Source organism: Lissotriton vulgaris, chromosome 5, assembly GCF_964263255.1.
Source record: "Lissotriton vulgaris chromosome 5, aLisVul1.2, whole genome shotgun sequence".
NCBI classification, from domain to species: Eukaryota; Metazoa; Chordata; class Amphibia; order Caudata; family Salamandridae; genus Lissotriton; species Lissotriton vulgaris.
Genome location: NC_141693.1, coordinates 785,195,001 through 785,267,089, shown reverse-complemented (window position 1 = coordinate 785,267,089; position 72,089 = coordinate 785,195,001).

The window sequence follows — 72,089 nt, the reverse complement described above, 5'->3', positions numbered from 1 at the left end:
AGGCACACACACCATCAGTCGTCAGTGCACATGTTCACCGGACATTAACACCACCAGCCATTAGCGCACGCTTCCACGAGGCACACAGCACCAGCCATCATTGTGCACTTCCATCAGGCACACACACCACCAGACAACAGTGCACGCTTCCACCAGGCACACACACACCACCAGCCGGCAGTGCACACTTCCACCAGGCACACACACCACTAGCCATCAGTGCACAATTTCTACAGTCACACACACCACCAGCCATCAGTGCATGCATCAATTGTTAACGCATCCACAATTAACTATTTTAGCACTCGCAGTATGGCGCACTTTACTTTTAAACATATTCATCTAAAGTGCAGCATGCCACCATTGCTACAAAAATAAATACACATTTTTTGGGCCTACAATTTATAGACTTTTGTTGCAATTGGTGTTGCAATATTTAGCAATGCCAATAGCTCAAACATGATTAATGCGAGACCTATTGCATTGCACAAGCTTGTTTTAAGTTAGATTGGAGCAGGAACAGATTCCTTCTCTTTGGTGGAAATCTAAATACTGGCACTAGTTACTTGATTGGTGCAGGTTTTATATTATGCCATGCTCTGATCCAGATAGCTCCATAAGGTAAAGTGGAAGTTAGTGGATTGGTTGTCAACCTTTGATTTGTGGTGATATTTTAAGATGTGAGAAAGCAGGAAATTGAGACATAATATGAAGCTTCTGGTCTTGTCATAAAATCTGTGTTTCCCAAAGGTAATAACGAAACCTATCTTTCTGTCAGGAGCAAATGTTTCATTGGTACAAGATATTAAGGAGCACCAGGGAGCAAGAGTAAGAAGGCCCAATGTGGCATAATTATGGCTGGCAACCAGAGGGCAGGGAAATCTATGTTCCTGGTTTACCTTCGAGTCCTAGGGACCCATACTACACCACGGCATGCTGCACACATTTTTTAACTTAGAGATTGTTTTCTATGCTTGGAAAAACAGACACCGCTCACAGAGAAATCTTTTACTGCATGGAAAAAGTGAGCATGGTTCCAGCCTTCCAAAGATGGGGGAAGTGATAGGGACAGCTAGAAGTCTCTCCCACTCTCCCTCTCTATAACTCTTTGTCTTCTACCTCTCGATCCTAAACACTCTACCAATTTCTGCCTAAATCTACAGATGAAAGTCTCTCTACCTATATAACCACTTGCTTCCTTTCTACCTATCTCTCTTTCTCTACATCACCTCTCTCTCTCACTCTAGCTTCTCACTCTTTCCCTACCTTGATCATCCCTCTTTAGCTCTTTTTTAAGGGAGATCTTTGAAGAAAAAAGGGTTGGAATGCTGGTCCGGATGGCAGTATGAGTAAGGGCAGAAAGCGGTGGGTAAAACTGAAACAATCTCAATTAAGAACCAAGGTAAAGTATGTGGGGGGAAGTGTGAATAAAAGATTCCTTCAAGGGAGGTAACATACCTGAACAGGCTGCGAGCGGGGAAGAAGTAGAGTAAAACAAAATAAAACTCTAGCGACTCGCAATGCTGGCAGGCAGTAATTTAGCATGCCCCTTACTACTTCTGCTTTTTCCTTCATAGGTCTCCCACAGCAAATATTTAGCATCGTCTGCATGTATGCACATTGATGCTGATACATGCTCTCAAGTAAGTGGTTGTATATTATGATGGGTGATAGTATTTCATGTGCCTGTGTATAGCTTATTTTATTCATGTTTCCTTTTTTCTACATTACCCCTCCCCTTTTTTCCTCCTCCCCAAAACCCATACAGTGTCCTTTTGGGCTCATATAAATTAGGAGTCCTGATGATGATCCTGTCATCAATAGGGATCGAAACGCTATCGACTAATTAGGCGAACTCATTCAAATTTGCATCTCAACTTACTCTTTGGGTCGTTAATTAAGAAACCTTGGTAATAAAAAACTATGTCTCTATATCACATGAAACGCCATCGACTAATTAGGCAAAATATATTAAATTTGTAACTTGTTCTTAAGGACATCTATTAAGAAAAGTTTGTGATACAAAACTATCAGCTAGATTCATGAAAGTAAAATCGGCTCGCAAAGGGCCAGATTCTGAGAATCTGGCCCTTTGCGAGCGCAATTTTTGCATTTGGGATTCATCATCCCAAATGCAAAAATCGCAATTATGGAATTCGCAAATTTGCGAGGAATTGCATTTAAGGAATCTCTATTTGGGATTCCTTAAATGCAATTCGTGAATCATTAAAAAGTTGCGAATTCGCAATTTTGGGCCACTATTTACCGCAAAGTCAAACCTCGTGGTAAATAGCTGAAACTTAGAAAAATGCACTTAAGTGCATTTTCTAAGTTGTATGTTACACACACACATGTCCTTGGGACATGTGTGTGCGTAACACCAGCATCTAATATCATTTCAGGGGTGCAACAGGGTGTCCTTTGGACACCCCTGCACCCTTGAAATCGCAAACTCAACATGCGAATCACTAATAGCGATTCGCACATTGATATGTCTTCCCATTCATTCCTATGGGCCTTTAGGCCCATAGGAATGAATGGGGAGTTAGTTATTCCTTATTTGCGATTAGCAATTAGCTAATCGCAAATAAGGAAGCTGTAGAAATCGCAATAATTATTGCGATTTCTACATGAATCCCGTTTTGTGAGTCTGTATTAGCGATTCCTTAATAATCGCTATTACAGACTCGCAAAACATGCCGATGATGAATCTATATGTATTTTTCTATACAACACAAGCGTGTGTCACTCTAATGAGCGCAGACACTTTTGCACCTCACTGAACATTGTAATTTATTGTTGGATGAAAATTTGTAAAATATAGAATTATTTACGGCACCGACATATTACAATTGAATCATCTTAGTCATGCTGGCGCTTTCTTAAAAACTAGGAAGGTAATTGTCAAATGGACATTTTTAATGATGAAAGATATAATACAAAAAAATGTTGTATTGAACTTATGAAATATGTTCATTTTAAACCTGAAATGTTATTTATATTTCTTATTCTTTATTATTAATTAGAATTGTATGTATTGTTGCATTGTATCGTTTGTGATTATCTGTATCTTGTGTCTTTTTGTGATTTTTATTAATCGAATAAAAGTGATTGACTGAATGACTGACTGAATTATGTAATCATAAAAAATAATGACCATTTGATTTCCATGATATTTTCTTACTATTAGGGACCTTTGCTCTCGCTTTTTTAATTGACATCCCAGGTCCCTAGTAATCATAGGGTTTCCATTGTTTTTTTAATATAATCTTTATTATACCGTAACACTTTCTAATGCTGCTTCACACCCTCGCTAATTTACGGCTTGCTACCTCTCTCGACCTCATTTCTTTCTACCTCACAGCTCTCTAACTACTTCCTCTACCTCACCATTTATTTGTTACCTCACCTTTCCACCTACGCACTGTCATTATATCTCTGGTCTCCCTACCTCACCTATCTCACTTATTCCCTCTTTTTTTAGTGCCCATCTTTCTCTCCTATAATTATTTTCTACTCACTCTCGCTTGCATGTTCTTTCATCCATACCTGCACCAGCTTCTCTACTTCATTAAAGCCTCTCCATACTACATGTCTGACTTTCTCTTTGGCTAGATATAACTAGCTCGTCTCTCCGTCTCCACCAGTGGCAGCCGACACAATGAAGAAGTGGTGAGGCAGGTGAAGGGAGCATGGGAGGGGGTGTTAATTATAAAAAATAAAATAAAAAAACACATACCAGACAGCCTCCTGTGTTGCAGCAGGCACAAGGGAAGCATTAGACTCCCTGTGCAATCCCCACGCAGCTCTTATGCTATGAGAGCAGCAAGGGGATTGGCCTGAGTGGGCTGAAAAGACGTTTCGCTAAGACCAGGGACTCTGTGCTGTTTCTCTAGCATGGCTGTTCAATTCAGCTGGCCTGAAGGAACCTAAGTGTGCATGTGTGTTTGGACGGCCCAAGACGGCCAGCCAAACACATATGCACACTTAGAAGTGCACATAAAACTCCCCCTCCACTCCCCCATGCCCCGCCCCTCTCTGCACAAGTAGGCTCAGAGCCGACAAATGAAAAATTAAACAATCATATTTAATCGTTTTGTTTTTCACCTGCTGGCTCTGAGCCACCCCTGGTCTCTATCTCTCTTCACCTCACTTGTCTCTGTACCACAGAATCAGCCTCACCTTTTTCTTTACCTCATTATTCCTCTCTATTTCACATATTTTCTATCTTCACTTTTCTTTCTACTTTTCACCATCTCTTCCTCTTATCACTTCTCATTCTTCCTTACCTCTTTCTTCACCTCGCTCCTTGGTGCACTTGTATGTATGCATTTTTGTTTTATTTTTATACCAGAAACCGGTCGGAAAGGTAGTCGGGCACTGTACAGGGTGATGGACAAGCATACTATCAGTTAGTTATAGAAGAGTTGGCTGGTTTATGGACTGTTAATGCATTGTGATGAAGTGTTCATAAAAGAGGTGCATCTTCAGATCTTTTCTAATTTGGATCAGTGTTGGGGAAGTCCTGATGGATACAGGAATGTTGTTATCCTGTTTTTCACATATCTTAATGAGCAGCCTGATGCTGTCCTCACTGAGGGTGAACTGAGAACCAGCATCAATGGTGAGCTTGTCTGCAAGGGGTTGCTTATCGTGATGGCTTCTTAAATTATGCTCCTGGTTTTGAAGATGGTGCGAGCCGGTAAAGAGAGTCAATGGAGTTCAATCAGGATGGGGTAATATCCTATTTCTTCCAGCCTTGGATGCTACATGTTGCGATATGTAGGCTGTCTTTAAGGAGTGTAAATGTGGAATGTGGAAGGCCATGGAGCAGGGTGTTACCCCTATCCAGAACCAAGAGTATGAGGGGTTAAAGTGCAGTTCTGAAATCACACTCTGGAAGAAACTGTTTCACTTACTTTAGAAAAGAGAGCTAGTACGAGACTGTCTCTTTTTTTGGGGGGGGGGGGGAATCTGTTCTTGAAAATAAGGATGGAGTCCAGGGTGGCTCCAAGTGACTTATCATTCGGTGAAAGTTGTCGATTTAAGCCGTCAAGGCCATGACATTGAGCCAGGTGTGTAGTATTTCATATTTGTTATTCTTGCCAAATAACAGGAATTCTATCTTGTTTGGGTTAAGCTTTAGGTAGGCACTGGACATTCAGGTCTGGATAAAGTGCATGCAGTGTTTGAGGTGTTGTATGTCTGAAGCAGAGCAGGCTTTCAAGTAAAAATGTGTGTCACTGGGAGATTGGTGAATCTTGATGCCCTTTTTTGTGAGTGAAGCACAAAGTGGCTCCAGGATGGAACTCTGGAGTACTGCTTAAGTAACAGGGATCTTTTGGTATCTGGAGGTCAGTAGGTGGGCAAACTGTTGTTGGTTAGAAAGGCAAACGGAGAAATAATGAAGGACATCGCTTGTGATTCCCATTTGAGATTCTTGGATGTGTATCAGCCTAGGATGATCGACACTGACAAAGGTGAGACATTCAGCAGAATCAGGAGGCATCTTTATCTGTGGGCAATAGGGCATCATCTACAATCTGTAAGGTGGCTGTGTTTCAGAGTGATCTGAGGTCAGACTGGTAGTTGTGCAGCAGATGAACAGCACTGTAACAACTGTGTAACAAACTTTTATTAAAGCAAATAGCATTGGCCTGAATTGCAACTTTTGTTTACTTTTGAGTATAGCTGACTAGCAGAGAGGGGGCATTATTCTCTGACACTATTCGCTCCAGATTTGACGCGTGTTTTCTACTCAGTCACAGTTTTTGGTGATAAGATGTACACCTATGTTCGCCTCCAGGCATTGATGCTGGTTCTCTTGCATTCTGTCTAAAGCATTTTTTGGGGCAGGAAAGGGGGTCACCTGCATGGATGGGAGATTATAAGGGATGATGACCATGTGTTGCGTTGAGACCTGAGATATATCACCTAGTCTGATGTCTGTCTGTTATTATTTTGGAGTTCAATACCAGCAGTATTTCATCCCTGCCTGTTCCCTTTAAATGATCTGTCTTCTTCATTTACTCTGTAGTTAATAACTGATTTTCTTCTTCAACCAACTTTATTAGTTACCGCTGACACGCCAATAGTAGCAGTAGTTGCAGCACTATCTCTTACCTAAACACTTCACTTGTCAGTTTTACCTGGGAACTACAAGGGTAGGTCTGTAACAGATTTATAATATTTGTTCATTGACGGGCAGTCCCCAAACATATGTTTGAGGTTTGCATCGCAATCTGTACAGCTCAGACAAGTGTTCCCTGTGGTCACATTTATTTTTTGTCATCACTACAGTGTTACATAAGGTCTCTGCAGCTCATTGGATTGAACAAATTTAAATCTTGCATTCCTTGAGACTTTCGCTCACGACTTTCAGTTGAGGTGGCCTATCCAGTGTCTGTTTTTGCCTGTTCAGATCCTCTTCCCATCTCTCTTTCCCAATCACAAGGTCCGTCCGTGTCAGGTCACTAATGCTGCGGTAGAGCAACAGTATTGTTTTTTGGGCACCTATGTATGAAAGAAGCATGTGTAGCCCCATGGTTGATGGTTCAGTGTTGCAGCAACCACAAATGTGTTTAATCTATTGGGTCATCGAAGAATGGATCAGAAATTGACACACTGGTAATGTGTTTTCTTGAGAAACTGTTAGCAATTTCTCATCCACAAATAGATGGTTGGCAGGGGCGGATTGGCAAGGCGGGCATTCGGGCATGGGCCGAAGGGCCGGTGCCTCAGTGCCCTCTGTGGGCCGTTTTTTTTCTCCCCTGTCCCAGTCCACAGCGAGTGGACTAGGAAAGGGGAGAAAAAAAACGGCCCACAGAGGGCACTGAGACAGAGACAGAGAAATGAAAGCAGCCTCGCTGTGCGGCCGGACAGTGATTGTCAGCTGTGGCCTCTCCTTCCCCCCTGCCCTGCCAAGCAATCAAGCTGAGGCTGGGCTGAGGAGGGGTGATTGTTTGCAAGAATCGGCCTCCCTGGGGGCCAGGTGTTTCTCAGGACTTTGAGCCATTTTCACCTCGGCCCCCCTGGGGCCCATGCAGCCCAGAAACGGTGTTAGTCTTAGCACCTCGCCCACAGCCCTTCACATTCAGGGCATAGTGGACGAGGAAGAATGGGTCTTGCTTTGGGGGCCAGGTGATGTTTGGAATTTTTTTATTTTATTTAGTAATTTATGCGATTTTATATAGCGCGGACTTTACCCGAAGGTGTCAGAGAGCGCTTCACAAAAGGAACAGCAATAATACATGCGGAGAAAAATTACAAGTGGACAAATTACAAAAGCAAACGTTAAGTTACATGAATCAAAAGTGACAATAGTGAGCAACCAAAATACATGAGGTAGCAATCGGTACATTACAGGAGGAAAAAGTGATATGTGTGCAGGTTACAAAAGCGTACAAAGTACAAATAGAGGTATAATACTGCAATAAATGGCAGACACTCCAGCATAAGAACAAACGTTACGTAGGCAATGGTGGCACTTGTGCAAGTATCTAAAGCAAACAAAAGTGAGAGGTAGCATACAGGTGATACCAGAGAAAAGTGACGTGTGCAAGTTACAAAAGGGTACCATACACAGGTACAAGGGTAATACTACAGTAAATGGTAAACACACAAACTGCCAGAAGACACTGGGAAGGCACTTCCCATGCACCAGCTTCACCTCAGCCTCCCCCCTGGCTACCTGGCTACCTTGGATGACCCAGAAAGCTGTGTTTTTTGCTCCCATGCCAGGACATTTTCCCAAGGCCTGGAGGGTTGATTAATTTACTAATTGCAGGGGCCTTACCTCTGTTCATGTGCTCCTGAGCTGAAGGTCTGGGGAGGGCTAAGTAGGTTAGTAATAGCAGGGGCTTTGCTGCTTTTCAGGTGCTCCTGTGCTGGAGGGCTGGAATAATTTTGTGACAAAAAGGGGCCTTGCTATTTTTTTTAGTTGCTCAGCATGCAGGCCATTGGCACCTTTGCCCTGTGTCCTGTGCTAGAACAGTATCCTCCCACTTTCATTCCTTGTCTGTGCAAATAGTGTTTGATGAAAGGGCACGCCCCTTGAATGTGGGCCACGCACCTTAAATATGGGCCACGCCTCTTGAATGTGGGCCACTTTTTTCGTCAGTGCCCGGGCTGAATTGTGATCCCAATCCGACCCTGATGGTTGGCCATATGAAGTATATTCGCCCTTTGCTATTCTGCTGTGTTAGTAACTTCAGGAGTTGTGGTGTGCCCAAGAGTAAAGGTGGGCAGTAAACTCCGCGGCAGTAAACTCCACTGCGCTGGCGGAGTTTACAGAGTTTTTGTCACCCCTCACACCGCTTGAAGGCCGGAGTTTTGCAAAAACTCTGCCTACGCTGCGTAGCGAAGTTTACTGGCGCCCCCCACTACTACCGGCTGCCCCCGTCTTGCGGTGCAGCAAAGTTGAATGCCAGAAATCGGCAGATCTAGCACATAGATAAAGTAGTAGACCTACACAGTCTGAACCAGCTCTCCCACTACTCACTTACCCATCAAGCACCGGCTACGATTTTCAATCCGCGGTGCTGACACAACTACCCGGTAACTGTGAGAAGGAAGACTGCAGCACTTGTCTGGAGGCGGCCTCCATTTTGGATTAGGAGATTTCTCTTTCAATTTAACAGCTAGTCAAGTGAGGAGAGCCTCCCCAGACTGATTTAAGGGAATCTGAAATTTTCAATAATGTCACAGAGAAACGTGAGATGAGTGAGACGTGTGACTAATCTCGGAGGGCTGAGCAGACTCACATATTCATGGGGCCTGTCTTAGAGCCAGGTCATAGGTTTCAGACACGGGGTGAGGGAAGGAGGTTCTGGAGAGTTTACACTCTGGTTAGTGTGGGGGTGTTCCCGAGTTTGGCATAGTTCCAAGTAAATAGTGCGCACATTCTTCGGATAGGGATTCCCCTGACCGAACCTTTCACAACTGGCATAAGAGATCACACGCATTGGAGTATGCACGTCTGTGAATCTGCGGTGGTCGGGTCCCTTGTGCGCCCAAGCCTTCACAGTCCTTGGACTGTAAGTACCCCGAGATCACAACAGGAGTGTCCAGGTAGGGAATGCTACTGGGACCCCATTGCTGGCAGAGTGTTTTCGTGAATAGATTCTGTAGTGAGCAGTGCACAGTGAACACGGAGCACTGCTCCGGTGATCAGACTGTATGGTGTGGGGACCCTCTTAGACTGCACAGTGAAAGTGGGAAGAGCGGCACTCAGGTTGCAGTGCCCCCTCTGTGAGCCCATCAGACTGCAAAGGGGAAGGAGTGTGTGCCGTGCTCAGACTGCACAGTGGTTGCAGTGTGTGAACCACTTTGACTACACAGCAGCTGCGGTGTGAGAACCTCTCAGACTGCAGTGGTCCTGATGCGTTCACCCACCATGGCATCGAGTCTCCACCAGCTGCTGCTTCTCCTTGCCAGGTTCTGGGGCTCAGCTGGAGCAGGGTGGCCGAGGGTGGCAGGTGCTGTCCTGGCAGCGACTCTCTGAGTGCCATCAAGGGCTGGAGACTGGACCGTGTCTGTGGCATCTGCTTCTGTGTCGAGGCATGCTTGTGGGAGAAGGACTGCTGCTACGATGGCACCTAGGCGTGCCCAGGTAGGTGGACTTTGCCTTTTCACATTCACAGGATGTGCTGGGGACTAATTCTCGTCCTTCAAAAAACACTGGGGGGCCTGTCAGGCAGAAGAAGATGAGTGCATCACACAAAGTGTCAGAGGTCAGGCGTCCATAACTTCACTCTCTGCACTCATGCAGGCACACCATATTTATGTCACACACTCCTTTACACAGGTCAAATGCCTTTTGGTGGCTGGTATTTGATGCCATCCCTCAATTTCTCATCTTACTTATCCCACTAAGGTCATCTACAGAACAGCTTTGTAGGTGTCCCTTGTTCGACTTGCCGCTTCACCGCTTGGGCATTTCCAAAGTAGGTTTCTGCTTTCAGAGCCGGGGAGCTGCCATGATGACACAGTCATGCTACCTTAGTTCCATTTTGGTGTTGGCCTCCTGTAGCATGGGGCTGTTTTAAAGATGTGGTTTGGGCTGATTTGGATATCCAGTCCTCCTCTGGTGGTTCGTTTTCTTAGGACCATATAACTGTTGGGTTGCTGCCTTGACCTGCCCTTCTTGCAAGCGATTACTTTTTACATATGGTGCTTAGAAAATTGTACAAAAAAATAAAACACACCAGAATCAAACCGGAATGTAAGGGGTGGTCGAGTGGAGCATTGAGTTTTTATGCAACTCCGTGGAATTCCATGTAGTGCAACTTTCGGAGCTCCGCCCACACCTACCCAAGAGCCCTACGGATGGTACTGCAGACACAGAATGAGTAACGTTCCAGCGGGTTAAAACAATGGAGTACAGTCTAAATTTCACAAAGGGCAAGAGAGAAACCCCACCTCTTTGTGCTCTCATCCCACCATTATTTCTTTTATAGAGATGGCGATCAAAGAGACTGATTTCAGGACTCTCCCATTTCGTTTTTGTATTTAACATATGTTAGTTTATATTCTGCCTAGGAAACACTTACTGTTATTCTCAGAGGCATATCCTCCACAGTGGTTTTTAGGTATCGGCTAGCGTAGGCTGCTCTTGCGCAGTCTCGCTGGCGAGATTTTATGTTTTCTAGTATGGAGCTTAAACCCGCCAGCTCTTCTCCATTGGCTGGCTTCCTAAATGGCGGCCAGCCATTGGAGAAGAGGTTTGTCCATCAATGTAAGCCCCGTCCATTACGGATTGAGGGGCGTGTTTTTTTCCGCTTATTTTTCTCCTCTTGCCATTGGCTGGAATGTAAACAACAAGCCAATGGGAAGAGGAGAAAAGGAAAAACACGCCCCCCAGTCTGAAAATGACAGGGCATTTTGGAGATCCATTTCTGGCCTGCGAGCGTAGAGGGTGGTGCAGCGACTGCTGGCTCCGACTGAGGCAAGGGGAATCCATTCACTCCAGCACTCGTGAGGGATTTATTCTCCGCCATTCCCCGGCTCGTGCAAATCCCTTCACCCTCACATCCCCAGACCGGCCATGGAGCGCTGGAAGGACAGAGTGCAGGTGGGGTCGCTTAGCCCGGCCATCACCAGGTTTCGGGCCGCCTGAGGGCGAGGGGGGTTGGGGCTGCCCTCTGCAAGCTCAGGCCAGCATCCTCAGACGGGGCTACTCGGTCGGGTCAGGCGGCCCCTGGGCATGAACCGGCTCGAGCCGGCCCGGGATGCACCAGGGTAAACAGTAGGCGTTACCGAGCAGGCGCTGTGCCCCCTCGGAGGCTATGGTGCTAGCGCAGTTCTGGTCATCCATAATATGACCGGACACGCTGTCCTTTCTGTGCGTGCTGCATTAGTTTTTCTCTAAGCCCCTCAAGCTGTTGCTCATCCTCTTTCCCAGCGCACTTGGTTGCTCGTGTTTGGTCCCTCGGCTCTAATCCATGAAGCCCGGTTTAGTCCTTCCGCCTTGTTTATGCGGCCTCTTCTCTGCCATGTTGTGAGTTTACGCATGCCCCTGGCCGTCTCGGAGGCTCGCCGATGTGCCGGAGGCGTTGAGAGCAGGAACGGCAGAGGAGGCAGCCAGCTGCACCCCTTGCATTAGTACGAGCCTCCGCCCTGGCCGACTCCCGTCTCGCACCGGGGTCCCGTGCTGGGACCAGGTCAGCCTGCAACGGGCAGACAGCAAGCGAAGCAACGAGTGAGTGCAGCCCTTGGGGAACAGTGCCTGGGAGGACAGGGCGGCCCTCCCGTTGAGGGGGATGGGGTGGAGCAGAGTGTGCAAACACATACTGGGGACCGCTCTGTGCTTACGGGGAGGATCAACTGATTCTGTGTGTTGTTTTGCTGGTGGAGTGTGAGTCGTGGGGTTCAAAAGGCAGCCGGAGTGTATTTTGGTTTTTTTTATTTCAGTGCTGGTGGGCGCTTGCATGTGGTAGTCGCATATTTGAAGGTGGGGGTGGTAGTACTGAGGCTGGGTGGCTGTGCATTGGGGAGGAGATTGTTTCCTATTCGTTTGTGTGATTTTGGCTGGAGATTGGTTGTTGGTGCATCATGAAGTAAAATGTTTACTTTTTAATATTGCCTGTTAGTACCGGAGCTTACCCAGTTACCTGTTTGTTAGTACTTTCTATTTTGGCAGCGAAGGCAATACAAGCACAGAAATGTTAAATTTGACCAGCATCAAAGTGTTATCAGTGCAGCAAGCGTGTTTATGGCAAGAGATGCCTCACCCCTCGGCTCCCTCCCTCTTCCCTACCCTGGCTGCCCCAGCCCATTGAGGGCAGGAGGAGGAGCCGCCTGCATGGGCTAAGCTGGCAGGGCCGCGGTTCAGCCTTGAAATGGAGAATTTGGACTGAAACCGATCAGAATTGGTCATTTTCAGACAGCTCCGCAGGGCCCCCATCAATCACCCCACGCTCTCACACCCTCCTCCCTCCCTCCCACTCTCCATTCGCGCCCTCTGCCCCCTCCTCCCTCTGCCAGCACCTCAGGTTCTGCAGCTTTGCTTCTCCTCCGTACCCCCTGGACCCCCTCCTCTCTGCACAGAGGGGGGGCAGACACCCCTTCCCTGCACCCCCAGCCCGCAGACAGAAGCCCCGCCCTCCCTGTGTCCAAGCGGAGCCAGCGCTGCTCCCCGGCGCCGGCCCTGCAGATGTGGCCATCAGAGCTCACCAAGCCAGAGAAGGGCCCCTATTCCCAGCAGGGGAGCGTGTGTGTTGGGCTCTGTGTGTGTGTGTTGGGCTCTGTGTGTGTGTGTTGGGCTCTGTGTGTGTTTGGCTCTGTGTGTGTGTATGTGGCTCTTTGTGTGTGTGTGTGTGTGGCTCTCTGTGTATGTATGTGGCTCTGTGTGTGTGTATGTGGCTCTGTGTGTGTGTGTGGCTCTCTGTGTATGTATGTGGCTCTGTGTGTGTGTGTGTGTGTGTGGCTCTGTGTGTGTGTGTGCGTGGCTCTGTGTGTGTGTGTGTGTGGCTCTGTGTGTGTGCGTGTGTGTGTGGCTCGCTGTGTGTGTGGGTGTGTATGTGTGGCTCTGTGTGTGTGTTGGGCTCTTTGTGTGTGTGGGGTGCTACTCACACTTTACTCAATCTCTACTACTCTCTAATACTCTCAATTCACACTCTACTACTCACTCTACTAATCACACTCTAATACACCATCTAACTACTCTCTACTACATACAAGTCACACTCCTCACAACTCACTCAATTGCACTATCCACAATTTTATACTCACTCTCTACTACTGTACTACTCTCTACTACACTCTAATACTCAAAAGTACTAACTAAGTACTGCTCTCTAATATTTACTCTATTCTAAAAATCAGTCATTACTCACTCTACTAAATAGATATACTACTCCATATAATATCTACAACTCACTACACTAAATCTATTTCTATATAATACTTTTCATTACTCACTACTACTCTGTCTCTACTACTCGCTAACTACTACACGCTCTCTACACACTATCTACTACTCACTCTATACTACTCTCTACTAATCTACACTACTCACTAACTACTATTGCCTACAACTCACTCCTACTCTACTCTATTCAAGTATACTCTATTACTAAACTAGTCACTCTCTACTAACTATTAATCACTGCTAATACTCTCTACTACTCTCTAATGCTCACCTATTGCCATTGTAAATGACAATACCATTTATTTATGTTTAAAAAAGAAATGAAAAATGAAAAACAAAAAATGCCATTTGCAATGCCAATAGCTCTAACTTTAGCAAAGACGGGACCATTGCATTGTAAATGCTTGTTGTAATGTGTATTTTGCTGGTAAAGTGTGAATGTAGGTTTCATCCAAATAATTTCGGTCTGGTAAGCCCCTGCGGCTTGGAGAGCTACCCTCTGCAAACATTTTGAGGCACATAGAACTAACTTGAGTCAATATTACTGAAATGTGATGCTCTGCAATTTTTTAAGACATGAATGTGTTTTGGCGTCGTCACATTGGCACTTTAGATGGAACTAAGGCAAAACACTGCATTGACATTATGGTTGAAGGTCAGAGCTCTGCTGTAGACTTTTACACGTAACTTACTCATAAAAGATGCTTGCTTGCCACTACAATTATGTTTATTTGTGCAGTGTAGGTCAAAAAAGTTAATTGCTTCTTGAAGTGCAAGTATTCTGTTAGTAGACACAGTATTCCGACTGTGACAGGACATTAGTTACTTCAAGGAATGTGGCGACTGAAGCACAGACAGGGTTGGTTGCCGGTTGTGAAAAGGTCGCTTTGTTGAACCAGAACAGGGTCTTATATAAACTTTCAAAACATTTTTAAACTTGTAATTAACTGTTACTTTAAATAGTTTCCCCCTTCCTTTCTGAACTGGGGGTCGGTGTCTCCAGTTTTCTTTCGAGCCTGTTTTTCAGTGTTACTGATCTGATTGTATTATATAATTGCTTTTCAATGCTAGGCCTTTTTTCCAGGCCGGCCTGATAGTCCCTCAGCCGATTGCTTCCTTACTGTAACCCTTTTCCTTCAAGCTTGACTAACTGAATTGCTTCTGTTTATTTTCGTCAACTTTCCTTAGCTTATTTTCAACCAAGCAAGAATAACACTGCAGATTATTTCTGCCCATCCTCATTTGCTTGTGTTGATCTCACAGATTGGTTCACAATATAAATAACTGTAATAAAGTAGGTTTCTAAGTCCAAAAATAATAAGTGCACTCCAGCTGCAATTAATCAATTTTTTTTAACAGAGTTTTATATAGCATAAACTTGATCCGAAGGTATCGGGTAGCTTTATGCGAGCACCAGTTGCGTTACATGAGGACACATTCATTTTTTTTTTGTTTGGCATGGGGAGATTAAGTTATTTGCCGAGAATCACAGGATGTTGCGCGTCCTTGCCGAGATTCCAACCCGGTTCCCCAGATTTGAAGTTGACCGCCCTAGCCCGTTAAGCCAAATCCTCCTCTCCTATTTGCAGGGACGGCTCCTCTGTTGGAGCGGAGGAACGTCGTCCCCCAAAGCCCCAAAGAAGAAAAATAAAATGATAATTTGTTACCATTTTATTTTTTGTGCCCTGTCCCGACCAGAGCATCAGGACTGCTGAGTGAAAGCAGCATGGCACTCAGCAGGGAGGAGGGTGGAATGGGCAAATTACTGTTTAAAGTTGGCATGTGTTTTTGGCTGGCCGCCTGGCGACGGCCAGCCGCACATGCACACTTTAAACAGCTCTACCCCAGCAGTCTAGAGCAAGCCAAAGCCTCCTAAGGACTGTGGAGTGCCGAGTGAGGCCGCTCCCACCCATCCCAGAACTGCTCTCATGCTGGTGAGAGCAGCCCCAGGATTAGCCAAGTTGCTTCAAATCATCAAAAATCCACGTCACTGTTTGGTTTTAATTTCCTATTGATTTCGGTCCTTGCCTACCAACTAAGACATTCTTTTTTGCTCATCAGCAAGGCCTTCTTAATCATCTTTATCGTTTTGAGTCACTTGTAACACATTGTTGTCATTTAGAGTATGATCAACAAGCGTGAAACTCTTTTCCACCATGCCAATTCTTTCCACAGTGGTAACAGTTATGCCTAACTTTTGATCCCTCTCCCAGACCAAGTAACTGTTGCCTCATCAAAATAGCAACTTGCTTTCCATAACCTTTCCTTGATGAATGCTTATTAAAACAATTCAACTGTTAAGAGGCCACAACTCCAATTTTCCACTGACACATCATCTTCTGCACAACGTTTGTATTTGACATAAACATAAGCAATTGGAAATGTGTCTACCCAGGGTTTTAAATAGAAACGTAGAAGTGCAGGTACTCTCTAAATAGAGTACCTGTTTGCTTCCAAGAAGTGCCACTACATTTCCATTAATCCTGAGAGGTTCAGGTACTCTCCCTTTCAAATTAAAGAGGTGTGGGTACTCAGTACAGGACAGAACCTGCCCATTTAAAGCCCAGTGCCTACCAAAATATTACAAGCCTATTAATGCTCAGTCCACCTCTTTTTCTCATGCTTTTCATTGCAACACCGTTAGCTATTAACCATTGACATACTTTTGCACCCTAGGCTTCGCAATCATCAATAAAGACAGAAAAAAAACAGCGAGGAGGGGGTATTGCAATCATACACAAGAGCAACATCTCCATAACGGAAACTGACTCCTTCAAATACAACACATCTGAATATATAATCACCAACATTAAGATGAGTGACAACAAAACACTAGACTGCCATCTCCTCTACCGCCCGCCAGGCAACACCACCTCATTCGGAGAACATCTTTCCGACTTGATAACTCATTGCTCACTCCGGGACTCCAACAACATTATATTAAGCGACCTCAACCTACACTGGAATGAGGAAAACAACTCACTGATCCAAACCTTGAACGAACTTCTACACAGCAAAAACCTTACCCAACACTGCATAGAGCAAACCCATAACAGAGGCTCAATCCTGGATGCCATTTTGCTCAAGTAGATACAGTCCCTATTGAACACATCCTGCCTGCTGACTGTTCAGACCACCATATCATTATATTCCACATCAACCAAAGGATCCAATGCCTGCCTTGTACTCAGGAACCCTACCACTGGGTGAGAAATCTAAGACAGACTCTCCTTGCTGACCTGGAAGAAAGGGTAAGTTCACTCCTACCCACCACCACAGGCAACCTCTCCACAACAGAACTCACCTCACACTACAACACAACAATGACCTCCATTCTGGACCAAATAGCTCTCCTGAAACAAAAAATAGTCGGGATTATTCCATCTAGATCTTTGTTCAACACAGACCTAAACTCCAAAAGAAAACAACTGAGGGCTGCAGAAAGACTCTGGTGGAACAACCTGTCCAATATCCTCCTTGATTGACTCAAATCAGAATGCAGGAAATACAAAAAAAACACTCAAGAATGTAAAAACGTCCTTCTTCTGTGATGCTCTTGACAATGCAAAAAATAGACCAAAGAATGCTTCAATATCATTAGGCAACAAACTTCCAAGCCCCAAAATACAAGGAATGGTGGATTTGCTATTATGACCTGCCCATCAATATATGTTCTTTTAGTCAAATTAGCTTTAGTCCCAATTTCAAGGTCAACACATTCAATGTAGAGTGCAACTTTGGTGTTTGATGGGCATCCACCTGGGGCATCCACAAAGACATCCTGCCCAAACCGAATTGAAGCAGTAAGTCACGATACAAAGAATACTACACCAGTGCACATCCAAAATAGTCACTTTTATCCCTTGTGTGACTTAGCACTTTTTGTCCATCAATATTCTTTATCGGAATCGACTTCCAGTAGCCATATGATGTTGGTAATTCAAATTTTATTTCTTAAACGACAATGATCCACAGCCGACGCGCGTTTTGCCCCATTCAGGCTTCCTCAGGCTTTTGGGTGGCGTATTACACACAATTGCTTTTGTAAATGCCGCTTGTTTTATCAAATCCAATCTTTCCCAAAATAACGTTCCGCTACTATGCAGTTCCAATTGTATCGCAAGTATGAGACGTCTGTATGTTGATCCTCCACCATATAAGGATTTAGGGAGCCATGATAAGTTCCATCGTAAAGTTTTCAGAGGTCCGTTCTGTGTGCCATCACTGTACTCCGGCGGCAATCTGCCGCCGGAGTACAGTACAGTACAGTACACCACAGACACTTGCCTCAGTACTGCAGGGACTTTATGGTCATTCCTCCTTTAATCCTTGATGTTGTGTACTTTATCCATTTTCCCCAACTTTTTTTTTCTTCCCAGGGTCTACTGCCCTTGTGCAGGCCGACTTGACCTCTTAGGGGCTGGAAAGCTGAGACCGTTGTTTTGTGAAGAAGTGCAGTAACCACTGGTCTCCATTAGGTGGCGCTGTATTGCTGCAGCAGACTCACCTCCTCCGATGGAGAGCACACACCCAGTGGGGCTTATTATTTCTTTGTTCCCTGCTGAACTTTATCACCTCCAGGTGCCAGTGCAGCTGCCCACGTGCTCAGGCCGCCCTGCGACTCGCTGTCAGGCTCCACTCCTCCACCACTGAGCTGAGGTGATCGGGGGCAGCCAACCCATGCTGATGGCAACGGCAGACACTCTCCTGCCGCTGGGCTACCTGACCGTCCTCATCACCAGTTTACTGTGCGCTGGACCAGGCCTGTGTTGCGCTGATGTTATTCAGTGGTGCTGGGGAAGGCACTGACACAACACATTGGTCTTGGTTTGGGACTGAGCTTGGAGTGACTCGTCCCCCTTTATTATATCACCTTAGCTGCGCCTGACCGAGGTGTTGTGTGCCTATGTCACTTCTCTTGCAGAGAGCCCAAGTGGATCACTACATAGCTCTCACTTGAGATCGGAGTGAGAACTAGGCTGCCTGTACTTGTATGTGGCTGTCTGTAACTTTTGTAGGGGGCATCAGCGAAAATTCAATCATTTGCATTGCAGTTGAACTCCCAGATCTCCTTGCATGAGCATGAGCATTGGGGAAGGCCTGGCATGTGCTTTGGTTGCCAACCCACACAAACAGCCTTATTGTGAACAAGATTTGTCTATTCTGTTATCAATATCTGGTATATGATGACTTCGGAAATCTATGTTAAATTGCAAATCCAAACTGTTGCACTTTTGCTGTATCACCTACTACCTCCGTTTCAGTCACAGTGACTCCCGTCTGAGTGATCTCCTAGATACTGTGCTCTCGGGGTCCACTACCATTCTATTGTCTGTACTATTGTCCCTGTTATTCTGTATCTTTTAAAGTCCTTGCTGCCATCTTCTGTTATCTATGATACATCACCAATGCCCATACTCATTGGCTCAGGCCCTATGCAGTTCCCTGAGTTATAGCACCACCTTCTTCAGAAACAGACCGCAGAAACATCGTAGTGTTCCACCTCAACATTCACCTCATCAAGTGAGTGCCTCTACTGTTTTTACGCCCGACCCAACGCTTCCTCCCACTATAACTCCCCTAGTCTTTTTGCCCCTACACTTCCTACTTCATCAATCACCTGTCTCATGCAGGTGAAGTGTATACTTCCTTTTCAACACCCTGTACTCTAAGCAGGAACTTTTCCTGTCTCTCTTCTGTGCACATTACCTCTGGGACCCCCCCCCCCAGCAACCTCCTAGTCATAAAATGGATGCAAACATCTTTGTTGATTTGAGGCAACCAATCAGATCTTTCATTTTGTTCTGCTGGTCCAGACATACTTCTGTATCTCTAGATGTCTATAATTCTTTGCCACAACCCCTTTCAGGGGGCCACAGAAGAAGCTGGAGGTACTTGGCTCAACTGAGGGGGGTGTTGAGGCGTTTTCTCCCTATGTTCAGGGGCCCAACCTACAATGGGTCCTGAACAACTGGGCCACGTACCCTGCAGCAATTGCCTCTCAGTGTGAGCATGGGTTGAGCAGACCAAGTCTTTTCTGGGGTTAGATAGATACAGGGTGGTGAACACAGGCTTACACCTCAAAATACTTTCAATATCAGCAATGCATTACTGTTTAATAAAATACTTGCTTTTATGAAAAAAGGAGCATTTATATATGGACACAAAATGAAATATGGCATACACAAACAAAACACACATCACTCTGAATTCAGGACTCTAATGTTCAATATACCGGTCCATGAGACCCACTTCCCTCTCACTAGTGGTATTGGTTATTTCCAATTCAGTATAGGCGCCATTCAGGTTAAGGTCCACTAGTAGTCCGAGTCTCAGGAATCCCACTCTAACTCTGATAAATCTCTAGAGTTTTACATAGCCCCAAGCACTATGGCAGCACAAGTTCACCCGGCCTTCTGGCCCTGGGATCAGTCTTACCCACTCCTGCAAGGATTGTACAGCTGTAGTCTCGGCTGGGAGCCTCAGTGGGTCCTGTTGGTGAGTAGCACTCACAGCTCATCTGGAGCAGCAACTGACCATCAATCGAGCTACCTCTGGTGAGACTGTAAGTTCATCTGATCCTTCCCACTGGCGAAGGAGTAGGTTGCTCCAGTGCTGCTTCTCCCCACAATGATAGCTTTAACCAGGCATCAGTCCTTTTTCTTTTTGGTGGCCCCACCTGACATAGGAGAGTATTCTTCCCTGTGACACCCTCTGACATGTGGGTCACCGGCTTAACTATGTTCATGGGCTACAGCGATATCAGTAGGCAGTAATCTTCACGGTGGCCGGCTCTGGTATATGAGGTCGCCGACTTCACACCACATTCACACAAAATAAACAATTGATGGACAGAATGGTCAAACATGTCAATGTCAAACATTCACCCCAGTACAGAGATCTGAGCCTAAACCCATCGCTTTTTGCTCCCCATGCCATTCCAGTTTAAACCCAGCCTTATGCAAATCAATCTTGACAATGCGCCCCATAGGAACAGTCTAGCCCGAACTGCCATGCCAGATCCTTCCTGGCCCGGAAACAAGCATCCTGTGACTGGGGTATGCCTAGACGTGGGTACCCTGCTTGCTGTGCCACTGGATTCAAGCTACTCTGGTTGATGAGGGGTGATATACCCCAACATCGGTCCCAGGATGCTTGTTTCCGGTCGAGGGAGGACTCGGTTTGGCAGTTCGGGCTGGACTGTTCCCATGAGGTGCAGGGTCAGGATTGATTTGCATATGGCTGAATCCAAACTGGGGTGGCGTAGTGAGTAAAAGAACAATGGATTTAACCCAGATCTCTTGACTGGGGGAGAATGTTTGATTTATTCAGCATTCCGTCCATCATTTTTTGGCACAGTACACACACAGCCTATGGCATGATCGGCACATCAGTAATTTTTTACAGTAGCCCTCTCTGGTATACGAGGTCACCAACTTCACTCCTCATCCGGGCACTGGCCTGATCAGAATGGCAGTAATGCCGACTACAGCTAACTTCATGGCATTCCCATTTGGCATACAGGGTCACCAACTTGAGCCTGCACATCAGCGATGGGCTGATTGGTGCAGCAGGCATCTCCCCACTACAGGGATCCATTGACCAGGATTCCCCACTAAACCTTACTCCCTTCAATGCTCTCCTCCTCCTCACATGGTACACTGTTCTTCTCAAGCAGACAGGCACTGGTGCTCCAGGCTCCAGAGGTAGGTGGTCTTGGATGTCCCGGAATGATTGCCCCTCATCCAACTGGGAGACTGGCAGGCCTTAGCCCACAGCCCTCATCACAGGCAAAAGTCTTGCAGAACTTCTTCTGCCCGCACAGCCCAATTGGCTGCTTGACATATGACAGTTTTGGGGGCCTCAAGCTTCCCTTCTTATAGTCCGTTACCAGACACCAAATGTGATTTAGGGTCTGAGTCATTGAAGATTGCATTGGGGATCTACTCTCTTTTGAAGTGCCCATTCTTCTGTTCTTCCTTTATAAAGCAGTCTGTCACAGCAGGAGTGACTCCAAATCTTATAGCCCCAGAACACAGGCCATGGAAGTGACTAGAGGTTTACACCTGTATGTCAGCCATAGTATATATATACAAAAAGGTACCTAGGGCCCAGGCCCTACTCTTTATGATTCTCTTATTAGCCCCATCTCCTTCCTGATATGTGCTCAGGCCTTTTTACACTACTTTTACCTGAATCAAAGAGCACCCATTGAAGTGTACTAAACAGTCTGGCTATCTCTCCCTCCATTGTGTGTTCCACCCACTGCTCAAGAATGCAGCAATCCACAAATCTCTATGGGGAATTCCTCTACCTCCTCTTGCTCCTTCAGTCAGCCGTGGGCCTCACAAAATGAAACCCAAATTCTTCCAGGTATTGTATGATTCCCAGGCACATGTACATCCAACACATGCATACATATGTGCTTTCTGGGTAAAGATATGGCTTTCTGCCAAATTTGGTATGATTCCGTTCAGTTGTTTTGGCTGTAGCTGTGTCTAAAGTTCCAATGGAAAATTGCATGAGGAAAATTTGTTTTGAGACCCCCTTTTGATGGATCAGCCTGAAACTTTCAAGGTAGGGGCTGATGTGGATGAACTTTTTTTTGGTAAATTGTGTGAAGATTCGTCAAATGGCAGCAAACATTTGGAAACCTGGTCTTCACTTTAACTACACAGTGTGTGTGTGTGTATGTATGTATATTTATTAATTACCCGGTAGCGTAGTTATAGTTAGGTCAGCTTTTCCATAGGAAATGCATTTTTTGTGTTGCTTATAACTTTGACACAGTTTGACAAATCTTCGCAAAACTTTCCAAAAAATGCTCTTTTTTGACTATTTTCTGCTTGCAAATTTTTAAGGTAATCCATCAAGCCAGAGGCTGAGAAAAAAGGAAGGTCCCAAAATTCAAAATCCCCATACATTTTTTTATACACTTCTTTAGGCAGGGCTACAGCACAGACTGCGGAATGGACTTTCACCAAATTTGCCAGGAAGTTAGATCTTGGTACTCAGATTGTGCGTTTTGTGATTTGGTGTGAATCTGTTCACTAGTTTTTTGAGAAATAAGGGTTCAAACATACTTGTATATCTCCAAGTTTCGTAAGGCCCCTGAGATCACATCACACAAGGCTGCTTCCTTTAATTAAAAGGGATTGGGGCCGCACGACAAACCTTCCAAGCCTTTCTAGGTTCCAGAGGGCCCACACTAGTGGCTGAAACATCTAAAATGGAGGATGGATCCGCCTACCCTTTAAAATAAAAAAACAGCCTTGAGAGGTGGGGTCCTCAGGCTAATTGGGCTCAGGGATAGGGACCACACACCCCTCTCATATATAAAATACAAAATGGTGTTTCTGCCATTTTCCATGCTGATGGACAGCTCAACTTACCAAAGGGACACTTGCGTGTTTCCTGCCGATTTTGATGGCACATTTTTGATGCAGAGGACTATGAGGACTTCTCCACCAAGAAGCACTGACTTCATATAATTAAGAGGAAATACCTTTGTTAGTTGGGGATCCAACTCTGTTTGTAGTCTCTTCGTCTCCTCTATACGATGATTCATTTTGTCACTGATTTCTGAATGAAGGCGCTTGAGAATCAATCACATTGCCAAAAATACTTATACAAGGTCACTGGAAATTTTTCTTCATGGTCTTTTATGCAGCTGCAGTGTAGAGTATGCACTAGACAAAACCAAAGTTTAAGGTAATGTTATAGTTAGGTATGATAAAAAGCGCTATTTTTTTTGTTAAAACAAAATGTAGAAATTCACAGAAAAAACTGAAATGTAAAGAAATGTTACATTTGAAAAGATGTGGTTTGTTAAAAAAATTATAACTTCACTGAAAGAAACAAAGATGTTTATGTGACGTTATAGTTAGGTGAATATGTCAGTGACAACATTAACGTTTTAAACTAAAAACACATCGAAATTCACCAGGTATAGTTAGCACAACTAACTAACGCACAACTAACTAACTAACAACTAACTATATCTTGCGCCCCATCATGCATTTCTTATAATCTCACATATAACATCACTCATGACATGTTCTATGACATCATTTATGACATATCAAATGATATCATTGATGAAATCACTGATGACATCATCCAAGCTTCTTTTGTACACATTACTCTAAAACCTAGTACGGCATTAGAGGCCTGAAAGTAAGTACAAAATAGCTCTGAATAATTAATGCCATCACGGGCACAACACCCTTCGCTGTAGCAAGCATGTGTTATGTGCAACATTGATACCATACATTATATGGGTAGCGTGGTTAACATTAACAATCAACCACTGATTTATGAGAAACTCTTAGTGCACACAGCATTCAATATGTCCACAACTGTTCACAGAAAGCAAAGTTCCTCAAGATACTCAACATTTGTTCCAAAATTAATTCCCTATTATGGACAGCTTTTATCTATGTCAAACCCCTCACAGTCACCCTGACTACATTGAGAAAAGAAAGTTGATATGAGCAGAAAAGTGGGTACTGAAAATAGCTTGTATTCTAAGGAGAGAGTTTACTCTATACCACGCTGTTTGTAGACAGTGAAAATCTCATGAGAAATACACCACAGAGCTGTGAAAACTATGCAACACTTGTCAAAAAGACACTATTCACTTAAAATAACCATTGTGAGGCACTAAAGACCATACTACCTGCAGCCTTCATATAATGGTGAAAACTTTACATAATAGGTCATCTTCTGGAGCAGAAAACAAATGTACATAGGTTAGTGTGTTATGTTGAAATTGTCATGCTAAGATGATTGTGTCTATTAACTCAAGGCTGCTTACAATACTTGGTATCTACTACGCAGAATGTTTGCACTATTGGAAACCTTTTCTGCAAAACCAAAAAACGTGTGTGAAACATACTGGACGCATTCATTTTCAGCATGTTCTATACAAGTTTTTTGGGCTCTTCAAAAAAAGTTTCCCACAGGGCAAACATTCTATGTACTACATACTAAGCATTGTAAGCAGACTGAGTAATTTGAAAGAATTATCTGCTTACATCAACTTCTACATAATCTAGAAGACTGTGTGCAGCAGGTATTATTCGATGTACACATGCTTGTTTTGCTTCAGAAGATGGGTTATCTGAAATGCTTTCACCATAGTATAAGGCTGCATGTAGTATTATCTATAGCACCTTCAGACCTTTGTTAATGTAAGCGAGTAATCTCTTTGGACATTTTGCCTACTGTGTACAGTGATATTAGTAGATACTTTTTGATAATCTGGGGTGTATTTCTCATGAGCGGATCACTATCTGCAAACAGTGTGGTGCAGATTATATTCTCTCCATTGATCAAACAGTGGTTACAGTACCCACTTTTATACTTATATCCACTTAATTTCTCAATGTAGGTTCACTGACTGTCCGGGTTTTGATACAGGTAAAAATTGGTTTTAGTAGGGCTTTAGTTATATAAAAAGCTTGAGTACCTGGAGGTACTTGATTTTCCTTAAATAGTTATATACAGAGTGAGCACTGTGCAGTACAGGTTACCCTTTTATCTTGGTGGATAGGCAACGTGAATTTGGCGTGCCATGAAGTTTATGGTAGAGTGTTAATGTTGCACATATCACAAGATTGCATCACTTATGGGGTTTGTATGTATAATGGCAGTAATAAAAGTAGTAAATAAAAAAGTGGAGGGGACCACATGGCTCCCTCCTTGAGACTTAATAATCCCCAGTGCCAATGCTAAATATAAAAGCTCCCCAAAATTAATTAAATAAAAAACATGAACAACACAGACCAACATTGATTTGCATAATTAAGACACCAAAGCCAGTTCCAAAAAATAGCCAGAAATTTTAGCTCCTTCACTGTATTTTAGTTAAACCAGCTTCAGAACCTGGAATGGGGTTTAAACATTTAAGGTATGTGCAGTATTTGTTACCCAATTACTTTAGTACTCTTTTTGTCAATCTTGGAAAGTTGAATGGCTGAGTAGACCTGGGCCTGGATTCAAACTCATGCGTGTACCAGTCATCTCATGTACTAAAGGACTTCTTCATGGAAGTGCAGACGAAGGCTAAACAGACACATTACAGAGACTAGGTCCAGTAGAGCCACTCCCAAAAGAATAACTGTGAATTTTTTGGAGCACAGTTCAATTCCATTCGGCTCTTGTCAGCTGAAATACCCACCAAGTAAAGGAGGATGTGTCATGTCAGGTAACATTATCCATGGGTAAAAGGCTAGGCCCACTGGCACCTACCGAGGTTGACGAAGCTCATGACCATGTCGGTGTTGTTGAGGAAGTTGCCATCATGAAGACTTGTCAAACAGTAGCCGCACAACTGGTTGTGGCGCTGGATAGCCAGGGACTGAGCCCCTAACCGCCCGTCCTCTCCCGTTGTGCAGTGCACCCGCCTATCTGAGACTTAAGACAAGATGGTGGTGGCAGGAAATGTAGGGGGAGCTAAGGAAAGTGCACTGAGGGGACCGATGCTGGATTAGGAGGGGCTGGGGGCATTGGCCGAGGTTGTGCCAGAGGGAGAGGGGCTCCAGGAAGGAACCACTGAAAGGCCAAGTGAGATAGAGACGCCAGGAGGCGAGATGGGACAGCTGAGGAAGAGACAGAATGAAAAACATTGGGCGTCCGAAGAGCATCAGAGGGGAGAGAGGCCGGGCATGTGGAAGGCTGAGGGGAGGGGCCAACCCTGGGAGAACCGAGCGGAGAGAGCCCAGAGAGGGGAGCCAATCTCAAGGAACTGAAAGGAAGGGAGACCTGATGGGAGCAGAGTAAGGGGAGAATGGGAAAAAAGAGAACAGAAATAAACTACAGGAAGGAAGGAAGGGGAAAGAAAGAGAGTAACAAAAGAAAGAAAAGAGGAAAAAGAGAAGTAATGCAGAAAGTGTGTTGTTTGAGGATTGCAAACTGTTCTCAGGTCAAATACCTTTGATATGGCTGCAGGGGACTCTGCAAGTGCCGGCCTCTGCAACAAAAGGGAGCACCGGAGTGAGTGTCTGCTTTCGCCCTGTGGGTAATGGTGACTGTACGCTGGCATGGGGGGAACTGATGAGTGCTGTGCTAGAACTGGGATCACAAGGACACCACAAGCGCAGCACATACTGTTTTTTCAAAATCGGAATGGGGTGTTGGAGCTAGGAAAAGTTTAGTGTGCAGCAAGGGAAAGTTAAGTAAAGGAGCAATTAAATAATGAAATGCGTGCTGCCACAAAAATAATTCTTCAAATGTATCGGGGAAAGTAGTTCCACCCATCAAAGCCAATGAGAAGCAGATGAGAATGAGTAATAAGGCTTTGGGATAAGATAAAGACATTTGGAACAACAGAAAATAGAATGCCTACAACCAAATGTAAAGGAGGAAAAGTAAAGTTATAAGCACATGGACCAATAAGAGAGGGAGTACGGATATAAGTCTCTTTTAAGATACATTAAATACAATAGTTTTCACAAGCACAGCGCGAGCACTGTGCAGGTGAAAACTAAAAAGGGGAGGGTGGCTGATTGGCTCACCTCCTGGAGCCTTATTAGGCCCCGGGGGCCCCATCGAATGGGGCCATGCTTTTTTGGGAATGGCGCAGTATGTTTCCCATGTTCACTCACTAAGAATTTTTGGCTCAACAACAGCCCAAACTGCTGGACAGTATTACACGAAATTTGGCAGAGGCTAGCTCTTGGTCCAGAAAGAGTGCTTTTCGTTAATTGGTACAAATCGATTCAGTAGCATTTGAGATATTAAAGGAAAACCAAACTTGTGTATCTAGGGACACAGCTTTTCTGAGGATCTGACAATCCTGTGCTGAAATATGACTGGCTGCCAGAACTTCAGGTCCTCTGGGTACTCTTACAAGAGAGGTCAGGCAAAGAATACAGACAAAACCCCAGACCCCTAGGGCTGAACAACGCTGGTGAGTACCTCAGATCACAAAGGGGATGGCAACCATATGGATTCCCGCAATACCCACCTCAGCAGGGATTGCCATGGCAACCACCCTACCCTCAGTCTTTTGAGAAAGAGGTAGAGGGCGGGGGAGATGGAAAAAAGGGACTGCAGGTTCACCTGGAGAAAACCAGAAAAAGAACAGAGGCCAACAAACAACAGAGAACCCCAACCAGGGAACAGAAAGAGTCAATGGATAATATCAATTACCGAACCCCCAACTCACTGACTGAGACTCAAAAACGAGTATTAAATAAGGGTCTGGGTTTGTCCCTACACTGAGAGATGATTTCTTCCAACTCAAAATTGAGATTGCTAGATTCTTTCGGAAAATCAGGTTGTAGGTTTTCTTCTCCACTCAAATGATTACAGGTGACAACAGTGAGGAGGAAATAAATACGGGCCTCCACAATGAAGTCTATATTTTTTAGACTACATACCCTAAACTGCCTCCTGTATAATGATAGTAGAGACGTAGAGAGCAATATGGTTTCTCATTTGTAGTTCCCTCCTTTTCTATTTCCTCTCTTACCATTATGGTTCACACCCACTAGAGTGTGGCAATAGGAGGCGCCCACCATGACCAGACCATGTGGCAATTAGCATTCAAAAACTAGGTAAAGAAAATGTTCTGGGACTACCATTTGGTTCCCTAAACCCACGTGTGTTGTTTGTCACCTATGCATGTGTTGTGAATGAATGTTTCAAATATCACTTCATCATATTTGTTACTGTCTTTTAAGTTACATTCTTTAATGCAGTGGCTGTCAGTATACAGTCCTAATTACTGTCTTGATAAATTATAATGGGAAATCGTACCATTATGAGCCTCACAATGAATTTAGTTTTGCTACCACTTCTACGATTATTTTTGTTTGCTTTCTTCCTCTCTCTCCCTTTAGGTTAATAGATCTGGAGATTTAAAAGGGAGGTAGGTCCTCTCCAGATATTTTCTATGGGACTCTGCACTAACATTATAGGAGTGTAGGGCCACCTAGTTTTGGCCCTGAGGAATGTATGAGACCATTTGGCTAAATACAATAGACAGAAACATATTTGCATAGTAGATTTAACAATTCAATGACACATATTGATCATAATAACCACACTTGTACCCTTATAATACCTGGTGTTGTTTTTAAACAAATCTAGGATACCACTCGAATCAAGGATACTTTGTGGATTTTCCTAAGGCTTTTTTAACTTCGAAACTGGATCCAAGTATTTTTCCAGATAAAAATAAGTAATTTTTAAGAACTCCCTAAGTCCAGTCCCCTCCTGAGGGTGAGTCTTCCCTGGTAGCACCACCTTACCAGGAAGGGACGAGGTGGCAAATGATGAAGCATGTCACATGACATGAGTGAGCCTACCTCATCCAATTCTTGGAATTGCCCTTTCGTCTGGAGTTATAGTAGCAGTAGGTAGCAAAAGAAACATTGGTGCATGTGTTCTTGAAACAACAGGCTTCAAGCAAGAACAGGGTGTCACACAAACCTGTGTGTTGTGATGCCAAAACTTCAACCAGGAAGTGGTTGCAGCCATGTTGGACTGAAAATACTCTGACCCTCTAGCCCAGCCCTAGTCCTGCAATCCCCCAGGGATTCTGCCTGGGCAAAAAAAGCATTTTTCAAAAACATTTTTGCCGTGAAATGTCACGAATCTAAGGCCAAAAAAAAAAACAAGCGGTGTCCTGCGCTTGTTCTCAAAGAAAGCCCCATGGTGCACCAGGACCTGGGGGCAACTAATATATATAAAATAAAAGGAGGAAAGCACACAGGGACTCCCCCTAGAGCTCTTAAGATCCCCGGGGACCACCACCTCCCCAGTGCTTAATAACAATTGTGGAAGGGGGCCACAAGGGGGATTCCCCACCTGGGGCTGTTTGTAGCCCTGGTGACCACCACCTCACCGGGGCTAAAATAACATTAGTGCAGGGGCCGCGCAAACCTCCTGGTCCCCTGGGGCCACCACCTCCGGCGACAAATAACTTAAAAAACTGGAAGGGGGCCACGCAACACCCCTCCTGGGCCATATTCGGCCTTGAGGACAACCACCTTCCCGGGGCCAACCTGCCACCTCCTTGGGGCTGGTCTGTGCAGAACAAAGGAGAGGGCAACCGCATGCCCGCTGGAGCCATATATGCCCTTGGGGACTCCCACCCCCAAGGGCTGGCTCCTGCTATCTCTGAGGTGCCTACACTCAGGTGGTAGCTGTTTGCTTTTGCTTGGCAGAAGCTATGACAGCTCCCCCAAGCAAAAGCAAACACCACTTCCAGTAAGCGTGAGCTGTCAAACCGCTCTCGCATGCTTGAAGCAGTGTTTTTATCTCTTTTGGGCAGGGAAAGATATGAAAGCATTGCTCTTGGATGCAGAGAGCTGTATTTTCAGCAGCTCCCTATGTGCAAGAGCAATGCCAGCATCCAATGGTGGTGGGGAGCCGGCTGGGACCGTGGGGGCCTTGCATCTCCCCCCGCGGTCCCCAACATGCACACTGGGTACCCTGGGTACCCAGGGAGACCCAGAGGGATGTCCCTGTGGCCAAAATCAGCCCAGGGTGGGGGTCCCCTCCCCCATTGAATTATGGCTGGGCTGCAGGCGATAGGGTCACCCGGGCCAAACCGCTTCGCCCCCTCCCCATTTTTGTTAGTAGCATGCAAATGTCTTCCCCCTTTTCCCACATTGATGGACAATTTAACAAAATGTCCTTGAGCACACTTCCAGACGATCTTGGCGACTTCTCCACCAAATAAAGAAGCACTTACTTCATTTAGTCAAGAGGAAGTACCCCTGTTTGGTGGAGATTTACCTCTTAGTAATCTCGTTGTCTTCTCTTGATGAGGATTCACGTCATCACAGATTTGTAGATGAAGACGCTCGAGCAATAATCACTTTGCTGAAATTAGATACACACAGGTCACTGGAAATATTACCCCGTGGTCCTTTATGCAGCTGTAGTGCAGAATATGCACAAGACATTTATCCAACGAGGTAGTCCTTACTAATTTACCAGATGAAAGTATTCCAGTTGGGTAGATGTTTTTCAGCAAAACTATGGACTGTTCTGGGAAAAAATGAGGTTCCAGTCTGGCATTGGAGAACTTTTCACAGAAATGACTCGTCAACGGGATGCACTTACAAATATATATATACACGTAGAAGGTGCCCCAGTTGAAACTCCACTTCAGTAAAGCACAAATGTTCATAACTTCTTGGGCTTGGTGAAGGCAAATCAAATGTATTTCCTCCCATATTCCACAATGGAAAACAATCTGAAATCCTTAACAGAGGTGAATGCATCCTTGAACTAATGGAGAGCAATCTGACCTGTAGAGACCGTGACGAGTGGTTTCTTTCTTGTCATCTCCTGGTGGGAGCAGAGTCCATAGTTCTCCTTTTTAAATACCCTAAGTATGCAAATGGCCAAAATCCATAGTGCCACTCACACACCTGCTCACAGAAACACACATGCACTCACACACCCACAAATCCACTCAAACACCCACACAGCCACTCACAAAGCCACTCACAGACCCACAGTGCCACTCACAAACCTGCTCACAGACACACAGGTACTTAGACACCTACTCACAGACCTACATAGGCCCTCACATATCCACTCCTTTACCCATACTGCTACTCACACACCCATTACAGACCCATACAGCCACTCATACATCCACTCACTGACCAATACAGACACTCCTACACCCATTTTCAAAGTTTACAGGTTACAATTAGGAAATGCAATTTAAAAAACATTGAAATTCACTGGAAAACCATAGTTTACAGGGACGTTATTAGAATTTAAATAAAATACAAAATATTTTTAATAGAAAATAAATAGAATTTTATTAAAAAAGTGACAAAAAAACAAGTAGCTATAGTTATGTCATTGTTTCCATAGGAAATGCATTTTTTGTGTTGCTAATAACTTTGGCACAGTTTGATAAATCTTCACAAAACTTTCCCAAAAAGTTCTCTTATTTGCCTAGTTTTTGCATTGAAAGTTCAGGGTGATTCGTCAAGTGGGGGGGAGAAAAAAGGGAGGTTCCAAAATAATAAATACCCATGCAATTTCCATGAACTTCTATAAGAAGCACTACCACAAAAACTACTGAACTGAGTTACACCAAATGTGTCAGAAAGCTAGATCTTGGTCTGCAGATTGTGCTTTTTTGTGATTTGGTGTAAATCCATTCACTAGTTTTTAAGAAATTAAGATATAGACATATTTGTATATCTGGACGGCCGGGTCAGCAAGAGTTTCTTATGAGTTTCATGAAAGGACTAATTTAAAAATAGAGCGTTATGAATGGCCCAGGAAGCATTTTTTCCAGTGCTCTGTTTGGCTGCCAGAAAAATGAGAAAAACAAATCTGGCAGTCATTACAGGACTTAGGGCCATATGTAGGTAATTTCAAAATACCAATTCTTACATACCAATTTTTACCGAATCGGTATTTAGGAATCAGTATTTCCGATGTACGTAATAATTCGGTAACTATTACAGAATCAAAAAAATACAGTAAATATTTACCGATTCAACAATACCGATCGGTAAATATTATCAAATCGGTAAATATCGAATCTGTAAATACCGAATCGGAAATTCAAAAGCAATTGAGGAATCAGCCAATCCTGTCCAACCACTACCCCTCCCAACCAGGAAGTGGCCACACCCAGGCAGGTGCACACAATCAGAACCTTCTGGAGAGGCTGTGAGTACAGAGGAGAGAAACAGAGCCACTGCCTGAACTTTACAGCAAATCTTTCACACTGGCCAGCCAGGACACAGGAAGAGAAGGAGAGGAAAGGAAAAGGAAACTTAAATTCAGTCCAAAGGAACTGCAGGTCCTTGTGGAGGATGTAGTGAAGCAGCACACAAAGCTGTTTTGAAAGCAGTCTGCGCAAGTTGCAGTCAGAAAAAAGAAAAATCTGGCTTTGAATCCAGTCTCAGGTGAATGCCATTCGAGTGACCCCCAGGGACATTGAAGTGCTCAAGAAGCGGTGGTTTGATATCAGGATCATCACCAAAAAGAAGATGGCTGATCTAAAAAAAAAAAAAAACAGCCACACAGGAGGAGGAAGGAACAGGGCACCTGCCCTGACTGATCTTGAGCAGTTCGTGGAGTCCACAATAGAGCCCAAAAGTGTCTGTGGAATCGGGGATGCAGACAGCTCTGCCAGAGCTGCTTCCAAACAAGGTAAGAAGCATGCACAGCATTGTGCACCCCCCTTCCCCTATCCTAAATCCCCAATTGGGCTATGTGAATCCCACTACAGTATATTTATTTGTTCAGATCAGCAATGCATTATGGGAGATGTAGTCAGTGAAACCCCTATCATGCCCGGAATTGCACTGAACAACAAGGCATGTGAGACACATCAGCGATAAGCAGGTAGAGGACAACAAGATAGTGTGGCAGAAATGTTTTTTTTATTGCAATGCAGGGCAGAAGGAACACTGAGCTAATGTACAATTTCTGTCCACAGGTGAGACATCGCGCAGGACAGCTCAGGACAAGGGAGAGAGGGCACCTCGGAAGCACATCACTGAGAAGGCCAGTACGAGCGCAAGGCTCAAAACACCACCACAGCCAAGCCTCACCACCACAGCCAGCCTCACCAGCAGCAACACCACCTGCAGTGGTTAGACCTAGGAGGTGTGTAGTTGCCAGACTGCAGGAGTTTGAGTCCTCCTCAGAAGTCTCGAGGGGGGGACATCTATTATGCCACTGGATGGCAGCAATGCTGGTTTGCTGTCTACTGCTGAGGGAGCACACACAGGTGCCAGACGCCGCCACAGGGCTCGTGAGAGCAGTCCACCTCCTCAGGGTGAGAGCCATGGTGTCTTCGGAGGGCTGGAGGTGAACATGGTAAAGGTGCAGCGCCTACAAGGCAAGGCAATCCAGTCAGTCCAGCGACAAATGAAGCGCCTAAATGACAACAAGAGCAACATTGATAAGGGCATTAGCTCAATGGCTGAGGGAATGAAGGAGATGGCTGAGGGCATGCGGGACATGTCCCAGTCAGTGATGCTGCTGTGCAGCTAGATGGATGAGGACAGGCTAACGCGGCGCAGGGAGAGGCAAAAGTTGGAACGCCAATCAAGGGCCGTGAACCGCCTAGCAACTTCCACATCTCTGCTCTCCAGGCGCTCCGTGGCCATGCAGGAGTGGCTGGCCCACTGCAGCAATGTCTCGAGGGGGCTGGTGAGGGTAACCAGTCCACTTGAAGTGCTGCTGACAACACAGTCTGTCACTACTGGTGCTGTGGAAGTTGGGGAATATTTCATGAAATTCGGTATTTCCAATTTTACCTAAATCTCTTTTCTCGTTTTTACCGTTTCTTATTTACTGATTCGGTAAATAAGAAATCGGTAAATCTGATTCGGTAATTTAGAATTCGGTAATGATGAATCAGTATTTACCGATTCATAATTACCGAATCCTTATTTTTCGCCTCCTACATCTCAAATGCCTAAATACCGGTCGGTAACGGTGAATTTACTGAATTTTGGCCGTTACCGACTGGTATTTAGCTACCTACATGTGACCCTTGGTCCCTTGTCCTGAAGTTTTCAAAACAAAATGATATAAGGGGGCCGGGTAGGGGTACCCTTCCCCCCAAGGATTGAAAAAGTCCTTATTTTATTTTCTCAATCCAGATGATCATGAAGAATTGTAGATATAGCAGTACAGTCTTGATATAATTTACAACAGCCAAACGCCAACACGTGTTTCGTCAAGGGGCATCACCCAATGACTTCCTCAGGGCATGAAACTGTTATCACTTGTAGTTGTAAGTCAAAACGGATGATATCAAGGACCTTTATAAAACAATCCACCTTCAAATGACTTCGCAAGTATATTCCTCACTAGTGTCTTCAACAATATAATCCTCTCATTTGGAAGCGACAGGCAATATTAGCCTATGATTCTGGAACCATCAAGTGTATCTCGGGTTCCCGTACCCAATCCTCATCGTTAATCCGGCGTGCCGGATTGACGATGAGGACTTGATGGTTCCAGAATCATAGGCTAATATTGCCTGTCACTTCCAAATGGCTAATAGGCTAATATTGCCTGAATACTGGGGACCAACTAGCCCACCAGGAACCTCCAGTATGCGTCTGGGGGCTGTGTTTCAGAGAGGTGTTCTGAGGCCACACCCCTTTTTACACCTCTCTGCAATGCAGCTCCGTGGCGCGTACTTGAGGTAACTGGTGGGCTAGTTGGACCTCAGGATTCCAGGGGTCATAATCTCCCAAGTTAAAACGTGCCACGGGCACGTTTGCTCAGTGGTGAAGGTAGGGCGCAGGGCCTGAGGTGATATGTGTGCAAACACGCCCTGTGGCACGTTTTAAGTTAGGGAATTAATTCCTCTTCAATCTTGAGGTCCCCTGGGGGCCAACTAGCCCACCAGATACCTCCAGTAAGCGCCACGGAGCTGAGTTGCAGAGTGTTGTAAAAAGGGGCGTGGCCTCTGAACACCTCTCTGCAACGCAGTTCTCTGGCGCATACTGGAGGTACCTGGTGGGCTAGTTGGCTCCCAGAGGACCTCAGGATTGAAGAGGAATTAATTCCCCAACTTAAAACACGCCACAGGGCGTGTTTGCAGACATGTCACCACAGGCCCGCCCCCTGCCTTCACCATTGTGCAAACGTGCCCTGTGGTGCGTTTTAAGTTCAATCTTGAGGGTCCCTGAGGTACCTAGTGGGCTAGCTTGACTGTAGGGACCCTCAGGATTCAAGATGACTTAACCTCCCAACTTAAAACGGACACAGGGCACGTTTACACCGGGGCGAAGGGAGGGGACGGGGCCTTAGGTGACGTGTGCAAACATGCCCTGTAGCCTGTTTTAAGTTGGGGAAACAATTCCCCTTCAATCCTGAGAGCCCCTGGGGGCCAACTAGCCCACCAGGTGCTTCCAATAAGCGCCATTGTGCTGCGTTGCAGAGAGGTGGTCCAGGCCGTACCCCTTTTTTTACCTCTCTGCAACGGTACCAAGTTGCCTACTTTGACCCTAGGGACCTTCAGGATTCAAGGGGACTTAATCTCCCAACTTAAAACGGACACAGGGCGTGTTTACACAGTGGGGAAGGGAAGGGACGGGGCCTGAAGTGAAATGTGCAAACACGCCCTGTGGCGTGTTTTAAGTTGGGGAAATAATTCCCCTTCAATCCTGAGAGCCCCACGGGGCCAACTAGCCCACCAGGTGCTTCCAGTAAGCGCCACTGCGCTGTGTTTCAGAGAGGTAGCCCAGGCCGTGCCCCATATTACACCTCTATGCAATGCAGCTCTGTGGCGCTTACTGGAGGTACCTAGTGGCCTACTTGGACTTAAGAGACACTCAGGATTAGGCCTGGGCGAAGCACTACGCTACGCTCGCTTAGTTTGCGCAACTTCGCACTACGCGGGCCGCACGTAGCACAGTGCGAACATGCGTAACGTTGTGCAATGGTCATTTTTTGCTTGCTCGCGGTCCTCAACAACAAGTTGGCGACCGCGAGCAAGCAAAATGACATCTTGGCGAGACTTTTTCCTCGTTCGCGATCAGCAACATCAAGTTGCCGATCGTGAGCGTGTAAAATAAAACCTCCCTGCGAGATTCTCAACGCGGGGAGGTCAGTTTTCTCATTGCGAGTAGTCGCGTATGCTTGCGACCGCTCGCGATGAGAAACTACCAGTCCGCAGTGAGAAAGCTGCAGCTCGAGGAAAAATCTCCTCGAGCGGGAGAAAACTACAGCTCGCACTGTGCAAGATGCCGTTTTCAATGATTGCACAGTGCCGGATGCTTGTCCTCACTGTGCAGTCATTGAAAACGGCATCTTGCACAGTGCGAACATACTACTATGCAGTTCGCGTAGTGCTACGCAAAGCTCGCGTAGTGCGAAGTGCACTTTGCGTAGCTTCGCAAAGCGCTACTTCGCAAACTACGCCCAGCCCCACTCAGGATTGAATGGGACTTAATCTCCCAAATTAAAACGGCCTCCGGGCGCGTTTACACAGTGGTGAAGGGAGGGGATGGTGTAGCAAAGTGGCTCAAAAGATACTGGACCAAAGTAAAATCAGCTTAAGTCGTGTACGATGCACGTTCGGTATGCAAAGGGCGCAGGGTTCTCAACCCCGCATAATGTCACGTATATAGTTCTGGGGATCACGCCAGGTGCACAAATCCACCACAAATTTTCAAGTTTTAAAAGTATATGTATATAACTTTAATATGTATATTATATCTAGAGATTATTTAACATAATGGTAAATATCATATATTTGTAATTCTAATAAAGATTTATTATTGTTAAATATAGTTTTTGGAAATCATATTGGGTGTGTGCTGTTTCCGCACCGGTGCGCAAATCCCATGTGACTTCAAAAGAAACAATTTCATCGAGTAAGAAGCTTTTGATTCTAGAACTTGAAGCACCCCACCCATTTTTTTATTCTTTGAAGTGCATCTCAGCAGACACACCTGTTGTCTTTTGCTCCTCTTCTTTGCATTTTTTTGCTGTTTTTTTGTCAATGTGAAAGTGGCAACAGGCAATCCATCTCAGCAGCTTTTACAAGAACAAGACTTGGAAGAACCAGTCAAGACTAGATACAACAGAATCGTTTGGGCATTTTTCTCCATACCGCCTGGGGAGAAAAATGTCAATGCCCATAAAGTCACATGCAGCCTTTGCGAAAAGGTCCTGGCTAGATGATTGGAGGAGTTCCTGAGGCACATTATCCATGCTAAAGCCTTTGCAAACAATGCACCCACGGCATCTCGCAACGTGGGCAACAGAAGCAGGCAATTCAGGACAACGCTACTGGACCTAGCACTTAATCTGGTACCACAGCAACTGCAACACCAAATATCATCCCTCTGTTTACCAGAGTGGAGCAGCATTGTGTTAGCTGCATGAAAACGTTATGTTTTGGGAAGCAATCAGTGGTTGCCATTGTGGTTGCCAGTAAGACCCACCACTGTTATTTTTTTATTTTTATGCAATGACTTTCTAATTTCAAAATATTTTGATCGTTTTCACCATTGGTTGTGTTTATTTTAATAAAAGAGTTAAAAAACACAAAAAAATATTTTAAAAAAATAGAAGAAGACAATTGTTCTTTTCAGAACTGCCTATTTGGTTAAAAATAGACACTAAGCATGGGTGGAAAATCCGTTTCGCTCGCGGATTTTGCGGATTTTCGGTAAATTCGCAATCCGCGAGATCCGCGAATCTCCCGCAAAATCCGCAAATTCGCGAGCAGCGGATTTTATGGCTTGCTCGCACTGTTCGCGTGAGTTCGCGGCTTGCCAGTACAACTTCGCACCCCGCGAGTAAGTGCTAAATTGCAGAAATACGATCTTAGCAAAACTGAAACTACTTACCAGGTTCAAAAGTTCAGGCTCATCATTAGTAGCCATTTCCTGTAGTGCTTCCTGAGGGGCCCCTCCAGAGTTCAGTTGCCAGTTGCAACTATTATGTGACCCTGCTCTGAACCTCAGAATAGTTACACATATGCCACAAAGGTCCTGAATTACAGCTAAGGGAGACAAGCAGGAGCCAGGCTGGAAGTTAAAATCCATTAATCAGCCCCTAATTCATTATTGTCAGTTGGGGCAGGGCAGGTGTTGTAACTAATTTTGCAACAATGAAAGCACTTAGCAAGTGCAAAAGATCACTAATCAGGGAGCACTAAGGAAGCAGGTGCCAGCTAAAAAAATATTCTGTGACACATTAATCAGCCCCAAATTAATTCAGGTCACTTGAGGCAGGGAAGGTGTGCTTTGCTTTGCCGAAAATAATGTACACTGGACAACCAGAGGGTGTGGTGATGAAACAGAGGGTGGCATGGGTGGGCCAGAGGGTGGCATGAGTAGTCAGAGAGTGGCAGTGGTGACAGAGAGTGGCAGTGATGAAGAAGAGTGTCCCAAACAGGCTGGACACGTAGAAACAACAAGTTCGCAAAACTTGCGACCCGACAGGTAAGTTCGCAAATTGCGAAATTGTAAAAACCCTCGCGAACTGGCAGAAACACGCGCGAACACAAAAAAAAAAATCCGCAAATTCGCGGGAATTCGCGGATTTTGCGGATTGCGAGTTCGCAAATCCGCAAAATTCGCGAACGCGAGATTCGCAAAATTCGCCCATAAGTGTTGTATGAATTGTGGCAAGTGGAATATATGGAGAAGTGTATGGGTAGTGCATGTGTGATTGCATGAGTGCATGTGTAGTCCCTGGGTGATTGCAGAAGTGCATGTGTACATCCTGAGTGATTGCATGAGTACATGGGTAATGCCTAGGTGATTATAAGAGTGCATGGGTAATGCCTAGATGCATCAACGAGTGCCTCAGTAGTGCCTGTGTGATTGCATGAGAGCATTGGTAGTGCCTGGAGGATTTTATAAGTGCATGGGTACTGCCTGAGTGATTGAAGGACTGCATGAGTAATACCTAGATGATTGCATGACTGCAAGGGTAATGTCGGGGTCATAGGAGGAATGCATGAGTAATGCCTAAGTGATTGCATGAGTGCAGGGGTAATGTCTGAAGGATTAGAGGAGTGCGTAGATAATGCCTGGGTAATTGCATGAGTGTAGGGGTAATGTCTAGCTAATTGCATGAGTCTAGAGGTACTGCCTGGGTGTATATATATGTGCATGGGTATTGCCAGGCTGATTATATGAGTATAGGGGTAGTGCTTGAGTTATTGGACGGGTGCAAGAGTAGTGCCTGTGTGATTAAAAGAGTACAAGAATAGTGCATGACTGATTGGAGGAGTGCATGGGTAATGCCTAGGTGTATTGAAAAGTGCATCAGTAGTGCCTGTGTGATTGCATGAGTGCATAGGTAGTGTCTGGATGCTTTTATAAGTGCATGGGTACTGCCTGAGGGATTTAAAGATTGCAAGGGTAATAGCTAGGTGATTGCATGAGTGCAGGGGTACTGTCAGGGTCATTGGAGCAGTGCATGGGTTATTCTATGAGTGTATAGCTAGTGCGTGGTTGATTGCATGTGTGCAAGGTTAATGTGTGGGTTGTTGCATGACTGTAGTTGTAGTCCTGGATGACTGGAAAATTGTATAAGTAGTGCCTGTGTGATTTTATAAGTGCATGGGTACTGGCTGGATGATTGGAGGAGTGCATGGATACTGCCTGGGTGATTGCAGCACTGCAAGAGTAGTGCCTGGGTAAGTCTATGAGTGCATAGCTGGACCTGGACCTGGAACTCCCTCCCGACCGACCTGCGCCTGACCCAAGACCACCTCTCCTTCAGGAAGAAGCTCAAGACCTGGCTGTTCGAGCAGTAACTGCACCCCCCCCCCCCCTTAGCGCCTTGAGACCCTACGGGTAAGTAGTGCGCTCTATAAATGTCTTTGATTGATTGATTGATTGATTGATAGCTAGTGCCTGGGTGATTGCATGAGTGCAACAGTAATGTCTGGTTAGTTGCATGAGTGTAGTGGTAGTTCCTGGGTGATTGCAGGAGTGCATAAGTAGTGCCCGGCTTAATGCCGGCTTAATGCATGAGTGCATGGGTAGAGCCAGGAAGATTTTATGAGTGCATGGGTACTGCCTGAGTGATTGAAGGAATGCATGTTTAATGACTAAGTGATTGAATGAGTGCAGGTGTGATGTCCAGGTGGTTGCATGAGCATAGTAGTAGTGCCTGGATGATTGGAGTAGTGCATAGTAGTGTCTGGGTGATTGAAAGAGTGCAAGGGTAGTGTCTGTGTGATTGCATGAGTGCAGGGGTAATGTCTGGGGGATTAGAGGAGTGCATGGGTAATGCACAGGTAATTGCATGAGTGTAGAGGTAATGTCTGTCAGGATCTAACAAGGCGCCTACCTAAAGTCTAAGAACTTCAAATCCCACAATGCCTATACAGGGGGCGGGGTCCTATAAAAGTCAGGTGGACCCATTGCTTCCTGTTAGTAATTTTGTAATCTACGGTGCTTGTGTGGCTATCCAGACTTTAGTTTCCTGGCTTCTCTTGGGACTGTGTTTGAGAAGCGTTGCTTGAGTATTTTGCTGACTACAGCGCGTGTGTTTTAGAAACGCGCTGATTTCCGAGGGTTCCGTGGTCTGCCAGTTTCGGCGGGGAAGGAGTTTCCCGTATCTTGGTTTTGGAAGAACTCGCTGTTTGATCTAGCCGCTCGTCAGCGGACTGGGAGCCTTCTTTCATAAGAAGCGCGGCAAGGAAAGACGAAGCGCCTTGGGTGCAGTAAGTAACAACGCAGCGCGTGATGTTAAACGCGCTGCGGTGATTGTAAACGGTGACGCTCCTAAAAAAGGAAACCGAGGGTCACAGAACTGTCATTGATGATTTATTTCCTGTGAGTGTTCTCGCCGGAGAGCGGAGTGCTGTGGGGAACCCTCCGCGCATTGCCGCTACGAAATACGGCACTAGTGTCTTAGGCGTTCATTTCACCAAGCGGAAGATAGTGGGAAGGCCTACATCTTGCCGTGTTGGGGAGAACTGTGATAATTATTTGAAGACATTTGTTGATAATTGGAAGGAAGCGGAGGACAGTAGTAGGAGGCTACGTCTTGCCGTGTTCCTAAAAGCGAACCTTACTGTTTTGGGCAACACTAAAATACTATTTGGAAGAGCATAACTTTGTTTTGGTTTTGAATACACTTATTTGGTGGAGGATATTCGTTTCTTTAAAGACTCTTTCTAACCAAGGAGGGGTAGGTGCTGTTTCTATACCATTAGTATACATCGTCAAGGCAGGAGGAGTGTTTCAGAACTAATTGTTGTTTACCATCCTTAGGAAACCTGTGCAGACAAACTTATCATTGTACAGGGAGGAGGCTATTCACAACCAGGATATACAGGGAGGTGGAAGAGAGCATTGGTCCTAAAAAGGTGAACCCTTTTCAAATAGTACTAAAAGAAGCAGAGAGACAGGGATTTGAAGTAACAGTACTAACCTGTGCATTGTTTTGTCTTCTTGTCTTTCAGTTATCCCTTCCCTGCAGCCCCCTTCCTTTCCCTTCCTTGGTCTCCTGTTTTTTCCCTCGCCCTATCGCTCGAACCCACTGTGTATTTTAGCCAGTGTGTTGGTGAGATCGGGAGGTGGAGTTTTATGTGCATCAGCCGGATCCTGCAGTGTGGAGCCTGACAGAATTACTAACCCACGAATTGCATACTGCCTGGTCCGGCTGGGGTACATATGGCCACCTTGGATGATGTGTTGAGGGCTTTGGTCTTAGTTCAGCAAGAACTAGCGGCTTCCAAGGCGGAAGCTGTAGCTCTGAAGGATAGGGTTGAGCAATTGTCAAAAAACCCTTTTTCTTCGGGGGCACAACAGATTCAAGTTACTGTACCTCCCCCCATTCCTTTAGCTACTCCTGAACGATATGGAGGGGATCCACGCAAAACACAAGCCTTTATGACACAAATTTTGCTACATTTTTCATGCAAGCCGGCGTCTTTTCCGACTAATCACTCTAGGGTGGCGTTTGCCCTGTCATATTTGGTGGGGGATGCTGCTAATTGGGCGGTGCCCTTAGTCAAAAACGACGATGCCATGCTGTCTAACTGGAATATGTTCAGGGAGGAATTTGAGAAGGTTTTTGACAGAAGGGCCACCAATTTCAGTGCGGATAAAGAGCTATTGTCATTACGTCAGGGGAGAAGCGATTTAATAACGTATTTGACTACTTTCAATCGCTTAGTAGCCGAAACAGAATGGCCGGAGGGTAAAAGAATGTCCCTGTTCTATCAGGGTTTAAGAGATGAACTGAAGGACGCAGTGGCGCATATAGACCCACAGCCAACCACTTGTATAGACATGGTGAATCTGGTGTTGCGGTTGGATGGTCGTTTGACTGAGAGGAGTGGGGATAGAAGGAAGTGGGACAGGGGCTATGCCCGTAATACAGGGTTTCCCTCTAGAGCTACGGGTTCTGCAGAGTCAGGGGTGGAGCCAATGGAAATCGGTGCGATTAGGCCCCCTTTATCGAAAACCGAGAGAGAAAGTAGAAGAGTACAGGGGCTCTGTATGTACTGCGGAAAAAAAGGACACTATGTAAGAGAATGCCCTTCAAAACCCAAGACCTCTAATACTTGGAATAAGAACCAAAGGGTGGCAGCGTCTAGCACGGCAAGAGAGAAGGAAGAAGTGCAAACATCATTGCCTAAGGCGGAAGAGGTTCCTGATTGGAAACTCACCTCCTTGGCTTCCTCTGGTATAGGAGAAACTGAGTCCCATTTGGTGTTGGAGATGTCCTTGGAGTGTGAACAAAAATCCCATTCTGTGATGGTGATGTTGGACTCCGGGGCGACAGGGAATTTCATAGACAATGGATTGGTGGACCGACTGGTGTTGCCTAGGGTACCCCGAGGTAATCCTGAGGAGGTATTAGCGGTCGATGGGCAGCCCATTAAGTCGGGTCTAATAACCGAGAAGACAGCAGAGGTGGAGTTGTCTATAGAGGTATCCGAAGGGAGACACGTGGAGAAGGTGGAATTGAACATCATAGATGCTCCACAATATGAAATAATACTGGGGATGCCATGGTTCACATACCATAATCCGTCCATCGACTGGAAATCCCGTACAGTGCTGTTCTCTTCTGGAATGTGCAAGGAGCATTTGGTGCCTTATGTTTCTTCTCCAGGGGCAGTGTTAGCCTTGCAATTCCGGGTGGCTACAGCGGCTGAGAAGGAGGTAGTGCTTCCGAAACAATACGAAAGCTATCAGGAGGTCTTTAGCGAAAGCAGAGCAGAGAAGCTACCGCCTCATCGAGCCTATGACTGTAGGATTGATTTAATTGACGGGGCAGTGATTCCTACATGTCGGGTATATGCATTGTCCGTACCTGAAACAGCTCATTTACGGGAGTACATTACACACTATGAGAGCATTGGATTTATAAGACCTTCTCGTTCCCCCGCAGCCTCTCCCCTTTTCTTTATAGCGAAAGCTAATGGGGATCTGAGGGCATGTGTGGACTACCGCGTCTTGAATAAAAATACCATCCGAAACCGTTATCCTCTCCCCCTAATCACCGTGTTGATCGATCAGGTGAGAGAAGCTGTGATCTATACTCGCTTGGACTTGCGGGGGGCTTATCACCTGGTCAGGGTTAGAGAGGGGGACGAGTGGAAGACGGCTTTCAAGACGCGGTATGGACTATACGAGTATCTAGTCATGCCGTTTGGGCTTTGTAATGCCCCCGCGGCTTTTCAGTTCCTGATTAATGACGTGCTAAAGGAGTTCATAGACTTGTTTGTTGTCGTGTACATAGACGACATTCTGGTGTACTCGATGGAGGAAAAGTGTCATGTGGAACATGTTTGCAAGGTGTTGGCCAAGTTGCAAGAACATAGCCTTTTTGTAAAGCTCAGCAAATGTGAGTTTGGTGTGTATAGTGTAGAGTTTTTGGGAGTGATGATCAGTCCATCGGGGTTGCAAATGTCGGAACGGAAGGTGGAAGCAGTGCGAGACTGGCCGATTCCGAGAAATGTGAGAGAGGTCCAGAGCTTTCTGGGCTTCGCGAATTACTATCGCAGATTTATTATGCATTTCTCGTTGACGGCGGTACCAATTACCAAACTTATGAGGAAGGGTAAGCCTTTTGAGTGGACGGTGGAAGCCGGGGAGGCTTTTGAAACTCTAAAAAACTCATTCACTACTGCCCCTGTGCTGTCACATCCCAATCTAGAACATCCCTTTATTGTTGAGGCAGACGCTTCGGATGAAGCTATCGGGGCGGTGCTGTCACAGAGAGATGGGAGTACAGGGCAGTTGCACCCGGTGGCCTTTCTGTCAAAAAAGTTGAGTTCGGCGGAACTCAACTACACAATAGCGGAGAAGGAACTACTGTCGATAAAAAGGGCTTTTCAGGAGTGGAGGCAATACCTATGGGGAGCACTACATACCATTACTGTGTACACCGACCATAGGAATTTGCAATTTATGTCATCTGCTAGACACTTAACACAAAGGCAAATGAGATGGATGCTTTTTTTTGCCGAATACAATTTTGTGGTTACCTTTCGGCCGGGGTCTGAAAATAGAAAAGCAGATGCCCTATCAAGACAGACAATGCCCACTGATAGCGTGGAAGAAACACAGGCCATCATTCCAGAAGGGAAAGTTCTGTGTATAGTAAGAGCTGAAACGTTTTTGGATGAGGTACGAACATATTCGTACCCTGGAGGATGGATGTCATGGGCTCATGGCATAGCAGAAAGGAGGGTGAGAGATGGTTTGCCTTTTTATCAGAACAAATTGTTTCTGCCCTCATTACCATTGCAGAAAAAGGCGTTTGTTTGGGGGCATGAGGGAGAGCTGGTGGGACATCCTGGTGTTCGTAAAACCCTTGAAATAGTCCAAAGACACTTTTGGTGGCCTAATTTGGGTAAGAACGTCAAAGCATGGGTAGCTCAGTGTGACACATGTGCCAGGGCCAAGGGACTAAACTCTAAAACAGCGGGGAAGCTTATAACCATGCCTACTCCCAAGCAACCCTGGCAACACATTAGTTTGGATTTTGTGTCTGGCCTTCCATTGGACAAGGGATTTTCAGCTGTGTTAGTGGTAGTAGACAGTCTCACTAAAATGGGACACTTCATCCCTTGCAAAAATCTACCGAATGCCAGTCAGACGGCGCAACTTCTAGCTAGTAATGTTGTCCGTTTGCATGGTATTCCCAGGGTGATAGTGTCCGACAGGGGGCCCCAGTTCATTGCCAGGTTCTGGCGCATGTGGTGTCGCGCCCTGAATATTGAGTCTAATCTGTCTACCAGCTTCCACCCACAAACAGATGGGCAAACAGAGCGACTGAATCAGACCTTAAAGAAATATCTGAGATGTTTCTCTAAAGAAGCACATGAATCCTGGGTTGATCTGTTGTGGATGGCGGAGCTAGCTTACAATAACTCATGGCACAGTTCAACAGGGATGTCACCTTTCAAGGCTACATTTGGATTTGATGCTAAAACATTGCCGATTGACATACCACTCGATCTCCAAGACCAACCCTCAGTCAGGGAAAGGGTACTGATGTTGAGGAAGGTACATAAGGGAGTTCAGTTACATTTGAACAAGGCCAAGGAAGTGTACAAGAGGTGGGAGGATCGTCACAGGATAGAGAGTCGTCAGTATGTGGTGGGAGATAAGGTCTGGTTGTCTACCAGGAACATCAGGTTCAAGTTGCGCAGCGTGTTTCACCCCAGGTTTATCGGCCCCTATGCCATTGTGAAGCAAGTGAACCCCGTCACCTACAAGCTGAAACTGCCTGGTTCCTTACGCATTCACCCGGTGTTCCATGTACAGCTGTTGAAACCTGCTCTGTCTTCACGCAGGGCGGCCCCTCCTCCAGTGTTGTGTGATGGGGGTATGGAATACGAGGTGAGAAGCATTAAGGACTCAAAGTGGAGCAGGGGTGTTCTTAAATACCTGGTTTCATGGAAAGGGTACACCGCGGAGGATGATTCCTGGGAGCCATGTTCGGACGTACATGCTCCGGCGGCGGTGCGCTCATTCCATCGGAGGTTTCCCGCTAAGCCTGGCCCTAGGAGGCGCTAGGGGAGGGGACATACTGTCAGGATCTAACAAGGCGCCTACCTAAAGTCTAAGAACTTCAAATCCCACAATGCCTATACAGGGGGCGGGGTCCTATAAAAGTCAGGTGGACCCATTGCTTCCTGTTAGTAATTTTGTAATCTACGGTGCTTGTGTGGCTATCCAGACTTTAGTTTCCTGGCTTCTCTTGGGACTGTGTTTGAGAAGCGTTGCTTGAGTATTTTGCTGACTACAGCGCGTGTGTTTTAGAAACGCGCTGATTTCCGAGGGTTCCGTGGTCTGCCAGTTTCGGCGGGGAAGGAGTTTCCCGTATCTTGGTTTTGGAAGAACTCGCTGTTTGATCTAGCCGCTCGTCAGCGGACTGGGAGCCTTCTTTCATAAGAAGCGCGGCAAGGAAAGACGAAGCGCCTTGGGTGCAGTAAGTAACAACGCAGCGCGTGATGTTAAACGCGCTGCGGTGATTGTAAACGGTGACGCTCCTAAAAAAGGAAACCGAGGGTCACAGAACTGTCATTGATGATTTATTTCCTGTGAGTGTTCTCGCCGGAGAGCGGAGTGCTGTGGGGAACCCTCCGCGCATTGCCGCTACGAAATACGGCACTAGTGTCTTAGGCGTTCATTTCACCAAGCGGAAGATAGTGGGAAGGCCTACATCTTGCCGTGTTGGGGAGAACTGTGATAATTATTTGAAGACATTTGTTGATAATTGGAAGGAAGCGGAGGACAGTAGTAGGAGGCTACGTCTTGCCGTGTTCCTAAAAGCGAACCTTACTGTTTTGGGCAACACTAAAATACTATTTGGAAGAGCATAACTTTGTTTTGGTTTTGAATACACTTATTTGGTGGAGGATATTCGTTTCTTTAAAGACTCTTTCTAACCAAGGAGGGGTAGGTGCTGTTTCTATACCATTAGTATACATCGTCAAGGCAGGAGGAGTGTTTCAGAACTAATTGTTGTTTACCATCCTTAGGAAACCTGTGCAGACAAACTTATCATTGTACAGGGAGGAGGCTATTCACAACCAGGATATACAGGGAGGTGGAAGAGAGCATTGGTCCTAAAAAGGTGAACCCTTTTCAAATAGTACTAAAAGAAGCAGAGAGACAGGGATTTGAAGTAACAGTACTAACCTGTGCATTGTTTTGTCTTCTTGTCTTTCAGTTATCCCTTCCCTGCAGCCCCCTTCCTTTCCCTTCCTTGGTCTCCTGTTTTTTCCCTCGCCCTATCGCTCGAACCCACTGTGTATTTTAGCCAGTGTGTTGGTGAGATCGGGAGGTGGAGTTTTATGTGCATCAGCCGGATCCTGCAGTGTGGAGCCTGACAATGTCTTGCTGATTGCATGAATGTAGGGGTAGTGCCTGAGTGATTGAAGGAGTGCATGTTTAATGACTAAGTGATTGCATAAGTGCAGGTGTAAAGTCCAGGTGTTTGCATGCGGGTAGTAGTAGTGCCTGGATGATTGGAGTAGTACATAGTAGTGTCTAGGTGATTTTATAAGTGCATGGTACTGGCTGAGTGATTAGAGAGGTGCATCGATACTGCCTGGGCGATTGGAGGAGTGCAAGGGTAGTGTCTGGATGATTGGAAGAGTGTACGGGTAATGTGTATCTGATTGCACGAGAATACAGATAGTGCCTGGGTGATTGGTGACGTACATAAGTAGTGTCTGGGTGATATTATAAGTGTATGGGTACTGGCTAGGTGATTGGAGAAGTGCATGGATAGTGTGTGGGTGATTGCAGGAGTGTGGGAATAGTGCCTAACTGTATAGATGAGTGCATCGGTAGTGTTTGAAAAAATGAATGAGTTCAGAAAAAATTGACTGTAAACATTAATTCGCTTTATCATGCTTATTAAATCCTTTCATCTTACTTTTTTATTAAAGAAGATAAAAAACTCAGTGGAACTATTTTACAGTAGTTATGTTGTAAACTGAATTCAAAATCGCTTCAAACTTCACAATTACATTCTGTGAAAAAGAACAAGAAAAACTGTTATTGAATATAATATTATAGTCTTAAGAACACAACATCATTTTAGAATTACGTAACATTTTCACTTTCCCTTTTTGCTGTTTTCAGATTATACTAAGTTTCACCATACACAGTGATTTCAATGAAGATCATCATACAACAGTGTGGGAAAAAAAACCTAATCAATGAGATTGTAAAAAACATCAACAAATCAGCTTTGTTTACCTATCTACAGTTTTTAAATTACATTCTTCAACTACATAAGTCTTTTATTTCTTTCAAGTACATTTTGTAAAATATACACTCATTTACATCACGTATAATATAAAGATCAAATATATAAACTACTTCTTTCAAACACAATTTTTTCCAAATGCAATATGGATTAGCACAAACAATAATCCAAACACTAATTTTTCACATCTTCCCAATAGGCTGAATAATATTTCCAAATCCATTTGCATTGAAAATGCCCAAGATAAACTCGTTATTTCCTGTTCACATCTTTCCAATAGGTCGAATAATGTTTTCAAAACGTTGGCATCAAAAATATGAGATATGAATTTGGTAAGTTGAAAGGCAACCTACATTTGAATTCCAAATGAGCACCATTGCAGTGTGTCCATCCTTGAGAAAATAATAGCCACTCCTTTAAAAGATCTTCCTGAAATTGATACTTGACTTGCCACAAAACAAATTATTTTGGTTTCCAATTTTGTTCTACTTATTCTACAATGGTGTAGCATTAAAAGTACATATTTCTGATTTGCAATGAGAACATTTAATATCTTAATTAGCTGTTTTTACAAATTTGTTAAAAGACACTGATTTGTAATCTGGTATCGTCAAGTATATGAATCGTTCAGTGTCTATTTCAGTAGTAGAAGAAAATGAACACGCTTAACATTTATGATCCCATCTGTAACTTAGTCCAAATACATTTTCAATTTCTATGATGTCATCAGCCAATACTCATAAACATAAGAAATTCTTGTGCATCTTGTTGTATATTTAATGTGAATTTCAATGAAGCAGTATATATATCCAAAAGATGCCGAATGCCAGAAGCAGTATGGATTTTAGTTCTATCAGTTACCAACTTTTGAAATATATAATTCAGTAAAGAACAGAATCTTTTTTCTCAATTTTCCATAAATTCATGATGAAGATCCTCCAGATAAAAGACAACATTTACAGTTACATTAGCTTAGCAGTTGATACCTGAACTATTTTCTAACTGGTATCCTACAATATCATCAACAGTGTCAATTTTGATTTCCTTTGCAGTTTCATCATTCCCTTGAATTGTTTTCTTTTTTTTGAATCTCAGGAGAATATTTGTCATATTTTCTTTTTGGACACACTACATGTTTCTCATATACGGGATATTCACCTATGTTAGGAGCATAAACTCTACTTAACCAATTGTACTTTTTTACACAATATACATCAGTACTAATCTTTTTCTCAACAAAACCAATCAAATGCAAACCAGATAATGTTCTTACCCAAGATAAAGCAACATATGCCATACCCTCTTTAAACATTATACTTTCAATATTTACCAAAGCACTGTCTACACTTAAACCTTGTGATTTATGAATGGTTACTGCATATGCTAAAGAAAGAGGAAACTTTTTTCTACGAACATACAAGTCTTTTACAAGCAGAAAATAAACAGCACAACGTTCAATCTGTTTTACCTCTTCAATCTGATCTAATTTAATCTTCAAAAATTCAATTCCATCTCTGTTCTGAAAATTTACAAAGTAAATAACTTTTCCCTTTGCTCCATTTACTAAACCTTCTTCTACATTTAAACTACGTTGTAAAATTACCCGACAGTTTACACATACATATACAGTCTTTTCTAAACCTGCCCTCTTAGACACCGATTTTTGCAAAGAATCCAATTTTGACTGTAATTTCTCTGAGAGAAGAATAGTAACTCCTTTGTGTTCCATTTTATCAATAGCTTCCATTTTCACTATGGGTTGTTTTTCCAATTTCAAGTTCTTGATTGAATGTAGAACACTTTTGCAGTGTTGGCATTCAAAAAACTATAGACTTCTTTTCTCCAATTCCCTTGTATATTATTTCAGGTGCTATGTTTTCGTTTGCAAACAAATTCATTACAAACCGACTTTGTAAAGCTTCTTTGCCATGTTTTGTCAAAACACCAATTCTTATATCTTGAAGAATGTTTCCATAATGTTCATCACTTGCTTGTCGCATATTCTTAATAAGTTCTTCATATTCAAAATGAGACTAAATGTTGACATTTCCAATACTTCCCAAAGATTTCCTAGTGTCTTCATTGACAAGTGTTTTAAAAACAGATTGCTCTTTCACAGGAGTAAGTTGTAGTAGGTCGCCAAATACAATTACATGTTTTTCTCCAAATAGAACATCATGATCTGATTTTAAAATCTGTTGCATTCTTAAATGTTCAAAGGCATGCATTCAGCTTGAGACCATGTTCACCTCATCAATGCTTAGAAGTTTCATTTTATTCAGTACTATTGACACTTCATAACAAGCTTCTCCAGATAACTTGGGATATTCTAATGTATTTTCATGTTCAACTGGTAGCACGACTAATCAATGTAAAGTAATCCCTTTAATGTTGTGTTTGACTTAGTGGAATAGAACTCTGACTATGTCTAGCACTAGCTATTTCAGCTGCCATTTTAGGTTCTTTTTCAATCTCTTCATTTAACATTTCCAGATAAGTAGGGAAAATTGTGCATTGAATGTTATCGTTCCATGCACTAAAAGAGTCTTCATAGCAGTCGAAATTTCCAAGTAATTCCATTTCATTACGCCAAGGCTTGAAGAGTTGCAGAGTTGTAGAGTTGCAGAGGTGCTAAATAGAAAAATGCCATTTTATCTGGAGTTTCACAACTGAGTTTCCTGTGGTTAATAAGATTTCCTTTGGCATGTTTTACCAAATATCCATCACCTCCAATTTCTGCATATTTTTCTTCATTTATATTTTCTGTAACATTTCTCTTAACCCCTCCCCTACTGATGACGGAACCGCTCCGTCATCAGCTACAGTTGAGCTGTGCTGATGACGGAGCGGTTCCGTCATGGCCCGACCGCCGCGCCTGCGCGGCGCTGATTTCGCGCCGGCGCGGCAGGATTAATGAGCGGGGCGGGTCATGACGGAACCGCTCCGTCACCAGCACAGCTCAACTGTAGCTGGTGACGGAGCCGTTCTGTCACCAGCATGCGGCGGCCACCCCGCCCCTTTAGCGCTGCGGCGGAATAGCCGCCGCAGCGAAAGGGTTAAAGCTGTTATGTTGCAGTACTTCATAGAGACATATGTTTTCCAGATGTGGACTCCTTTTGGGATAGTACATATCCAACATATTAGTTTTAACAATATCTGTAATTTCTGGTTCATTTAATGCTAAGTATTCAATTTCTTGTAGAGATTTCAATACTCGATTTTGTGTTGCAGCAAGACCTAGAGACTTATCCAAATGATTCATCTTGACTTTGAATATAAACTTGCACAGGGCAACCGATCCGAACATTCATACGATCCAATCTCTCGATGGGAAAGCATCTTTAAACTAAAGCTGTACAATTTATTGCTAAGACTCTTCTCTTGTGAAATTTCTTCCCACATTTCTTTCAACTCTGTCTTTTTAGATTTCGTTATATATGACATAATGTAGTGAGCAACAGCAATCAAATTATCTGCATCATACTGGATACCCATGTTTGCCTTCCACATTTTTAAAATCACTTGATTGTAGTCATTAATATACTTTGAATCTTCAGTTCTTTTTATGTTGTAAGTATTCTTCGGAGATTTTCGAGTTATAGTATGCCTTACTGCTGACATGAAACTATTGACTCTTCCTTTTAAAATTACTGGACGTGGGAATCCAAAACGACATTTTGTATAAAATTTTCCCTTTGACGTGTATTTTCATTGACACTATTTTCCACATTGACTACTTTGGAAGCTTAAAACTTGTTGTCTTAAGCTGTTTTCTCCTCCTTTTTTTGGAATGGCACAGGTAATATTGTCTTCAATAAAAGACAAAACAGTTTCATAGGAATCGGTTCCAAATTCAGGTACATTCTTGATCCATAATGGCATGTGTATATGAGGAGCACCACTGGCTTGGTACTCCTTTCTCCCCAAAAAATCAATAACTTCTAGAGGTGGATTGTTTTTATTGCAGATAAAAGACATCATAAGCTTGAAATCTATGATTAATAAATCTGCACACATTTACAGGATCCAAGGAACACAGTTCTCCAGCTGTCTTCAATTCAATGTTTTTTACATTTGAATTTGCTTGTCGTAGAAATTCAAGTATATTGTCCCATGCGTATTCAGCACAGCTATACGTAACAAACCATGCAGGGGTTCCTAAGTTTCTTAACATACATTTAAGTTCTCTGTGACGACAATACCAATACTCATTAGTACCACGTTGACACGCCATCAAATTAATTAACTGAGATTCTAAATTATCGTCTCTTTGTTGAACTTTGTCCAAAAATTCTTTTGCAGATAAGTGTGTAAGATGAATTCCCGTTTTTAACATGTGGTTCACTGCATAGGAAAACTCATACAAATCACTTTCAAACAGAAGATGAAATGAATATGGAATAAACTGTCAAAATCTTGGATCTTCTGAGTACAATCTTGTCGTACGACATTCTGAAGCTGGAATCTGTATGGGTCGTTCATCACATCGTCCAACTTTTACAGTGGGGAAGAGCTGTGGAAAACAATGAGCTTCTAAACTTTTTTCCCATGAAAGTTCCCTCTGCTTTCTTCATTTGAAATAATTCAATAGTGGTTCCTATCACTTCTTTTGAATGTAGAGGATGTATACTGTAATACATTTCTTTACTCCTGGAATTGTCCACTTTCTCTATTTGGCCAGTTGAAATTTCTCTTTTATCTTCTAAAGATATTTCTTGTTCTTCCAAATTAACAGTTTTAATAATAAATCTTATTTTGTACAAGATATAATGTAGCCTTTTGATGTTTGGTGACATCTACTAACTCTTGCCATATTGTCCGCCTCTTTGTTGGTACACCATTAATTAGAATAAGTACAGGTGCACTTTCCTCTCTCTCTATACCAACAGTTTCAATATTTTTCTTAAAATCTAAAGGTAAATACACAACTCTTCTTTTCAGACCTATTTGTAAATCTTTTGGAGGCAGTTTACCTGTTTTAGGCTCCATACGAACTGTAGCCTGAAATGGATGCACAGATTGAATAAGAATGGACTCATACGTATTTAAATCTACCAGTTCCAGAGGAACACCTACCAACTTTAATTTGTTACGTACAGCTCTAGCTGGCATTTTGTTCTCTTCTAATTTGTTGTAACAATATTTACAAATACGTTGATCACAGCCCAATTCAAAACTACCTACCACCAATAAATAAGCACCAAATTGCTCCCTCTTATCATTGTTTTCCTTTTCACTTTTTAAATACAGATCAACATTCCTAGTTTGACTTCTATAGTGAGTACGTTGACAACAAATACAAACATGGTTGGGTTTTTCACAAGAAAGTACCTTAAACTTTGTAATTTCTTCTGCAAACCTCTCAGTAGCTCTATCTTCCACCTATTCCTGAACACCTACACTTATAAAACTCTCACTTTTTCTACATTCCTCTTGAGAACCAAAGAAATGATACTGTATATCATCAGAAACTTTTTTTGACATCAGATACGCAACAATGCAAAAGAGCTGTGTTTATTTCACTTAAAGGCAAGGCTGGACTTTTTACATAGTACAATCTTCTTACTAACTTTCGCATTTCTGAATAATGTACTGCTAAAATTCTTAAATGATGAAAAATACTTTGACACTCTTTTTTAGAAAGGCAAGCCAGAGAATGTTGTTGCAAGTTACTATATGTTCTCTCTTTACAAGGATCTAGTCCTTGCAAAATCTTAATCTTCTGTTTAACACTTTTTTTACCATCATCTCGTAAGAAAATTCATAATATATCAATAGATTCCTGTTGTATACTACAAATACTACTACAATCCCACTTATACACTGGAACTTGTGTATGTCTCCCTTGAACTTGTTCGGCTATTACTTCTTTCACATTTCTAGGAACCAACTCTTCTTTTTCAATGGACAACCATTTTAACCTCATAATGACCACTGGTATCAACTGCATGAGCTAATGTATTTTGTTGACAATAGCTTTCTTCATTAAAAATAGGTTTGTTACTAGAAGTGTGCTTCCATTCACCCGAAATATTTTTGCAAAAGTTAGTTATATTAACAAGTCTTTTCCTTTTACTTTTCTCATCATAAACTGCATTGTTTTATTCAATGCTTTCATTCTCTTCAAACTAATAGAAACAATCTTCTTTTCACTTCAAAAGCCTTTTCAACTACACTTTCAATATGTTGTTTTTTTTGTAAGATGCTGAACTTCTTTTATATTTTTTGCAATCTTTCAATAAAGTTTGTAGTACTCTACTTTTATACATTCTCTTCCTAATGTCTTTATATTCTTTCATCCTTCTTTCATCATAGATTGTTTTCCCATAACCTGATTTTCCATTAATTTGTTTTTTTTTGTTTCCTTCTGCTTGGTTGTGCTACTTTTCGTTCTCTTTTCCCCATTTTGAAACTTCTTTATGTTATTTTAAAGTCTTTGAACAAATTCTTTAGTTCTCTTACCAGAAGACTTTTTCTTTAACGGCACATGTTGTACTTCATCTAATTTCTGCTTTTCTCTCTCCTTTACATAATACTGTTTTTTTTGTAGTCTTTTCTTTTGAACTTTTCTTGTCATGCTGAATCCTTCTTAATAATTATGGAGAATATCTGAAAAAAAGAAAAGTTTAAAAACTTTCTAAAAATTAATGAATATTATTAAAATAATTATATACACATATTCTCATCTATAGATAAAGAAATACATTCCATTTAAAAGTGTGTGGCTCACCGATTACAGCGGCAGACCCTGAGGCAGAGGTCTAGTCCGGGACCAGGGTTCAATCCCCGTTGCGGCAGGGTCTTGGGCTCAATGTCCTCGGACCCGATAATTCTCGCCTCGGTGCCTACTCTAATCATGGGGTTCCACTCTGCAACTCTGGGCATTAGCTTGCTTAATCTCCACACCAGCCCTAACAACGCTAGGATGCCTGGCTTCACCTTGGGGGTGCCCAGGGGTGGATACCTCACAGGAACAGGCCAGGAAGGGTTCCACAGCGGTATTCGTACAGCGCTGAGAGACCCCTGGGTGATAGGCGCTATACAAGTGGAAATTACATTTACATTTACAAATTACATTTAAATAAGCATATATGGTTTTCAGAATATAGTGATACAGTCATAGGTTCATGATTTATATTTGCCTAGGCCCAACAACCTAAGCATTGCTAGATTGATGAAGAAGTAGTCCACAAGTGAGGTTGAAGGCATGTTAGGAGATGGATTAGTTATTACACTACTTTGTATGAGGCTGTACAAAAGTTCACTTGATGTATGTACATAAATATAGGTGTGTGTTTGAAATGTAAAATACAATCTGCCAAGTTTTAAATCCTTAATAGTTTTATAACTGAAAAATGTCTACTTGCATTGGAATTTTCATACATAAAACGCATATGAATTTGATAGACATATAAAACACAGGTGAACATCTATTTGTATATAACTTTTATATGTGAATTTTCTAGGAAAACGTACAGAAATATGTACACAATATTTCAGGAGTATGTTGAAACCTACAACTAAGACATGTAATAAATCTGCCTGAGTGATTTTATAAGAGCATGGATAATGCTTGGGGGATTGTATGACTGCAAGTGTAGTGGTTGAATAATTGAAAAAGAGGATGGATAGTGACTAGCTAATTGCATGAAAACACACATAGAGTTTGGGTGCATGGATAAGTGTATAAATAGTGCCTGAAGGCATATATGACTGCATGAGTAGTACATACATGAATAGACGAGTGCAGCAGAAGGGCTTGGGTGATTCTATGACTAAAAGGGTACTGCCTGTGTTTTTACATGAGTGTGTAGGTAGAGCCTGTGTGATTGCATCACTGCAGGGGTAGTACCTGGGTGATTGCATACGTGCATAGGTCATGGGCACTGGCTGAATAATTGAAGGAGTGAATAGATTCTGCCTGGGTGATTGGAGGTGTGCAAGGAAAGTGCCTGAGTGATTGTAGCAGTGCATAGCTAATGCATGAGTGATTCCATTAGTCCAGGGTTAATGTCCGTGGAAAACAAGAGTACATAGGAAGTGCCTGGGTGATTTCATAAGTGCATGAGTACTGCCTGGGTGATTGGAAGAGTACTGTGGTAGTGCCTGAGTGATTGAAGGAATGAAAGCATAGTGCGTCAGTGATTTTATAAGTGCACGGGTACTGGCTGCCTTCAGTTCTTTTGTTTCTTTCTATACCTTTCTTACTTCTTTCTGTACTCCTCCTCCCTCTTTCTGTACTCCTCTTGCATTTTTCTGCACCTATGTTCCTTCTTTCTGCACTTCTTAAGTTTCTTTCTCTTTGCTCTTTCTGCACTCTTCTTCTTTCTGCAATCCTCATGCCTCTTTCACACCCCTCTTCCCATTTTTGCACCACTTTTGCCTCTTTCTGCACCTCTGTTCCTTCTTTCTGTACTTCTTTTGTTTCTTTCCAAACTTCTGTTCCTTCTTTCGGTACTTCTTTTGATTCTTTCTGTACCTCTCTTGTTTCTTTCGGGATCCCTCTTGCCTCTTTCTCCATCCCACTTCCCCCTTACTACATCTCTTTTGCTTCTTTCTGCATCCCTCTTGCTTCTTTCTACAAACCACATGACTCTTTTACACCACTCTTCCCTCTTTCTGAACCTCTGTTCCTTCTTTCTGTACTTCTTTTGTTTCTTTCTGTACCTCTCTTGTTTCTTTCTGCATCCCTGTTGCTTCTTTCTCCACTTTCCCCTTTCTGCCTCTCTGTTGCTTCTTTATTCACTTCTTTCTGCACCTCTATGGCTTCTTTTTTTACCCATTGTACATCTTTCTGCACCCTCTTCCCTCTTTCTGCACTGCTCTTGCTTCTTTGTGCACCTCTGACGCTTCCTTCTGCAATTCTTCTGTTCTTTTCTGTACCCCTCTTGCCTCTTTCTCCTCCTCTGTTCATTCTTTCTGCACTTCTTTTGTTTCTTTCTACACCTCTGTTGCTTCTTTCTGTACCCCTCTTGTTTTTTCACGCACCCCTTGTGCTTTTTTCCCACCCCTCTTGCCTCTTTCTGCACCCCTCTTGCATCTCTTATGTTCCTTCTTTCTGCACTTCTTTTCTTTCTTTCTGCACCTCTTTTGTTTCTTTCTGTATCCCTCTGGCCTCTTTCTCCACCTCACTTCCCCCTTTCTGCATCTCTATTGCTTCTTTATATACTTCTCTTGCTACTTTCTGTACCTCTCTTGCTTCTTTCTACACCCCTCTTCCCTCTTTATGCACTCCTCTTCCCTCTTTCTACACCTCGCTTGCTACTTACTGCGCTTCTTTGATTTAATTCTGTACCTCTCTTGCTTCTTTCTGCATCTCTCTTGCCCCTTTCTCCCCATCCTTCCATTTTCTGTATCTCTCTTACTTCTTTTTGCACTTCTCTTGCCTCTTTCTACACCTCTCTCCCTTCGTTCTGCAACCCTTGTGCCTCTTTCTGAACTCCTCTTCCCTCTTTCTTCTCCCCTATGGCTTCTTTCTGTACCCCTGTTGCTTCTTTCTTAACCTCTCATGCTTTTTTCTGCACCCCTCATGCCTCTTTCACACCCCTCTTCCCTCTTTCAGCACCTCTCTTGCCTCTTTCTGCACCTCTGTTCCTTCTTTCTGCACACATTAAAACTAAAGAAGCTGTAATTCCCATTTCAAGTAGAGACCTGAAATCATGTGATATATTTCATGTATATCTTTCACAGACAAATATAAAAGAGCAACCTATCACATATGTATGCTGTAAGTGTCACCATCTTCCTGAAAGCATCCATGCATATGTTTGTACACCACATAAATGTAGTTGTCTATGTATATATGTCTCTACTTACTCAAACGCCCTGATATATGTTATCCATCTAAAGATGCGACATATGTAAAATACAAGTATGCATCTATTTCTATCCTTCTTTTATATATGGTCACTACCAAATGGTACAGACATTTGCGTGCACGGTTTGAGGAACATGGTGAGACTTACAGCAGAGACATGTCAAAGGTTGCTGCTTTATCCTTAGCTATGCTCAATAACTAACTAGTAGTGACATAGTGAAGCAGTAGCAGTAGAAAAGTGATGTTTAAGATAAGTGTGTTGACTATTTGCTGATTATGGTACCTTGTAAGGATCTGTGGAAAAGTTCCCTTGAAGTATGCCACATACATCTACATGTCTGATTGAAATGTAAAGTGCAATCTCTCAACTTTTAAACCCTTTATAGTCTTGTAACTGAGATATATCTCTACTTGCATACTCATTTTGATACATATCATACATGTGAAGTTGATAGACATAAAACACAGGTATACATCCATTTCTATATTACTTTTATATATGAATATGCTAGGAAAAGGTACAGACGTATGTATACAATATTTCAGGAATATAGTGAAACCTACAACTGAGACATGTAATTGATCTGCCTGAGTGATTGCATAACTCCATGGGTAGTGCTTGGGTGATTGTATTAGTGCAAGGGTATTCGCTTGGTAATTGGAGGAGAGGATGGATAGTGACTGGCTAATTGCATGTGTGCACACATAATGGTTGAGTGCAGGGATAAGTGTATGAATAGCACCTGAAGTCATAGATGAGTCACTGAGTAGTACCTAGGTGAATAGATGAGTGCAACAGTAGGGCCTGGGTGATTCTACGACTACAAGGGTAGTGCCTGGGTTATTACATGAGTGCATAGGTAGAACCTGCATGATTGCATGACTGTAGGGGTAGTACATAAGTAGTGCCTGGGTGATTGCATGACTGCAAGGGTAATATCTGGGGGATTACTAAAGTACATAGGAAGTGAGTGGGTCATTTTATACGTGCATGGGTACTGCCTGTGAGTTTGCAGGACTACTGAGGTAGTACCTGAGTCATTGGAAGAGTGCAAAGGTAGTGCCTGAGTGATTTTATAAGTGCATGAGAACTGGCTGAGTGATTACCTAAGTACAAGGGTAGTGCCTGTGTGATTGAAAGAGTGCAAGGGTAGTGCCTGGGGGATTGAAGCAGTGTATAGCTAATGCATTGGTGATTGCATGATTGCAGGAGTAATAGCTGGCGAATTACAGCACTACATAGGAAGTGACTGGGTGATTTTATAAGTGCATGGGTACTGCCTGGATGATTGTAGGAGTACTGTGATGGTCTCTGAGTGATTAGAGGAATGCAAGCATAGCATCTGAGTGATTTTATGAGTGCATGGTTACTGGCTGCCTGCTGTTCTTTTGTTTCATTCTACATATTTCTTGCTTCTTTCTGCACCCCTCATGCCTCTTTCTGCACCCCTCTTCCCTCTTTCTGCACCCGTCTTCCCTCTTTCTACACACCTATTTCTGCATCTCTGTTCCTTCTTTCTGTACTACTTTTGTTTCTTTCTACACCTCTGTTCCTTCTTTCGGTACTTCTTTTGTTTTTTTCTCCACCGCTCTTGTTTCTTTCTGTATCCCTCTTGCCTATTTTTCCATCCGACATCCCCCTTTCTACATCTCTGTTGCTTCTTTATGCATGTCTCCTACTTTTTTCTATACATCTTTTGCTTCTTTATGCACCGTCTTGCTTCTTTCTGAAAACCTCATGACTCTTTGACAGCCCTCTTACCTCTTTCTGTACCTCTGTTCCTTTTTTCTGTACTGATTTTGTTTCTTTCTGCACCTCTCTTGTTTCTTTCTGCACCTCTCTTGTTTCTTTCTGTATCTCTTTTGCTTCTTTCTCCACTCTACTTTCTCCTTTCTGCATCTCTGTTGCTTCTTTATGCACTTCTCTTACTTCTTTCTACACTTCTCTGGCTTCTTTCTGCACCCATTGTGCCTCTTTCTCCACCCCTCTTCCCTCTTTCTGCAGTCCTCTTGCTTCTTTGTGCACCTCTGACGCTTCTTTCTGCACTTCTTTTGTTTGTTTATGCACCCCTCTTGCCTCCTTCTTCTCCTCTATTCATTCGTTCTCTACTTCTTTTGTTTCTTTCTACACCTCTCTTGCCTCCTTCTGCACTCCTCTTGCTTCTTCATGCACCCCTTGTGCCTCTTTAACACCGCTCTTCCCTCTTTCTGCACCCCTCTTGCATCTCTTACACCTCTGTTCCTTCTTTCTGTACTTCTTTTCTTTCTTTCTGTACCTCTCTTGTTTCTTTCTGTATCCCTCTTGCCTCTTTCTTCACCCTACTACCCCCTTTCTGCATCTCTATTGCTTCTTTATACAGTTCTCATGCTTCTTTGTGTACCTCTCTTGCTTCTTTGTGTACCTCTCATGCCTCTTTCTGCACCCCTCTTCCCTCTTTCTGCACTCCTCTTCCCTCTTTCTACATCTCTGTTTCTTCCTTCTACACTTCTTTTATTCCTTCTGTACATCTCTTGCGTCTTTCTTCATCCCTTTTATAATAATCCATATTTGTAAAGTGCACAATCACCCGCAAGGGTCTCTAGGCGCTGGGGGCCGTCGGGAAGATTAAGTAAGCTATTGCCCTGAGTCACATGGTGCTGGGCTAATCTTCTGCCGGTGCTAGGGATCGAACCGTGATCCCCAGATTCCAGAGTCAGTCGCCCTAGCTGCGGCGCCACACCTAATCCTCTTGCGTCTTTCTCCGCCTCTCCTCCCATTTCTGCCTCTCTGTTTCTTCTTTTTGCACTTCTCTTGCCTCTTTCTACACCTCTCTCCCTTCTTGCTGCAACCCATGTGCCTTTTTCCGCACTCCTGTTCCCTCTTGCTTCTTTCTGCACCTCTGTTACTTCTTTCTGAACCTCTCATGCTTCTTTCTGCACCCCTCTTGCTTTTTTCTACACCCTGCGTGCCTCTTTCACACCCTCTTCACCCCTCTTGCCTCTTTCTGTTCCTCTGTTCCTTCTTTGTGTACACATTAAAACTAAAGAAGCTGCACTTCTCATTTCAAGTAGAGACCTGAAATCATGAGGTGTATTTCATGCATACCTTTCACAGAAAAATATAAAGCAGCAACCCATCACATATGCATGCTGTAAGTATCACCATCTTCCTAAAAGCATCCATGCATATGTTTGTACACCGCATAAATATAGGTGTCTATGTACATATGTCTCTGCTTACTCATATACTCTGATATGTGTTATCCATTTGAAGATGCCACATGTGTAAAATGCAAGTATACATCTTTTTCTATCCTTCTTTTATATATGGTGCACTACCAAATGGTACAGACATATGCATGCATGGTTTGAGGAAGATGGTGAGACTTACAGCAGAGACATGTGGAAGGTTGCTGATTTGCCCTTAGCTATACTCAATACCTAATTAGTGAAGGAATAGTGAAGCAGTAGCAGTAAAAAAGTGATGTTTAAGAAAAGTTTGGTGACTAATTACTGTTTATGGTACTTTGTAAGAATCTGTTGAATAGTTCACTTGAAGTATGCCGCATAAATCTATGCTTCTGATAGAAATATAAAGTGCAATCTCACAACTTTTAAATCATTTATAGTCTTGTAGCTGAGGTATATCTCTACTTGCATATCCATTTTGATACATATCATACATGTGAAGTTAGTAGGCGTATAAAACACAGATATACATCTATTTCTATATTACTTTTTGTTGGACCCGGCCCTTTGGGCAGGTTCACCCGAGACTTTTTGCTTTTTCCTAGCCTGTTTCTGGAACCTGGTGGTGGTGATTTTAGGCCTCTGCGCACTTTTTCACTGTGGTACAGTGTAAAGTGCTTGAGCTCTCTGTGTATGTGTGGTGAGTGACCTGCCCTCCCATAGGAGTGAATGGGGAATATGTATGCCCATGGTAGTTCCTGATGTGTGGGGAGTGCAGGGGCGAGTTTGGTATTGGAGAACTTATGAGACTGAATGCTGCGAAATGGTATATGCGGCATGACTGTGTCTAGCCTAGAAGTGCCACTTTTAGAAGTTGGCATATTTGTGTAATTTGTGTCTGGCGTGTGATTGGCTGGTGAGCCTGGGTCGGGAGTGCCTGGGCCGGCTTGTGGATTGACTGTCTGGTTTGAGGGTGACAGGGGCTGGAGAGCCCAGGAGGTTGTCTGAGTCAGTCCATGGATGAAAGGCAGCATCTGCTGCCAGGGAAGTGGGAGGAGATGGCACCTGATAGTGAAGGGCTGTGCCTGCCTGACTACAAAGCTGGCTCCACCTCCCGCTGGGCGACTGTCACCTCTGTCCCTGATACTGACAGGACTTCCCTATAACCAGTTCTAGCTGGTTCTCACACTGCCTACACAAAGACTTCAAAGACTTTTCTGTGTATAAGAAGGGGCTGTGTCCCCTTCCAAAATGTTCTTGTTTCTAACTTGAATCTGCCAGGGGCATGCTGCTGCTGGGGCTCAGGGGAATCCCTGGGCCCTGCCCAGACCCTGGACCTCTGATGGACTTTCCTGGACTACTGGGGGACCCCTCTGCCTTGCCTGGGCTGATGGGGGGACTTTGCTTTGCCCTGGAAACCTGAAGGACCTATCTTGACCTCTGGAGACCTTTTGCTGGGTCCTCTTTGCTTCCCTTGCTGCTGGACTTTGCTGGTAGCACTGGGGGAGTGCTTTGTTTGAGGCAGAGACCTTCTTTTCTTTGCTATAGCGCTTGGAAGTGCTTGATTTGTCTTCCCTAGCGCTTGGGAGCACTTTTTGCTTTATATTAGCGTGTCTCTGCCCCACATTTTGCGTGGGGAATTGCAGGTGCCACCCTGCTTTTTGCCCGACATCGCTATATTTGTATTTATGGGTGCCACCCCATTTATTTTATTGAGCTAGCGAGTTCCCACCTCGCTTATTTGCTATTTTTTATTTCTACTCGAGGGAGCCCACTCCTCTGTAAATTCTCCCCAGCCTCTGAGTCCCTGAAGCGGGTCGCCGCGCTGCCCGCGGCGACCCGGAAGTGCTAGGCCGGCCGGCCAATTGCAGCGCGGCCGGCCGGAGGTCCCGCCCCCGCAGCCCGAGAGAAGGAGAGAAGCTGCCCGGGTGAGTAGGCCGAGGGGAAGAGTGAAGATGGAGGCGGCAGCAGAGCTCCCATGTGAGGGAAGAGCCCTGCCGGTGCGGTGAAGCCCCGGGTCCCAGGAGGGGGCCCGGGGGAAGAGGCAGTCCGGCGTCGTCCTTGCGAGGCTCCTGTGAGGAGAGGGGAGCCCCGCGCTGGAGAAAGGACGTTCTGGCCGCCCGTATGGAGGAGGAGCCCCGCACAAGAGCCCGGTGAGCAAGAAGGGCTGGGAGGGGCTCTGGGCGGCCACTGTTGGTGCCGATTAAGAGGCACAGAGTCAGGGCGACCCCGATTGGCAGCGGGTCGCCCCAACGTAGTCTAAAGCCCAGAGAGGCTCCACCGAAGGCCCGCAATTGTTTCAGGAGTCCCTGTGAGGGACTTGGGGGCCAAGCTTGTGTAGAGCAATGAGAAGGCTTCGGGGGCCATGTTAGGTATAGGGGGCGTCAGGGCACATTGCCGGTGCCCGCCCCCTCCTGCCTGCGAAATGCTTTGTTTGGAGCCTGAGAGCTCCAACGTTTGGGGCATAAGTTTCCAGAGCCTGTGTGGCTCCAACGTGGGGCACGTGTTATGCCAGAGCCTGTGTGGCTCCAACATGTGTAGAGTGAGCTCAGAGCCTGTGTGGCTCCAGCGGTGGTGCAGTTTGTGCCTAAGGGCCAGTGAGGGCCCTGGCGCAGTTTTGAAGTTCCCCAGCTGCCCAGCAATTAGTGGGCAGCTGCACCGTTAGGTTTTGGGATGTTCCCAGGTGCCCAGCAAGTAGTGGGCACCTACTACGTTTAGGTTTTGCGCCATTGGCGCACCCCTGGACTGGCGCTGCATGGCAGCGTGCCCTGGCATTGGACACAGGGCATCTGAGCCCCAACAAGGCCAGTTAGCCTAGGGACTGCCACAGGTGGTGGCTTATGTAAGTTATGCGCAATGTGATTTCTATGTTCTTAATAGTAATTGCCTACTGTGTGTTTTTGCGCTATTGTGTTGTTCTGGCACCTCTGAATGTTTTTAGGCATCATGTGTCTTTCTTTCCTTGCGCTGCACCTCTGAATGTTTAAGGCATCATGTGTCTTCTTGCGCTGCACCCATGAATGTATTTTATTGCATCATGTGCTTTATTCTTAACACCTCTGAATGTTTTAGGCATCATGTGTTTCTCTTTATTACTCCTCTGAATGTGTTTCATGCATCATGGGTAATGTGTTCTTGTGTATACCCCTAAATGTATTTTATTCTTAGGTGGTTGTTCTTTTTAGTACAGGTGGTCCTAGTGAGGTCCGGTCCCCTGCGTGACATGCTCCTAAGGTGTTTAGGGTTGCGTAGTGTGTACTTACCTGTTCCCAGTAGTTACTGGATGTGATTTATAACTGTTACTTTGTGCTACAGTGATTTTATATTCTTTTATTCTAATTTCTGACAAGTATTTCTATTTCTAAAAGTGTTGATTATGACAGTGGCCCATGTGGCCCTGTCTTGTAAATAATCCCTTATGAATGTTGCCCGTGCCATTTGGCACAATGTACATGTGTGATTTTTATCTGATATGTGTTTTGACAATACAAAAGTTATTTTATAATAACCTTGTGTGGAGTTCCTTTTGTGGTGTGCCTAGTATGTTGTTGCTGTTGTGCGCTGGCGCAAATGCTTTACACATTGCCTCCGAGTTTAGCCTTACTGCTTGTGCCAAGCTACCAAGGGGGTGAGCAGGGGTTATCTTGGTGTGTGACTTCCTTGCCCTGACTAGAATGGTGGTTTCTGCCTGACTTTGGCGTCAGAAATAGCCAGTTCTAACACTTTTATATGGAGAAGTGTGGCTCAATGGTTAGAGCGGCAGACCCTGATGTAGAGGTCTGGCCCGAGACCAGGGTTCAATTCCCGCCTCGGTGGGTCTTGGGCTCAATTTCCTCGGACCTGATAATTCTCGCCTCAGTGCCTATTCTAATCATGGGTACCACTCTGCAACTCTGGGCAATAGCTTGCTTAATCTCCACAACGGCCCCAACATCGCTGGGATGCCTGGCTTTACCTTGGGGGTGCCCAGGAGTGGACATTTCACAGGGAAAAGCTAGGAAGGGTTCCACAGCAGTATGCGTACAGCACGTGGAATCCCCGGTTGGGGTATAAGTGCGCTTTACAAGTACAAAATTCATTCATTCATTCATATATGAATTTTCTAGGAAAAGGTACAGACATATGTATACAAAATGTCAGGAATAAAGTGAAACCTACAACTGAGACATGTAATTGATCTGCCTGAGTGATTGCATAGCTCCATGGGTAGTGCATGGGTGATTGTATGAGTGCAAGGGTATTCGCTGGGTAATTGGAGGAGAGGATGGATAGTGACTGGCTAATTGCATGAGTGTGCACATAGAGGTAGAGTGCATGTATGTCATGATTGCCGGTCCCGGGCACAGCTGGAACTACAATAATGGCCGCTATGGGGGGACTAATGTGTAGAAGCCAACAGACAGGCTAAAGTGCAGCCGCTCCCGGGCCCTAACGCTTCGCCTTCTTGCTTGCGGTATTTGCCACTTACCTTCCGGTTCCCCGTGTAGCTCCTTGGATCGCCGGGTGTTCCTTCCACGTTTCTGCGTCGTTCAGACCTCGCACGCTGCCCGCATCTTCATCAGCGTTGTTCCGCAGTCCAAACCCTTGTCGCGCTTCGTTTTGATTTCTGGACCCTTGCCTGGTGATCTCCACTCAAGTGTTTCTCCTTCCATGGACTTTGCTTACCCTCCAAAAGGAACCTGCAAAATAAGAAAAGGACAAAAAAAGCCATAAAACTGTACTGTATAGCAGATCTCTGCGCTGCCAACTCATTTACATGCTCTAAGGCAGAATTTACCTTTATATATATATATATATATATATATATATATATATATATATATATATATATATATATATATATATGTATGTATATATATATATATATATATATATTCACTGAAAAAAACAGAGGTTTCACACCAGTTATAGTTAGGAATTAGCATTTAAAAAACCTAAGAAATTCACTGAAAAAACAATAGGTTTCACACCAGTTATAGTTTGCTGGAAATTTTACTGACATAAAACCAATGAAAGTCCACGTTATAGTTAGTTGGACTCACTATAACTTGCGCGTGTAATGCACTGCTGATGACATCACATATTACATCACTCATGACATGTACTTTTTAGTGAATTTCTAAGGTTATTTTTTCGCAAATGTCTTTAGCTGAGAAAGGTATGTTTTTCTAAAAATGAACCCTATATTGTATATTATGATAATATTTTTGTTTAAATATAGTATTTTTTTTTTTCTTTCATATTTGACTCTGGTGCGCTCCCGGTGCGTGTACCGGTGCGCGTCCCGTCAGCGCACCAACAAAAAAAAATAAAAAAAAAATAATGAAGGAGTGAGCATGAGGAATGGGGACAGAGAGAGTGGTGTTAAGAGAAAGAGAGCTAGAGGGAGGAACACAGAGGGACTGTGTGATAGATAGTAAGACAGAGAAAAGGTGTAAGAGGAAGTAACTGAGAAAAAGAAAATGAATAAGGGAGCAAAAGAAGAGAAGAAAGAGGAAGAAGACTAAAGCAGAGATTCTGGGAAAATGTGAATGGGTGATGAAAGTAAAAGGAAGGAGACTTAAGTATGGGGAATGACAGATAGTGACGGAACCAGAGAAAAAAAACAGTAGTGGCGGAGGGAAAGAAAAGAGCAGTGAGTGTAAGTAAAGAGGAGTGAAAGAGGGTGTATATAAGTGAATAAGGGTAAGACATAGGGAGTGACAGAGAGAAAGAAGAGAGAGAGTAAAGGAAGGAGTGTCAGAAAAAGACTAAGTGAACCAGTAAAAAAGGTAAGTGAAGGAGTGTGGATAAGCAGAGGTACTGAAAGAAGTTGAATGTGGTAGGAAGTAAACATGGAGGATAAGAATAAGTGAGGGAAGCAAAGTAAGGAAACAAGGGTGAGGTAGGGTGAGAGAAAAGTAGTGAGGTTAAAGCAAAGGGTGATAACAAACTACATTTTGTAAACACACTTTTTTTTTGTAAACCTTTATTAGCATTTCTCAGTTACATTCAAAGTCTACCAACCACCATGGTTGAACACAAGTACAGAGGTAAGTTGAGCAAACAATATAGAACAGGATCAATGCGAAAGTACACCTCACAGTATCTATGTGTAACTCAGGAGAGCTTAGTAGAACATGTTCACAGGATTAAGAAAGGTTTGTTTTTAAAATTAAGAGTAAGCAGGATCTGATGCCGCACAGTTAGACCTTGCCAATGCTAGGGTTACACATAAAATAGGATATTTACGGCAGGACCACCATAGGCAGGATATTCGTGTCAGGACGTAGAATCCGGATATTCAATAAACTTTACATGTCCCCACCCAAACAGTGTCCGTCTGCCATGTCATAGAGCATTACAAAACATAAACCCCTGAACTGAACCAGGAAAACGCACGGAGAAGTACCTCTAATCAGACCCGCAGAGAAAAAAGAAGAATAAAAAGAAGAAAGGAAAGAAAAACCAAAGTGTTAACAAAAAAAATAAAGGCCATAGAACTAAGAAAGGGAATCGAAAAACAAACATACCCCACCCCCATCCCCCCACCCTGCACCCCTGCATACGGCTACGGCCTACCCCCCTAGCAGCGTGCCTGTCACCCAGTATCTAAACCCGAAATATAGAGAGAAAGAGATAAAGAGGAGAGAAAAAGACAGTATTCCAGACGAAGTAAGAGAAAGAGAAGAAAAAGAGAGAATGAACGAAAACCCCACGAAAGGGGAAAAAGAAAACATGGAGGGTCCCCAGTACAGGCCCCCGCCCCCCCCCCCCGCCGTCTAGCATCCCTGCAATGATACCGTAGTGGATGATAAATTGTCAAAGACATAAGCAGATTCAAGATCACAATTACAGCCCAGCCCCGCAAGCCACCGGAGCAAGATGGAAACCTCCCCATGCCAGTACTAAGGAACTGAGTGTCATTGATGTACACGCACTTCGATGTCCCGAATCAGAAGCATATCTCAAACATTATGAAGCGGGAGAAGGCAAGTAAAATAACACAGTGATCGGGAAGACCAGACCAAAAAGGAATAGGAAGTCTTGCAGTGTTCCGAGTAACTGCACCGTCAGGGGTTATCCACCGCCATTTTAACCGTCTTTGATCCAGAGAACAATGTGTAGTAGAAACCAGGGCAGCCATTTCGCAGTTTCAAAGCTCAACACCAGGAGAGGCGAGCGAAAGGGAGAATAATCAAACATAGCCGGTGGGTGCTCCAGTTAGATAATGTATCTGTGGAATTAGGTGTCGATGAAACAATCAATTAAAAGCAAACAAGGAGTTGTACTTGCGTGAGCATTCTTCCACACCGCCGATAGAGTCTAAGCAGGGCCCCACCACAAAACCTGCTCAACAAAGGCCGAGCAGGGGCCACATGAACAAAGTCTCGCAACGAAGATACCTGCGGCAAAGCGTTCTCTCCATTCCAATGACACCGGGCCCACCCCTGTAGCAGTCCATTTCCAATTCCGTCCTGCCAGCGCACGGGGGGCATCTGATCCACGCCCCTCGAGCCACCGCGCGCGCTTCCAGCGCCGTCTGTAGACACACCACATGAAGTCACTACTCACAGGGGGGACCCCCACACGAACGCCGCTTCGACAAATGCCAGGGCCGCCCGCCCCGAGTTCGAAAAAGAGGGAATGGTGTCGTCAGTACCCCCACGTTAGTACACATTAGAATCATCGTCCCACTGCGTGGCGGATGAGCACATTCGGGCCCCCACAGTCAAAAAGGGCGCCCCAGTGATACAGCGCAGCAGCCAGCCCCAAGTAACTAAAATGCGGGGAATAGGCAGCGCATTGCGGGCCAAACAGCGTTCCAACCGAGTAGCCAAAGGCAGTTGGTGAACGAGCAAGGCCGTCGGGGGGAGAAGGGGGGGACACACCAAACCAGCGCTGAAGAATAGCATGTGTTCTGCCCTCCCGGTCCACGGGCAGCGCTGAAGCCAAGTTCTCGGGGGCAGGCTGACCTGCATAGCAGTTGACCGGTACCTTCTGGATCCCAGCGGCCGTTGTTATTGCACTCGCAGGCGGCGGTGAAGTCACGCTAGGTCCCGGCTGCAGGTCTCATGCAGGCCAAAATCACGGAGGTCCGTAACTCCGCTTCCAGGGCACGGAAATCGCTTGGGTCGGACGCATCTGCTCAGCGCCCCTTCCGACACACGGGAGCGCCGGAGCTGTGCGGGGTGGGCGATGAAATCAGGCGACGGGAGAGGAGAGCCGGCGGAGCCAGGAGCCCTGGCGACCATCTTGGCCGCCGGTCTGGCTCCGCTACTTACCATATAATTAATGAAAACTTACTTGTATCTGTGAAAGACAAACGAAAAAAAACGTTATAATTAGTAAAAAATATATATTAAAATAGAAGAAACAGTTCAAGAGGTAAAAAATCTAAAAACGTTTACTAAGAAATAAAGCAATAGTGAAGGATACAAAAACAGAAATAAAGTAATGTAGAAAGAGAAAAAAGAAGGAAAAAGAAATAGAAAGAGAACAAATTACTGAGGGTAAGTAAGATACTAAAAGAATGTGAGATACCAAAACGAAATCAGGAAAGATAAGAAAGTAAAAGGAAAATTAGTGAAAAGGAGAGAAGTCTGAATGAGGAACTATTAATAAAAAAGCGGAATAGAAGATGACTGAGAGTGAGTGAAGGGGAGTCACTGAGTGAAGGGATGAAGGGAATGAGGTTAATATAGAACGATGGATGAAAAAGGAGTGGGAGAGTAAGTATACAGAAAAACAAAGAGAAAGACTGAGTGAACTACAGTACAATGAGTGCAAAAGAAAAAAAAAGGAGAAAAAGAAAGAGAGGGGAAGAAAACTAAAGCAGTGGTACTGAGAGAATGTGCAAAAGATAAAAAGTGGTGGAAGGAAGAGAGGAAATGCAGACAGTTCAAATTGGATTGAGAAGTTGTGAATGAAGTACAGTAAAGGAACAGCGATGTAACAAAGTTACAAAAGGCAGTGTAAATGAGTAAAGAGAGGTAAATAAGGGTGAAAAAGGAAAATGAGTGTGAGACAATGTGAATACAATATAAATGACACAATGCAAACTATAGAATAACTTCTACAATATGTTACATTATTTATTTTTGCTGTTCTCAGAATATATTGAATTTCACTTAAATTAGTGAGTTGAAAGTCTTCATCATATAACAGCGGGAAAAAAAACACAATCTAAAAGATTGTGTTTAAAAAAAACCATTCAAACTTACATCTCATATATGTACACTAATCTTTGATTCACTTACTTTTCCATGAGGCCAAATAGAATATAGTGAAGGTCCTTTTGGTGGAAAAAAAGTCTGCTGTGCTCTATAACTTCCATTTCATCGACTTCCTATGAAAAAAGATCTAAGAACATCATACCTTACACTTTCCTCACGGCCAATTTGTGTCAGATATATCAGTATTTTTTACTTTGACATCCACTTACAGTACCTATATGAGATAAATAATTTAAAACATTAGATTAACTAACTAACTAACTAACTTTTATTATCTATTCCCGTCTTCAAAGGCCAATTAGCTTTACTAAAACTTTGGTTTTAAAAACACTAGGTAAGAATTTGTAGAGTCATAAGGCAAACGTTGTTTATAAGTCAAATGAGAATCATTGCAGTAACTCCATCCTTTTTCACATTTTAAGTAGCATGTATAATGTCCTGATGTTGTCGAAGAACCGTCATGATAAATAATAGCTTCAGTTGTAAAGGTTCTTCCTGAAATTGATAACTGAGAAGCCACAACATTTTTGATAGAAGTTGTCAATTTAGTTCCATCAGGTCTACATCGTTGGAAAACTAAAATGATATACTGACCATAACTTTGTATAAATAATGTGGATAGCAATGGATAGTTACATTGGGTACACACCATATTATGATCTGCGGCTTTAACTAGATTTTTAAATGACACGGATTTACAGTCAGGTAAAGTCAAATATATAAATCTTTCAGTGTCTATTCTAGTAGTACTTGATGAACTACAATTGTCGCAGTCATGCTGCCATTGATAAGAAAGGCTGAAAAGATTATCTACATCTACACCTTCATCTTCCAAAACACCAAACATATACATTAAAAATTCCTGACAATCCTGCTGAATGTTCTGTGAAAATTTATCTTGACCAGAACACATATCTAAAATATTTCGAATTTCTGTTACACTTTCTATTTTTGCTCTATCACTGCTACATTTCTCAAACACAGAATTCAATAAACCACACAATCTTTGATCCCGATTTTCAACAATCTGATCTTGTAAAGGTTGAAGAAAAAAACCAACATTAACCACTATATTAGCATAGCAGTTGACACCAGAACTATTTTCAAACTGAAATCCAACAACATTTTCTTCACAATCCTTTTTCTTTCTGTTTTCAATTACAGTTTCGTATACTTTTTGCCTTTTTGCTACTACCTCACTGCAATTACTCTCATTTCTTCTTTTTCGGCCTACCACACGTTTTTCAAACTGAGGATATTGAGGCAAATGTGGTGCATACTCTCTTCTTAACCTATTGTATTCTTTAACACAATCTAGATCTGCACAAATGTTTGTCTCATCACACTCAATCAAGTACAATCCTGATAAAGTTCTGACTCGGGATAATGCCACATATGCCATACCCTCTTTAAACACAGATCTTCCAATGTTCACTAAAGCATTATCTACACTTAAACCTTGAGATTTATGAATTGTTACTGCATATGCCAAACACACAGGAAACTGTTTTCGGCGAACATAGAAGTCTTTTACAAGTAAAAATCTAGCAGAACAACGACTGATTTGTTGTACTTGCTCAATGCCATCAAATTTTATTTTTAAAAATTCAATTCCATCTCTATTTCTATAATTCACAAAATCAACAACATAACCCATTGCTCCATTTACCAGACCTCTTTCAACATTTAAATTCCTTCTCAAAATGATACGACAATTTAAACACACATTCAGAGTCTTTTCAAAACCAGCTGTTTTAGAAATACTTTTCTCTAATGAATCCAATTTGGTTTTCAAATTTTCGGACAAAACAATTGTTGCACCCATATGCCTTATTTT